Source organism: Tenrec ecaudatus, chromosome 1, assembly GCF_050624435.1.
Source record: "Tenrec ecaudatus isolate mTenEca1 chromosome 1, mTenEca1.hap1, whole genome shotgun sequence".
NCBI lineage: Eukaryota > Metazoa > Chordata > Mammalia > Afrosoricida > Tenrecidae > Tenrec > Tenrec ecaudatus.
In genome coordinates, this window is record NC_134530.1 from 71,813,007 (window position 1) to 71,885,095 (window position 72,089).

Sequence of the window (72,089 nt, forward strand, 5' to 3'; positions counted from 1 at the left end):
TGCATCAAGAGGCTAGAGAAAGAGGTAAGCAACCTGGGCTACATTGGGAGATGGATTTCACTGAGATCAAGCCAGGAAAATATGGTTACAAGTACTTGTTAATCTTCATTGATACTTTTTCAGGTTGGGTAGAGGCTTTCCCAACTAAAAGGGAAACAGCCCTGATAGTATCAAAGAAGGTGCTAGAGGAAATAGTTCCTAGATATGGAATGCCTCAAACAATTGGATCTGATAATGGACCCGCTTTTGTAAGCGAGGTCGTTCAAAATTTGGCCCGAGCTTGGGGACAACTTGGAAACTGCATTGTGCATACAATCCGCAAAGCTCTGGGCAAGTAGAAAGGATGAACAGAACTTTAAAGGAGACTCTGACCAAATTAGCTTTTGAGACTGGTGAAAACTGGGTGACTCTCCTGTCGTTTGCTATATTCTGTGTGCAGAATTCCCCCCACATGCTTGGATTAACACCTTTCGAAATTGTATATGGTAGCACCCCCCCCCCCATTATCCCTAGAGCGTTCAATCCGCCCTACACAGGGCCTGCTGAAATATTAGGGGCTATGCAAGCCTTGCAGAGGGTACAAGCTGCCGTTTGGGCCACCCTCCAAGCTGTTAACCAAAATGTCATGAAACAGGCTGAAGCGGATGGAAGTCAACATCAACACTCGCCTGGGGACTAGGTCTGGGTTTGGAGGTTTCATAGTGAAAACCTGGAAACAAGGTGGAAAGAGCCTGACCAAGTTGTTCTAACCTCTCCTACAGCCTTAAAGGTGGACGGAATAGCTGCCTGGATTCATCACAGCCATACCCGCCTAATGGAGCCTCCAGAAAAGCTGTAGACAGCAACCCAGCACCCCACCAACCCGCTTCGGGTACGTCTCAGCAGACCACCATGATCCTGTGGCCAGTGGCCCTCTGGGCATTCCTCTCTGCGATTATCGGGGCAAACTGCAACTATAACCAACACGAACCTTGGATTCACACCTGGACTCTAAAAAATCTAGTTACCGGAGACACTCTGGCAACCGTGAGTAAAACACACCCAATAACTGCAATGCAGTACCCTGAAATATTTTTCGGCCTCAAACAACTCTGGCAAGAAAAAAAATTGGCCCCGCCCTTCGAGTGGCATGGTATGTCGGGTATAGCACACCTTCAAATAGTAAACTGGTCATGAGTAAACAGGGGTTTTATGTGTGCCCTACAACCTGGCCTGGAAGTACAGACAGAGGAAAATCGTGGGGGTGTTCCAGTAAAGCACGATGGCCCGATTGTTCTGAATGGGCTCGTGTAACTGCCCATGATGGTGATGGGAAATGGCGTTCTAAAGAAGAATATGTGTCAATGAAATTTGTGTCAAGTAATAGTGCTGATGCCAATAATACCATAAAAATCACCATCCACAGCCGGTACCATCACAGGGAAACCTGGATCCAAGGAGTAATGTGGGCCTTGTATCTGTATAACGGAAGACCCAATTATGATTTAGTCCATTTGTCAGTAGTACTCAGCCATCCCAAACCTTCCAAAATAATAGCCACCCCAGTCCCAAAAGCTTTACGTATTTTAACTTCAACGGCTGGTCCAGAAGACACACAGAACAGGACCCATCTCAGTTCTCCCTTGTTTGATTTAATCGTATCAACGTATAATGCTTTAAACAGTACTAACCCCAATGCTACTAAAAAGTTGTTGCCTTTGTTATAGTATAGGACCCTCGTATTATGATGTCCTAGCTATAAACAAAACTTTAATTCAGGAGGCCGATGTGAGGTGTGGCTGGAATAGCCGCAAAAGAAAAGGCTTCACAATAGAAAATGTTCAGGGAATCGGAGCGTGTGTAGGAAAACTTCCAAAAAAAAAAAAAAAGAAGCCTCATGTATAATCATTAATTCTCAAGTCAACCAGAGCAATAAATGAATAATCCCTACTAAAGGTAGTATGTGAATATGTTCAAATTCTAGACTTTCCTCTTGCCCGTATACCAAGTTGTTATACCCTAGCAATGCTACGGAATTCTGTATAAATATAATTCTTTTCCCCCAGGTTATTTACCATTTGTGGGAGGATAGATGGTTACAATGGCCAAACCAACACCACCAGAAAGCTAAAGGCAAACCTGTCACTGTTTTAACGGTTGCTCTGTTACTTGGAGTTAGCCCTGCTGGAGCGGGCAGGAATAGCTACTCTAAGCAACCAAAATAACAGGCTTACCCATCTCCGAAGTTTAAGTGATGAAAATTTAGCTAGACTAGAAGATCCAATAACTCATCTAGAACAATCTGTAAGCTCCTTTCCGAGGTAGTCCTACAAAATCGTAGAGGGCTGGATTTAATTTTTCTACAGCAGGGAGGCTTATGTATGGCCCTTAATGAAGAATGGTGTTTCTATGCAGACCACTCAGGAAAAATAAAAGACTCCATGAAACATATCAGAAAAGGCATTGAAGACAGAAAATTAGCTCAGTCAGAAAACCAAAGCTGGTACTCTCAGTGGTTTAACAGTTCCCCGTGGAATACTATCCTCTATCATAGGACCTGTAATAATACTGCTTCTTTTGTTAACCTTTGGGCCTTGTGTTCTTAATAAACTAGTTCCTTTTGTAAAAAAAAAAAACCCACATTAACACAGTACAACTTATGATACTTAGACAAACTTATGCTCTCCTAAACCAAGTTGAATTAACTATGTAATGTATAATATAATCGCTAAGTTTCTTGCTTCTGTCCACCTGCTTATTCGCATTGTTGGAGTATGATTACACCAAACAGTCTTTACAAGAAAAGGGGGGAATGTTAGATTGTATTTTTGCTTGTATTTGCCTGACCTTGCGCCATGACAGGATGTATAAAACTAAAAGTCTGGCATAGGCAAAAGTTTCCGTTTCAGGTTCCTGGTCACTAAGGCAACTCTATCGGATAAGATATTGCCTGTTCCAAACTGACCAACGGGATGCAGCGCCTGAGCATAACCTAACCAGTGAAATTCAAGCAACAACCCACCACCGATTGACCAATGGAAGAGGCACACGCAAAACTATTCACCAACTACCGCTAGACAATGCTGGTGCCAAAAGTTTTCTGCAACGAATTTGAAAAACAACACTAGACTGCCCCCTGCCCCTTGCCCCATAAAAGCCCAGCTAACAAAGAACTCAGGGCCGATCCCCTTTGGACGCTGGGTCCCTACTGCACTGGGCAGTGGAGGGAGGGAAGCCCTAGCTTGAGGTAGTGAATAAACTCCTTTGGTCGCTTTTGCATCTCAACTGGTGGTGATTATTCCGTGCGCCCAAGGTGATCTCTTTCCTTTTCCGAATCTAGCAAGGTGAATCCCCTCTGACTATAGTTCAAGGATATGAGTAGCCTTGTTATCAGACAGAGAACATTGTAAAGTCGATTATGACAAATAGAGTTGATTAAAGTGCAATACCTTATCAATCTATCTCCCTTTTTAAGTTATTTCAGTTTTTAATATTTTCTGTTTGATTTTTGATTGAAGTTTTTCTCTGTTTTGTCTAGTCATTGTTGGACGTTTCTTTTGTTTGTTTGCTTGCTTTCTGTTTGTGCTTTGTATTATTTCATGTATATCAAATCCAGGTTAGGTAAATCTATAGAGACAGTAACTGGATTAATAATTGACTAGGAGTATGGCAGGGGAGGTTGGGGGAAAACAGGGAACTCACAAAAATAAGTATGAGAAGAAACTGTTCTGAAATTGATTGTGGTGGTGATTACCCAACAATTCTTATAATTATTGAACTATTAAGTTGTATAATATGTGAATTATATACCAACAAAACTATTTTAACAATAAACAAATTAAAAAATAAAATGTATGAAATTTGATAGTTTAGGTATTAGTGTACTGAAATGGACTGATATTGACAATGTTAGTAGGATTGGTGGAACCATTGAAAGCAAGGTCTGTGGAGAATTTTTAAGGATATGAACGAAGCATATGACAACATGACAAAAGGATACAGAACTATGTGTACAGTACGAGAGAAAGGCTATGGAAAAAACGTGCTTGACATCAAGCTTTATTAACAAGTGAACCTCTCTCCCATCTGTTTGTATCCAAAGAAAGACACCATCAAGGGTGGCCACCAGGTCTTCTCTGTCTATATCCTACCTTAGCACCAAACAGAGGCTATGCCTATAGACGACACCAATCAATATTTTCTGCTGATGAATAGATGCTTGAATGCGAGGAGTGAGACTTTGGAAGTTTGATTCTTTCTCAGGAAGACCCAAACCCAACCCAACTCAGCCTATTGCCATCAAGTCAACGCCAACTCATGGAGAGCCTCTAGGCCATGGTAGAACGGCACCTTGCATGTTCCAGAGACTCTAACTCTTGACGGGAGTGGAAAGCCGCCTCTTTCTTCTGGGCACTGGCTGGCGGTTTCCAACTGATGACCTTGTGGTTAGCAGCTTAACACATAACACACTCTGTCATGAGGGCTCCTCTCCCAGGTAGAGGCCTTTTTATTGATTTTATTAGTCATATTTTTTGGGGGGAGAGGACTCTTACAAATCTTTTGACAATATATCATTCAATTGTCATAAGCACACTTGGATATACGTTGCCATCAACATTTCCAAAACATTTTCTTTCTACTTGAGCCCTTGGTATCAGCTCTTCTCCCCCACCACCCCATCCTCCCACCCTCGTGAATCCTTGATAAATTGTATTTTATTGTTGTTATTTCATGTCTTACACTCTCCGTTCTCTCCCTTTTCTGTTATTCGTCAGAGGAGGCCTTTTAGATCCAAATATTAACTTGCTTTTTCCGTCTGAAGGAAGGCACAAGACTGTTGAGTTTCCCTTCAATTGGGGTGGGGGGGGGAGGAGAGGGAGGGAGCAGAGAACTGTGTATCTCGGTTTCCAGTCCAAAAGAATGAGGGACCTAGGTGACTTCTGAGAAAGCGAGGTTGCCTTCGCTCAGGGCCACGCACAGTGCTTTGTGTCGTGCGTAACCTTGCAAAGCACACTCACAGCTGTCTCTTTGCCAGATGTGACTTCCCTTCTTTTACAGCCAAGGAAACGAACGCCCGGTGATGTTTACTAACTTTCGCTATGATCATCAAGGAAGCAAGGGGCAGAGTTACTGACCTCAGGTTTCCTCAGCTTGGCCACTTACCTATCTCAAGCAGGGTCAGAGTTACAAGGATAGGAGCCCCAAATCCAGTATACATTTTGGGGGACACAAGTCACTCCATAACAGGCTCTCCCTGTCATTGTCAGCACCTGTGTCTCCCAGTTACAAGGGGCTCTGAGCTTGCTGGGCGGGCTGGATGAAGATGTTAGGTATGGAGAGGGTTGGCTTGGCAAGAGATGGTTCTTGAATTGAATAGGGTTTAAAAGTGGGAGCAGGAATTGGGGGAGGGCTCCAGGGTATAATCACATGGTGGATTTGAGATGCTCTTCTGAAAATCCTGCAGCACTGCCTGATGGGACATACACAAGATTCAGGCCGGGCTCCAACTCAAGAGACAATGAGGAGCAGAAAAGGGGCAATGGATAGAGGCTGCCAGGTGCAGGTGGGGGAGGCAGGAGAGGGGCCTGTGACCATCTCTCTGCAGCCCTGGCAGTGTGCCCCTGGAAATGTCACTCCCACTCACAGTGCTTCCCCTAGCCGAAGAAAACCACTGCCGGGCAGGTCTGCCACAGGCCACCTACTCATGCAGGCAAAACCCTTCAGCACCCAGGATTTCCTACCTAACCCAAGATAAGGTGCAGAAACCCGGGCCAGATGTGCCTTCCAGCTGCGTGACACACACCTCACTCCCAACTCTGCTTCTTGGATCCTGGTCACACCTCTCTCTTCACAAGAGAAGGTAAATCTCAACAGCCACACCCGGAAAAGGAGCCCAGAGATCACAGGGACCTCCCTTGTATGGGTGGCTTTGAACCTAAAGTGCATCCACTGCATCTCTCTGCGCCAGGGGGTCTGTGAGGCGGGGTGGGTGGACTACTTGCTCCCACTTCAAAATCCACGGAGGAATCTGCCAGGACATTATTCTGGTGGAGACTTGAGCAGGAGACTCTGACCCAGCCCTATTTCCCCTCAAACTCCAACATTAATACTGAAGCCTCCTGTGAGAGCACTTTGAGGTGGACAAAGGAATGAGAAGCCTAGTGCTGGGAGGGAAAGGGAGGAGAGGCTGGGGAACCAGCCAGCCCACTCAATGCACCTCACCTGCCTCGATCCTGCTTCAGACATGCCCGGCTGTCTTCTACCACCCCTGGCACTGATGCATACACGTGCATGAGTGGGCGATGACTGCTCTGATATGTAGGAGGGTGGGTGTGGGGTTATAAAGAGACTTTCCCCGAAGTTTTGTCTCCTCCTAAGGCATACCAAACATTACAGGCTATTTGCCAGCACATGTGGGTGGTCAGATGCTTAGAGATATTCTCCCTGAAGGCAGTCAGACTACTGTCTGGTTCACTGTAGGTGGGGTTCACATCCTACTGATAATGGTTTCCAGAGAGCCAGAGAACAGGTAAAACCAGTTCAGTGACATCCAAAGTTAGGTTGCATCCTGAATCTGGGATCCGCCCATCTTGTCACATGTGTACCCCCAATACCTCCCCTTCCTATTGTGTGGATACCCCTAGATTGTCCCCCTCTCATTGCTGTAGTACCTATAGTGCAACCCCTGTTACTAGGGGGCTTGTATGCCCCCCAAAGAGATATAAGCCTGGGTCAGCAATAAAGAGTTCTCTGCTCCCCTGTTTCCTTTCCTCTTGTCCTCTTGCCCCTCCCCTTCTCTCCTGCCCTCCGGTCTCCCATCTCCACGTGGACCACCAAGTGGGGCTGAGGTGAGCATGCTACCATGAAATGTGTCTGACTCCATTATTTCAAACTCTCTTTTATCTCTCCTCATTCTCTATAAATGTATTATCATATATATATTTAACCATACAATTGCGCCTATCGAACCCATGATTAGTCATGGGGGGATGGCCTTTTCCCGATAGGTTGGCTGTCGGGAGTGTTTATTTTGTGTCTGGGATGGAGGAATGCACGTGGTGAGAACTCAGCCCAGGTTCTTGCTAGTTCCTGGAGTCAGCATGGCCACTTCTCCAGCTCTCTCCCCAGGCCCTTGGCATTCTGTGGCCAGGGGATATGCTTTTGGTTCTCCTTCCCCAATTCAGGCCACTGTGGCCTTATTTCTTAAGCCTAGGCCCATCCTAGCTCACTTGCAACATCTGATGTCAGTGGACCTGATGAACCTCCTGTCCAAGAAGCTTCAGGGTCCACCCTCCTCTTTCCCCAGGCCTTAGGCCAAATAGTGAACGGCCAGCCACGCTCCTCTTCAGTACTGTCCAAGGCAGAGTGGAGCCGCCCCTGCAAACTGCCATGGGCAAGAGAGGAAAGAGGAGTGGAGAGATGCCCTGGCTGCAGGCACAGACTTGGGGAGAAGCCCTTCGCAGGGATTGCCACAGCCTCACACAGCGTCAGCTCTGTTGATGGCAGCCACTGTCTTGGACTAGAAATGGAGGCAACCTGTGCCCAAGGTGGGCAGGAGGACATAGGACAGTGGAGTTAAGAAAGACTGGTAGAAGGAGGGACACTGCCAACCCAGAGGACCTGTTTGCTTTACTGAGGGACCTGGTGCTCTGAACAGAGGGGACCATGTTGTGGCAGGGTTGACGAAGCCCTTCTACCTAGGTGAGGCCAGGGGGTCTGGTGGGGCAACGCACTGAGCAATAGATCTCTTGTGGCAAGGAGGCAGGGCTGCTACCTGGATTTCAATATGCTCTCTAACCAGCTCAGCCCCGTGGTCCCTCCAGAACTGTCTCCACTGAGCTCCCACTCAGCCCTGGGGCCCCCTGAGGAGTCTTCAGACCTTGATATGCAGAGCAATGCTGACAGGTGTCTAGAGACAGGGCAAGCAAGAGATCTTTTCTCAAACAATTCTCAGCTATGGAAGCCTGCATTTCCAAGGCCCTCATGTTGGATCACAACGGCAAGGACCCCTGTTGAGGAAAAAAAAATTCTAGAAGGTTTCTAGATGCTCTCAAATGCTAGTGTGCGATAAGGATGCAACCCACCCCCCCTCTCTGTGCCCCAGTGTGCTGGAGGGAGGAGTCCTGTCTCTAAATCCCAGGAGACATAGCATCTTTCAGGACCCACGTGAGGCCTGGGACTCGAGGGACACAGAGAGGAGGGGCTTCTGGGAAGCATCCAGCTGGGTTCAGGTAACAGGAGGTCGCACGCAGGGTCCCAGGCACTGTCTTTTCCTTCGTCAGAAGGGCCTTTTTTCTTCTGTGTCTCCTCATCCTCCCTCTTCTCTGCCTTCTTTCTCCAGGTAGGACCAACACTCCATGTAACATTGTGTACTTTATTCTGCCAGGGCAGGGTCGTGGAGGGTGGAAAGAATCACAGGATCGTGTGAACGATACCATGTCGGGGGGTGGGGGGGAGATTCAGGTGGGACCAAACAGCAATCCCAAGGGCCAGGCACACTGGGGCATCCACTACGGGCAGACAGTCTGGAAGTCAGCAAGTGATTAGGAGTTAGGTGGGCAGACAGAGGTGAGTGTCACAAGGCAGACAAACATGTAGGGGGGAAGCTGGAGCAAGGCTGGCAGAAAGGTCAGACAGTCTGGTGGACAGGAGGAAGGAGGTCAGACAGGTGGAAGATTGGTAGGTACACAGGAGACAGCAGACAGGAGGGAAGGCGAGAGACTGTTCAAAGGAACTCGACGGGATGAGCCTGCCCCTGGTCCCACCTGGGCTGGCGAAGCTTCTTCAGATGCAGGTGGATTCCGTTCCTGGCCTTCAACACAATTCCTGCAACAGGCTCAGGATCCTGGTGGGGTCTGGTGACAGCTCAAAGTGGAGCAGTGTCAAGGCCACGGCTACCTTTAGCTCATTCATAGCAAACTGCTTCCCAGTGCAGTTCCTGGGCCAGGAGGGACATTCCGGAGGAAAGAGCATCAGGCCTTGTTTTGAGCTGGGTTATGCGTTAGTCACCAAGACCTCCTTGAGGAAGTCCAACCCCGTCCTTCTCTGCATGTAGGACACACACACACACACACACACACACACACACACACCTCGATTATGGAGTTAGAGATCTTGACGTTGCCACACAATCCCCTGACTTGGGAAAAATTCTACTACTTTTCACGGCCTAGCTCCTATTAAGGTGACCCGACGTCCTGCTTTTGGTGGGACAGGCCCGCTTTTTAACAATTTGTCCCGCGTCCCATGGCGTTTAAAAATAGTCCTGATTTTTGGAAAGAATGCACAACAAGCTAGAGAATGGCAAGAGAAGGGAATATACAGTTATCGGTTGCCATGTGGCTATTTCACCAGGATATGAGTTTTATATTATTTTTGTTAATTTTATAATGTTAAACTTTAATAATAACAAATAATTGTTGAGAACTGATGATTGAGAACTGCTTATCAAAGTTCGCATTGTTGATTAGTTGTTAGAATTTGACCACCATTGTTTGGAATTAAGAAATAATGGTATTTTTTGGCATTGGCAATGACAAAAACATTTTGTAACTGTCTCTCAGACAATACACATCTCTACTGCGTGCTAGTGCTAGTTAAACAAGTGGTGTCAACAAATATGCTATTCAGATAATTTAGGTAAGTTATTTATTTATTTCATAAATACATAATTTTTCTTGAATTTAGCAGACAGTACTCATATTCTTTATATTTTATAGTGGCAGCAAAAAGTCTAGTGCTGGCCTTGAAAGTGACACTTATGACTTACATTATGGCAAATTCAGAGAAAAAAATAATACAAGTTAGTATTGTTATTATTTAGAAAGAAATATAGGATTAAAATTAAAATAATTAAAAATATATTAATTTATTAATTTAATTTATAAACCAACAATAAAATACATTCATGTAACTATGTACCTACTTGCTGTGTTTTTAAGCAATATGTATATAATAATTTATAATATAATTAAAAATTATTTTAAAAAGATTTTTAACATAATGGGTAAGAAAAGAGGATGCAAATTCCACGATGAGCTAAGAAGTGAATTTCCTTGTATTAAAAAACCAAAAGTGATTACATGGTAAAATGTGAAAAATGTAATGGTTTCTATTTCGCAAGGCAGGAAGAATGATATTTCAAAGCCCTTGGAGACACAGAAACATAAAAGATATTTAAATACTGCTGCATCTTCTTCCAAAATACAGGATTTTTTTCGGAAAACAACTTATGGAGACGAAGAGAAGAAATTAGCATTAGCAGAAGGACTTATGTCTTTTCATGCTATTAATCACATTCATTACTTCAGATCTATGGACTGCACATCACAAGTTGTCAAAAAGTTAATCAACAAAAAATTTGCCTGTACTAGAACAAAATCTGAGGCAATTGTGTGTAATGTGCTTTCCCCATATGCATTTTCAGAATTAAACAAAAATCTAGAAAAAATTAATTTTATATCCATAAATTCTGATGCATCTAATCATAAAGATATAAAGTTATTTCCAACCATTATTAGATTTTTTGATTCAGAAACTGAAATAAAAATTAGAATTTTAGATTTTGTTTCTGTGCCCGGCGAAACTTCTGAAATAATTTTCAGTTCCATTATTAATATTTTGGGGAAAATTTAAAACATAAAATGATTGCATATTGTGCAGACAACACGAACGCAAATTTTGGAGGAAATGCGAGAAGAGGTACAAATAATATTTTTATAAATTAAACAAAAACTTTAATCAAAACATTATTGGTGTTGGTTGTGCAGCACACATAGTACATAACGCTAGCTGCTGCTTTGTTTCCCGTAGATGTGGAAAATATTGTTATTAAAATATATTCCTATTTCTATATATACACTGTGTGCGTTGAAATGTTTAAAGAATTTCGTGAAACTGCAGAAGTTGAATATCAGAAAATACTTCGATATAGTAAAACACTCTGGTTAGCTCTTTTGCCAGCTGTCGAAAGAATTCTGAAAATATGCGATCTTTTGAAATCCTATTTTCTATCACAGGATAAATGTCCTAGAATTTTAGAAGAGTTTTTTGAAAAAGAATCTTCAAAAATTTGGCTAGAGTTTGTACACAATCAAGCAGTTCTTCTTCAAAATGCTATAAAACTTATTGAAGGTGACAAAATTTCTGTAATTGAAGTGGCAAATGAAGTTAATAATTTAAAATTTCAGTGTCAAGAGCGATTAGAAAATAATTTTCTTCTGTTAACTATCCGTAATAGTACAAGCCAGCTAGAAGAACAAGGTGCAATAAATCGTGCAGATATCATGAATCACGTTAAAAAGTACTATAGTAACTGCATAGATTATTTAGAAGAATGGATGGTACATTACAATGATATTGAATTTTTGGGGGGTTGCATTAAAACAAGAACTTAATTGGAATGATGTGCAAAAATTATTCGATCATATTACTAAAAATTTCCCATATAGTAATATTTCTGAAAATGATCTTTTTAATGAGGTATCATTATTAAAAAATATGTTGATAAGGAAAAGGTTAAATCTTGGGTATCAGCAAAAATCACAACAGAGAACAAATGGTTAGAAATATCTCATCATTTTGAAACAAACTATGTTCCATACAATAATGCACTAAAAATTGTGGAATACGCGCTGTCCTTACCAGGAACTAATGCTGCGACTGAATGTGTATTTTCTACTGTAAATAAAGTGTGGACATCAGAAAAATCACAATTAACTGTTGAGACTTTGAAAGCCATTTTATGTGTGAAATACAATTTAACAAATTCTTGTGAAAAATTTCATGACCTTTTAAACAATGACAGAAATCTAGTGAAAAAATTCACTCAAATGAAAAATATGCCAATGAATAAAATAATACTATATATTTTTAATGTATTATATCTGTAAATTGTATTTATGTTGAAATTAAAAAATATACTACAATACTATTTTTGCATTCTATGAAAATTTTTGTTGCTCCATATACACCAAATTTTTAATCAAGACCCCCCCACCCCCATCAATGGTGTCCCGCTTTACCAATGTTAAAATCTGGTCACCTTATCCTAGAACCTAACTCCTGCAGCGTTTCCCCTATGATCATTCCTGCACACACCAATCTGTTGGTTAAGAAGGGGACTGAAACACTGTTGCTATATAATCAAGGGAAAAGTTATTAAACAAAATCATCAAACAGTGAAGCTATGGGTTCTCAACATTTCCTTCATGTATGGGTGTGTTCATCGGAAGGGGGCATTTCCCTCAAGAAGTCCGTGCCCTCTCCTTCTATCGTGTCAAAACGGAAATTTGGGCTCCTCAAGGGCCTGGAATTGTGTGTCTGATGTGTTTTAGTGTTTGGGGAACAAAAGGAAGTTTGATGGGGGAATTCCTCCTTGCAACTTTTCTGACATTTTTCTTATCAATGAAATTTCCAATTTTCTTTAAAACCTTTTCATAATAAGCCCTTGTTATCATTTGGTGTCTTTGAAGAAAATCTATTAGGACTGTCCCCTTGGGTCTCTTTACCTCCCCCCACCCCCTACCCCTGACAATAGCTTCCACAACATCCTGAGCTGACCTCTCTGTCTTGAATTTAACTGGTCAAGTAGATCTTCTGGGAAGTCCCTGGTTTGGATAGAACATTTAAAAAGGCACCCTCACAAAACTAAGACAAGTGTATGACTGGCAGAACTTGCCTGCAGCCATCCACTGACTGGAGAGACATACCATGCATACTCGAGTATAAGCTGACCCGAATATCTGCGGAGGCACCTAATTTTACCACAAAACCTGCATTAAAAATGTGCTGAAACCGAAGTTGCAGCCCAAGGAGAGGGACATGTGTGATCAGAGCACACAGGAGCAAATGAAAGGGGAGGAAGGGAGAGTGGAGCACATTCTGGCCCACCAACCCCTGAGGACAATATTTCTGCTCAGAACAGCCAATGCACAGAAGGGACCGTAGGGCACCCCACCACGAGACATGATGGTCCTCACTGTCCCATAGGGTCATGGAGGACAACACTGGAGACACATGGCAGGAATTGTGCTCACCCTGACCCCACCACAGCAAGGCGAGACGGTGGGGGCATGCAACAGAGCAGCAAGGGGAGCAGAGCAGTGAAGTCCCCAGAGAACAACAAGAATAGACTGTGGGGCCAGGGTGTAGCACCTCATCAGACTCAACTGGAAAACACTCCTAAAGGACAACAAATAGACCTTGAACTATTTATAGGCTTTTCTTTCTTTCTTTTTGGTCATTGCTGCTATTGTTTTATTTTCTATTGTTGCTTTGTTGTGCTTGGTCTTGTGTTTGTGCATATTGTTGTCATCGTGTGTTTATTTGGATGGGATAAGCAGGATAAACAATCTGGAGGAGAAAACAACAGGACCACAGTTCTGGGGGGCATGGGAGAGGGGGAGGTGGGAGAAAGGAAGTGGGTGTTAACAAACCCAGGGACAAGGGAATAAGTGACTGAAAATCGCTGATGAGGAGGGTGTAGGAGGTCTGATAGGGCTTGATCAAGGGCAATGTAACCGAGAGGAATTACTGAAACCCAAATGAAGGCTGAAGATGATAGAGGAAAGTAAAGAGGAAAGTAAAAGGAAATACAGGAAAGAACTAGGAGGCAAAGGACATTTATAGAGATCTAAATATAAGCATGTACACATGTAAATAGATTTATATATGATGATGGGGAAATAGATCTATGTACATATATTTATAGGTTTAGTATTAAGGAAGCAGATGGACATTGGGCCTCTATTCAAGTACTCCCTCAACACAAGAACACTTTGTTCTATTAAATTGGCATTCCATGATGCTCACCTTCCCGACATGATCTCTGAAGACAAAGTGAGTACATAAGCAAGTGTGGTGAAGAAAGTTGATGGTGCCCAACTATCAAAATATATAGCATCTGGAGTCTTAAAAGTTTGAAGATAAACAAGTGGCCAGCTAGCTGAGAAACAACAAAGCCCACATGGAAGACGCACACCAGTCTGTGTGATCATGAGGTGTTGATGAGATCAAGTATTAGGCATCAAACACCCAGAGCAAAACATAATAATGTGAATGGGGGGACGGGACGTGTGGAGTGGAGGCCCAAAGCCAATTTGTAAGCAATTGGACATCCTCTTATATAAGGGTTATGGGGGAGAAGACGGGCCAATAAGGGTGCAGTGTAGCACCGATGAAACATACAGCTTTCCTCTGGTCCTTTAATGCTTCCTTCCCCCCAACTATCATGACCCTAATTCTATCTTACAAATCCAGCTAGACCAGAGCATGTACACAGGTACAGATAAGAGCTGGAAACACAGGGAATCAAGGACAGATATAGTCCGCGGGATCAATATTGAGAGCAGCCATACCAGGAGGGTAAGGGGACGGTGGGGGGAGAAAGGGGGAGCCGGTCACAATGATCTACCTATACCTCCTCCCAGGGACAACAGACAAGTGGGTGGGCGAACAGTGCAAGACATGAAAAAAAAAATAATTTGTAAATTATCAAGGGTCATGAGGGAGGGAAGGTGGGAGAGGGAGGGGAAAATGAGGAGCTGATATCAAGGGCTCATGTAGAAAGAAAATGCTTTGAAAACAATGATGGCGACATATGTATAAATGTGCTTGACACAATGGATGTATGTATGGATTGTGATAAGAGTTGTACAAGCCCCCCATAAAATGATTTTTAAAAAACCCAAAAAATAAAAACGTGCTAAAAAACTCTGCTTATACTTGAGTATATAGGTGCTTAAAGACATTTTGTTTGGAATAAGCCTGAGCACGTGCCAACTGGAAGTGGCGATACATTAAATGCACAGTTTCCCTCTTCTGTGCTGACGCTTGCAACTGGGAATATAGGGGCTGTGGGCTTGGAGTGGGCTAAGTAGAGACGGGTCACGGAAGAGAAGAACCCGATGTAAGTGCTGTCTGTAAGGAAAGGCAGAGCGAGGAAAAGGGAAGGGGTGGGGATGAGTGTATAACTGCGTTTCTGCACTTGGTTCTGAGACAATTCAGCACACAGAAAATGATTTGAGTGCCTAGTTTCATCATTTTAAATGTGGGACAAGCTAGAGCATTCTAGATGCAGAAGAGAGAAGTTGATTACTCTGAAGGAGTACTTTAGAGGGCTGAGTAGAGCTCCCTGCTGGAATAGGGATGAGGAGGACTGGGCTCCATATTCCGATGGGTCTTCTAAAGTTCTTGATCAAATTTTATGTTTCCCTTCCGTGGGATAGATCCTGCCGGGTACTTGCAGGCACTCAGTGACGTTTGCAGAACGAGTGAGTGAATGCGCAGAGGGAAAAGAATCTGCTGCTATTAGGAAGAAAAGTCTATGTTAAGAAGCAGCTTGCAACCCACTGTTAGGAGAGGTGCGGAGCTCTAAACCACAGAGTTTAATGCAATGAATGACTTTCTGAAAGGAGCGCCGGGCTGTTCACTCTCCTTACAAACGGCGGTGTCTGGCTCCTTAGCAGACAGGCTGCTGGTTTGGGGACTGTATCGGGAAGCGGGCTGCACTCAGGCCTTCACCGTCTCGGGAAGGCACACTGATGCCCAGACTTTCAGCGGGAAGACAAGATGTGGTGGGCCCGAGAGCCATAGCGGCCACAGAGAAGCTTCCTGAGGAAAAGGGAGGATAACGGACTGGAGGGCTCCTCTTCGTTGCCTGTTGTCCCTAATACTTGCACTGATTTGTCTGAATTCTTCCCCACTTTCTCCCTTCAGTCAGACTCTATGTAGCCTGCATAGCTGCTTCAGAAAAGGTCCCTCCCTGTCTTCCGGATTGACCTCCCTCGACGCAGCCTCCCCAGAGCCCGTGTTTCTCCAAAGCAAGCAGCAGAGAGCCCAGATGCCTTTGCTCACGTGACCATGTCCCCCTCCCCTAGCTGTTGTCACTCTCCATTCCACTTGTCCAGCTCGTTTCTAGCAGAGGCTCCTGCCCGGGGCATCACTGCGCACGCCCAGCCTTCACCTTTGCTGGGCAAACACACGCCTCTGGTGGGAAGATCAGCCTACCCTTCTCACTTCCTCCCCCTCCCTGTTGCCTGAGGCACCACCAGTGTTTCTTTGAAGTCCAATGCCAAGGACAGTGCCAGAACCTTGGAAGGATAAAAAATGGCCTGTGGGGAGGAAAGCCAGTCACCCCCCTCCAACTAATCGTGAGTTCGATAGGTGCAATTGTACAGTATATATATATATAAAAGTTCTAGAGAGCATGAGAGATAGAAGAGAGATTGAAATAATGGAGTCAGACACATTTCATAGTAGCATGCTCACCTCAGCCACCCCCCCCCCCTTGGTGGTCCATGTGGAGAGAGGGGGAGGGGAAGGAGGACAAGGGGAAAGGGAACAGGGGAGAGAGGACCAGAGAGGGGAGGGAAGCGACAAGAGGCCAAAAGGGATCTTTATTGCTAACCCAGGCTTATATACATTTGGGGCGGGGGCATACAAGCTCCCTAATTACAGGTAAAGAGATATGTCACAGGAAGGGTTTGCACTATAGGTTATACAGCAATGAGAGGGGGACAATGTAGGAAATGCATGCACTAAGAAGAGGAGGGATTGGGGGTATACAAGTGACAAGGAGGGTGGATCCTAGATTCAGGATGGCAGCCTAACTTTGGATGTCACTGAGCAGGTTTGACCTGTTCTTTGGATCTCCACAGAAACCATTATCAGTAGGGTATAAATCCTACCTACAGGAACCAGACTAATGGCCAAAAGCTTTTAGGGAGAAGTAGCCCGTTGTCCTTAACAGCAGAGAGTGGGGCCTACCTGTGGTGGGCCCAGACAATAGTCTGGCCTTCAGTGAGGATGTTTCTAAGCATCTGACCATATGCTGGCAGATTCTCCCACCATTTGCTGGCAAAAAGCCTCTAATGTTTGGCATGTCTTTGGGGGAGTCAAAGCTGAGGAAAAGTCTCTTTATAATCCTACAATGGCCCAATGTGTGAAAGAGGGTGGACATGCATGGATAATGTCTTCACCTAGAGTATTTCTATGTATTTCTGTTCTTGACTGAGAACTCTTGGAGGCCCAGACTAGATCTGTTGCATTACTATCTTTCAGCACAAGAGCACACAATTAGTATTCTTTTAATGGTTGAATGATATAATTGAGTACATAAAACAGGATAAAATGCAGTGCCATCCATTATGTGAAATCATAGTTGGGAAACCTAGAAATCCAGTTACTCAAGGCTCCCCTGCCCTCTAGTGGCAACAACATGGCTTGCATCCAGTGTCCAGAAACAGAAAGCCCAAATCCCTGCAGAGGACAGGGTAGAAATGCCTCTGTGGGTTTCCGAGATTATAACTCTTTATGGGAGTAGAAGACCTCGTCTTTCTCCTTTGGAGCAGCTAATGGTTTCGAACTGCTCTCTTGTAGGTTAACAGCCCAACTTGTAACCAGGGCTTCTCCGTGTTTAGAAGGAGGAATCAATTCAGGACAACTAAATCACCAGAAGCTGCTTTTTGTAAGAATAATACACTTTAAGGACAATTAATAGGAATATAACCCATTGAAGAACCATAGAATTATGGATTTATCAAAACTCCTTTATGTTAAACATTCACAATGTTTATGGCTATTTTTATTTCTTAGGATGATTTCCCAGCAGCCCTTTTGAATGTACTTGAATGGCCATTTTGAGTGTATATACCGGGAACCTTTCATATTCTAAATTTTCTTTAGCATATTGCATCATTTCTCTTAAAAACAGTTCACTAATGTTAGGTTTCTTCTTCTCTTTTCAGTTCCATCTTTGAGCTATGCAAACTGTGTGAATTCATGGTGGGTGGACTCCACTTCATGAGAAAAATCTGCCCTTCAGGAAAGATTGTCACAAGAAAGTGAATATAAACATTCCATTAAATTTTGTCATTGTTGGGATATTCTGAAGTATAGAGAAAACTCACACAGGGCTAATACTTCCTTAAACAGCAGGTGAGCCAAACATTTGAGCCCTGCGTTCCACATTGGAGACTCAGGCAAACCATTGACTTGCGTGGAAGGGCAGGTTGTTGCGTTAAGTGGGAAAGGCAGTGGCCTCGAGCGAGAGTGATTGGGAAGAGAGACATCTACCTCTGAATGTCCTGACAGCATAGAAAAGCACAACACAAGAAAGGCGAAAAGCCTAAGATATCCGGTGGTGCAGTCATTGTCGGGGGAGAATACCAGAACACAATGAATTTTGAAAAATCTGTCCACGCTGACTGTTGACTGCTGCTGGGACAGAGTGGTGGGACTGATGTCTCCATAGCTCACCCAGAAAACCTTCTTTTATTTTACACACACACACACCCTGATGCTAGCACACACACACACACACACACACACACACACACACACACGATGCTAGCAGGCATCCTGGAGGCTGCCACTTATGCGGATAGAAAATCACTACCAAACTACTAAGAGAAAGAAAGAAATTAAAGTTGACCATTGGTTCCCATGGGTGAAGGAGGAAGAGTTGTCGCTTAGCGGGCATTGAGTTTATGTTAACGGTGGGGAACAATTTGGAAAAGGATATGGTACAATATTGATTGTACAATATGAAGAGTAAATTCGATGGCGCTGAATTATACATGTAGAAATTGTGGAATTGGAGACTACCTTGCTGTGTATATTTTTGGCACAATTAGAAAAAAAATTACATGAATAACAAGAGTACCGGGAAGAAGAAGGTAGTCTAGATTATTGGATGTGGTGTATAATTCTTCCTGATGTGATTGAATTGTATGACATGTGGATGGAGTGCTAATAAAACCATTAAAAGAAAAGAAAAGAAAAGAAAAGAAAGGAAAATCAGGACCAGTAGGGGAACACGCCGCTTCCATTCCCACACACAGGGCGCTTCCTCACCTGGGACCTCCTCAGAAGGGCAGGGAGGCATGGCTCTGCTGAACGGAGGAGTCTGGTGCAAAGCAGAAAGGATCAAAGACCAACAGAGAGGGCAGCAGAGACAGAACAAATAGGGTCAAGGCCTTCCTTCCAACCCACCAGAGGGCAGGAGTTCCAGAGGAGAGAGATGCTCTTGAGAAATGATCCCATCTCTCCCCCCTGGGGTTTCCTACCTCTGGGTTCGGCCACACCTCTGGGTTGTAGTGAAGGCCATAAAAGTTCAGATTAGTGACAGAGAATTAAGACCAACATACCTATAGGGTGTTGGCCTGATGCTTAGCCAGAAGACTGGACGTGGGTGTCACAAACCAGGAGAAACAAGAATGGTTTGGAGCTGATTGTTTTTAGTATTGACTCAACAGAGGGAGACACACATGGACCCATCCGATTCTCCAACCACTGTCCAGGGAAAGCATACACATATCCCAGTCTTGACAGTGGGGACCTGGTGCTCTGAGCAGCTGGACGATCTGCCTAGGACCCCACAGCTAGGGCACAGAAGACTTGGGATTCCAAGGACGGGATGGTGAGCCCACAGATGGACCTGGATCCTGACTGGTCATTGGTTGCTCTTGGCCACCCCCTGAGGCATCCTTAGAGTCTGAACTCTTCCTGATCCACAGCACTGGGTTTCCTGATCTCCCTGATTTCCTGTGAAGCCTCAAGAAAAGATGGCACCAACGGCTATCCCTTTGTGAGGCTCTCTTGACTCTTCCCCAGCTCAGGGAATCAAGGCTTTAGCGCTAAAGCCGCCACATTCTAAAGCGAGAATCTCTGGTGGAGATGACTCAGGGGTGGAGTAACCACTGTAGCCACGTCTTGGAGAGCTGGACGGTGCACATTTAGACTGCCTCAGCTGCTCACGAAGCTCACCTAGAGTTGCCTAAGCAGAAAGGCTTGGTGGCTTATTTCTGGAAAACCAACCATTAATTCTTATGGAGCTCTGTTCTGCTGTGACAAACCATGGATCACCATGAGTGAGAACCAACCCAGTGATAACTGTTGTTTGGGGTTGACATGGTTCTTGGAAGTTAGGTGAGTGAGTGTGGTGGAGTTCATGCCTTTGGGTAAGGAGCGTCCATCAGGAAAGGTAATGGGTTTGCTGCGAACTCGGTTAATATTTGGCACGGGAGGGTAGAGTCGCAGGGCCTCCTTGATTCACATGGTGGTGTAGGGCATCTGGCTTAAATGGTCCCTAAGGAGGAGAGTTCCAGCCTCAGGAGTATTCAGGTTCTGGGCAGGCCAGTGGCTTCTCCTCTAACAGAGAGGAAGAGCTCTCTGATCTCTTGAGCACTCACCATGTGATGGAAGATCCATCCCCTAGGAGGTTCTGAACCTCCTCCCGGCAAGACTGCTGGTGCTTGGGGTGCGTGGCCAGGGCATAGAGCAGGGGTCCTCAAACTACCACCCGCAGGCCACATGTGGCCCACCAAGAACATTTATCCAGCCTGCTTAGCAGCTGACTGGTCCAGTGTGCATAGGAATTTGTTCATAGTTTTTTTTCAAACTATAGCCCTGCCCTCCAATGGTCTGAGGGCCAGTGAACTGGCCCCCTGTTTAAAAAGTTTGAGGAGCCCTGGCTTAAAGGCTTCTCCAGAGATTTTTCTCTGGAAAGGACATCAGTGGTTATAATTCTTTTGAATTCAGCATTTTAAAAATGAGACAACCCCCCCACCAAAAAAAAAAAACAAACCCAACTAAGCCTAAATTCAAGTTCTGAGGTCAGGTGCTGGCATAACAGATTCTGGTCATAAAACTATAGACCTAGTGACATTTCTCTACAGAGTGACTCAGATTCATAAATTCATGCAAAAGTCTAGGCTTTAGGCCAGAGAGCAGATGAAAGATACCTGGGATTGCCACTCTAATGTTGAAGCTAGCATTGCCGAGGCCAGCTGGGTGCAGCTTGCCCTGCTAGCTACGAGGCATTGCCCATTTTTCTGTCTCCAGTGCTAAGCACGTGGTCGTGGGTGTTGATGCGATCCTGCGCCTGCACTTGCCCTCACTTTCTGGGTGACAAGCATAGTGTGGAGCAAAGAGAGTGGCTGTGTCCTCTCCCATCTGACTTCCTTTTGGGAAAGCTACTTTCACAGTTGTTCTCTTGGTGTCTAGTGTGGGGAAAGTGGCAGATGAGTTTTGTCAATCAGGAGAGGGGTTTTATTTAGACCACGATGCAAATGGAGCTTTTGTCCATGTGCACTGGGGTGTATGTGCAAGCAGAACTGCATTTGTGAACTCATATCTGTCAAGTATGTCTTCAAGTGTCTACATATATGTGTATTATGTCACTGTCTGCATCCAAGCCTTCGTGTGTCAGTGAGCATATGTTTTTTGGTGTGTGGAAATAAAATCAGAGTGAGTGATAGTGCATATAAATTTCTGTGTGTCTCCGTGCTTGGTAATATGTGTAACCTGAGGTGATGTGTATATTTGTAGGTCTGAGAGTGTCATTGTTTTAACTGTGTCTGATGGATGTCCCCAGGACAATGTGTTTGAGAGCAGACTGTGAGAAGGTGTGTTGAGAGTGCATGCAGGGGTCTGTGAGTGAGTGAGTGTGTGTGTGTGGAGGTACAAGGGATAAATATATATATAGAGAGACCCACTCACCAGCATCACTTGGACAGAGTCGGCCATGGGTTGCACGTATGGCTGTAGGATGTCATAATGGAAGGCTGGAGTCAGCATCCGTCGGTGCTGGAACCATGTTGGCCCATTCAGCAGGAGCAGACCTTCTCCTGAGCCAGAGATAAACATGTGTGTGCAGTTGGAGTGGGGGAGCCAGTCCCCCACCACTAATTATGGGTTCGATAGGCACAACTGTACAGTTGAGATATATAACTATTATATTGAAGTCATTGAGATCATCAGAGATAAAAGAGAGAGAGAAATAATGGAGTCAGACACATTTCATACTAGTATGCTCACCTCAGCCCAGCTTGGTGGTCTACGTGGAGAGAGGGGGAAGGGCAGGAGGACAAGGGAAAAGGGAACAGCGGAAGAGAGGGAGTCAACGAGAGGTCAAGGGAGGAGCAGAGAGAGGTCTTTAGCTAACCCAGGCATATATATGTTTGGTGGGGAGTGCAAGCCCACTAATTACAGGTGAAGGCATACGTTACAGGAAGGGATTACACTATACGTTATACAGCAATTAGAGGGGGACAATCTAGGGATATGCACACAAAAGGAAGAGGAGGGATTGGGGGTATACAGTGACAAAATGAGCAGATCCTAGGTTCAGGGTGGCAGCTTAACTTTAGATATCATGGAGCCAATTTGACCTGCTCTCTGTATCTCCATAGGAACCATTATCAGTAGGGTGCAACCCCACCTACAGGAACCAAGCTAATAGTTGCAAATTTTAGCCCTTTGTCCCTAGCAGCAGGGAGCAGGGCCTACCTTAGTCTGGGGACTGATTGCCTTCAGGGATGATGTTTGTAAGCATCTGACCTCCCCCCTTGTCTTTGGGAGAGATAAAGCTGGGGCAAAGTCTCTTTATAATCCCACAGTGTGTGTGTGTGTGTGTGTGTGTGTGTGTGTGTGTGTGTGCATGTGCGCGTGCACGCGCACGTTGAGGAAAAGGAATCAGAGGGACTACCAGAGAGAACTTGGGAGGGAGCAAAGGCTTTCTGGGGAGAGAAATCCATATGGATATCTGTCTTGTGAAAAGGCCGGCAGTGATGAGGGCTGTGAGCGTTTGGGGCTAAGTTGCCACCTTGTCCGGCACAGAGTAGGTGATCACAATCACTATGAGATTAAAGTTGAAAGTGTTCATTAGGAGGCAGATTGCAGGTGAGTGTTAAACTTGGGCACTTTGAGACAACTAAACAGTTATGCAAAGAGAGCAGAGCTTTGGATAACTTCAGCCAAATGCTGAGAAAAGATGAGAAATGACACTTGATTCAGGGACAGAGGTGTTGACAGTGTTGAACCTACAGTTCTCTGTGAGCCAGAGATTGCTTATGGCAAACTTATTTGGTGAGCGGAATGCAGCTACTGTTTAGATATACCTACCAATCCGTGGGGTCAGGAATCTGCAGGCTTCGTTACCTTTTTGGTCTGCAAGACAAGGAAGGTCATTAAGATGTGAGTGGAACAAATCCGATAAGGACGATGGCATACTTATGCAAAGTACCCCCATCCTCTGCCCCCACCACCCAATCCTCCCTATCTCTGTTTGAATAGTCAGTGTAGGTCCAAGAATCCAGACTCAGTGAGCCTTTAGCAGAAACACACAGAATTTTAAGGTAGTCAAGAGGCACCAGAAACTGAATCAGCCGAATTTTAAGCAAACAGGCTTTATTAGGGGAAAAAAAAACCCTGCCTGGGCAAAGTTCCACAGTCTGCAACATCGGGGCTGGGGGAGTTGTGCCTCTGGGCTACTGGAACGACCCTTTTATTGCCTGGAGACATGTGGTTGGGCTGGCCCTGGGCCCGTATCTAGTAAGGTGGTCAGGGATTGGCAGGTACCAGCACGTTCGAGGAAGGCTGCTGGTGATTGGGGGATGCAAGCACGTCCACGCCCCTTGCCAGATGAGGAAGACTGCTGGTGATTGGTAGATACAGGCACATCCACGCTCCTAGCCAGATGAGGGAGCACTTCCTAGTTCCCAGTGAGCATGCACGTGGCTGAGTGCAAGGTCTAGAGAGAGTTGCATCAGCCAACTCTGACCAGCTCCACATGGTGTGGGGTTTATTTATTTGGCCAGACATCCCAACTTTTTAGTGAAAGGGGGTGGCGACTCTTTTAGTTACATCTTGCTGGTATGGGGTGAAGTGGGAGGGGCTTAAGGGTGGGAATGTCTGGCTACTGGGAGATGGGACTGTGTGTAGAAGGAGCTGGTTAACAGTTAGGTTGGTTTGGAGGTTATCCGGCTTTTGAGGAATCTGAAAAGACAGGGGGCTATTAGCAACAAGAAACAAATCATTACAGGGGTCCTATGAGAGGCATGAGCCAGGTAACAAGGGGGCCTTGGAACCAGGATGTTGCTGACAAATCCTTTAAGTGTTGGTTTTTATTTCATCGGTCATTTTGTGTAAAACCTTTACGTTTTGTTTGACCAATCCAGATTCGTTAATGTAGTAGCAACATTCTTCCCCTAGGAACATGCAGGTGCCGCCTTTGTCAGTGGTCAGCAAGTCTAACGCCCGGCAGTTTTAGAGGGTTACCTGTGCCAAGGAGGTAAGCTGTCATTGTAAAGAGGTCAAAGACTCTGCAGTAGACTATAAGCAGCTGGAGCCTTTTGTCGAAGTTTTCTCTTCGGATGATCCTGTGCCCTGCTAGACACTCCGCCTGCTGCCAGGGAGGAGGCAAAGCTGAGGCCGACCAGAGCAGGCAAAAATACGGCTCTGCGGGTGTTGGGGACAGAGCTGGTTTTTAGATTCCCCTGTCGTGCGAATTCTGCCGGCCCATACATAGTTAGTTGTGGCACTATGGTGACCGGAAGACAGAGATGTGGTGTAGATTTATTAATACACGTATTGAGGGTTTTGTTACACCAAAAGAACATACCTGAGGAGGCCTTGAGGTTACTTGTTCCATGGTGGGTAGAGCTACATGCTGGGTCTTCTGGTGCCTGGGGTGACTTATAGCATATAGGATAAGTGAAATTTTTGGGGGGAGGGGGACATACAAGAGGATGTTTAAGATGGTGCTGGACAATCTATGTTTTTACTAGACTGGGAGACAGCTTGCGAGGGTACAGCTGCCAAGAAAAGGCGTTGTAGGGAGGCACAGAAGTAACAGGAATAGATGTTAATTTTTGAGGTCTTAAGAAGGGGAGTAGCCTCCTGGGTTATTGTTAACCAAGTAAAGGGGTTGTCAGGGTACTTGGTTTTTACTGGGGTGTCCATTGCCAGGAGCTGGTTAATTAAGGATTATTTACTGTTTAGGATTTTTTGTGCTACTTGGTTTAGGTTATCAAACCTTTTAGGGAGGATTTTTATATACTGCTGGTAGATTTTAAGGGTGGCAGAGGGCTTACCACTATGCCGCCAAGGATATAGTTTTCCCGTAACTCCTGATAGCCATCTGTCATCCCAGGGGTCTGCAATATTGAGGCGATATGTTCTGCGTCCGTTTCCTACGAACATGCATGTCCTGTCTAGTTTGACTTCTGCATTCCAGTCCAGCGCTAGGTGCATTTTTCAGGAGTATGGGCATCCACCATAAGTGTCCGGCCACTGAGGGGAGTATTTTTCTGTTTGATTAAAAAGAAAACACAAGACTGGTACAGATGACCCGATAGTTATTAATTTTAGGGTGCCCGGGGAAAAATTTATAGAGACCTGGGACTGGCACCCCTTGATGGCACAGTATCCTTTCCCCGCCACATGTTTTTTTTTAACGCTGTCATCCTGATAGGTTTCGTGGATCACAAATTTCACACAAAAGAATTTACACGGGACTTTGAAGGGAGCTCTGAACCCATGTTCACGGAAACCAACACCTTAATAGAAAGAAACAGGAACAGATGGCGACGTAGCTGAGTCCCAAACAAAGCTTTTCTCCCATGTTCCAGTTGGCCGGAGCGGTTGCTGCAAGACCTACTCCCAGAATGCATAACAAAGGGGTAAAGGAAACGAAGAAGAGAGAACATGCCAAAAGCATTTAGGGGGAGATATTTTTTAGGTGCAATGAGGTCGGACCGATGTGGGTAGAAGTCCACGCGTCCTCAGTGGACTTCAGTTTTAAAGGGGCTCGCTTGACCTGGGTGAGATGATACCACCCTGTCAGTCCTACCAGTTTCACTGCTGATGGTTTGGTCAGTATTACAGTGTATCGTCCTTTCCACCGTGGCTGGAGTCCAGGACCAAGTACAGGATGACTTTTTACCAGAACTTGATCCCCTGGAGATAAATTAAGCTTTGGACACCCTGAAGAGGCGTTTGGGGAGGTGTTCTCCACGTCCGGAAGGTGTTGGTTAGCGTAGGATCTAAGTAGGTTGCGAAGCAAGGATAAAGTGGGCAATTAGGTGGAAAGCGGAGTTTCACTTTGGGGAAAGGAACAGTATAGGAGAACCAGGCGGCCGTATAATATTTCGAATAGACTGAGGCCTGTGGGCTCCTGGCGGGGGGAGCTCGAAGACGGGTTAGGGCCACAGGAAGAAGGTCTGGCCAGGAGAGGCAGACTTCCAAGGATAGCTTGGTTAGTTGGGACTTTATAAGTCCGTTAGCACGCTTCACCTTTCCCGATGACTGTGGGCAGTAGGGAGTGTGCAGCTTCCAGTCCACTCCCAGGGTGGCTGAGACCTGTTGGGTTACCTGTGAAATGAAGGCTGGATCATTGTCAGACTGGATAGAGTGTGGAAGGCCAAACCTGGGAATTATCGATTCCAGGAGAGTTCGAGCAACAATATTTGCTGTTTCCCAGCTGGTGGAGAACACTTCGATCTACCCTGAGAAGGTCTCTTTCAGAGTTAACAAATATTTAAGGTGTTTATGCATAGGCATGTGTGTAAAATCTATTGCCCAAACCTCCCCAGGTAGATGTTCATGAAATTGGTGGAGGTTTTTTAGAGGCTGAATGTTGCTCTGGGAATTAACGGCAGTGCAAACTGTGCAGGTTGAGTGCACCTGTTCAATAGCCATGTGGAGGCCTACTGGGTCTATAAGAGGCTGCAAGAAACGGAACAAAGCTTTAGGCCCTATATGCAGGGTGTTATGAATTTCCCTGAGGAAGGAATGCTTTGGGGTCTGTGGTAAAATAAGTCTGGTATTTAGATAAACATCCACTGGTCAGGCTTTAATAGATCCTCTTTTATAATGTGACTGCACTTCGGATTCCGAATACACTGGCTGCCAGTTATTAAGTGGAGGAAGCCAGGGGCTGAGTGCCATGGCTATGGTGACAGGCTCCGTGTGAAATGTGTGTTGGTAGGCAGCGGCATCTGCACGGGCATTGCCCAGTGAGATGGGATCTTTACCGGTTTGATGACTTTTGCAGTGGATGATGACCACTTTAGATGGCAAGGGCAGAGCCTTTAGGAGTTGTTTAATGTGAGCATCATTTATTATTAGGGAACCATGAGTAGAAAGGAACCTACGCTCTTCCCGAATGGCTGAGTAGGAGTGAGCTATTAAGTATGCATATTTAGAACCCGTGTATATATTAATGGTGCACCCCTGGGCTAACTTTAGGGCTTGTGTGAGCGCCACCAGCTCGACCATTTGGGACGTAGTTCCAGGGGGTGGAGGGGCGGCTTCAACACCCCAGTGGAGGAGACAACAGCTTACGCTGCTCATTTGACTCCCTGATCATCCACTCTGGAACTGCCATCCTTGAAAAGGGTTAACTGGGGATTGGGAGAGGTTAAGACTGGAGGTCCCGGATTGGGTGGAAGTAGCTGTCAATTATTTCAGAGCACCGATGTAAGGTGGGTACTGGGTTATGAATAGGGAACAACGTGGCCAGGTTAAGGCGTGCACACGTTCGAACATTAATGTGAGGGCTGTCGTGAAATAGAAAATGGAACATTTGTAAGCGAGAGGCTCCCAACAAAGACAAGGCACTGTGACTTAAAAGGTCTGGTAGCTGGTGTGGATACTAAACAACCAGGGGCTGGGAATGGGTGCATTTGAGAGCTTGCTTGGTAAGCTCTGCTGCTGCTGCCAGCACGCAGGCAGGGTTGCTAGCCTCTCTCCGTAACACCCAGCTGTTTGGACAGGTAAGCTAGGACCCTAGATGCTGGGGCATGCTGTTGACAGAGCATCCCCACGGCTATACCCTGCCGCTCGTCAGTAAAGAGTTGGAGAGGCGTGTTAGCTGAGGGAAAGGCAAGAATAGGGGTGGAAAGCAATAAGGTACGGAGTTTGGTAAACCCCTGACGGACGATTACAGGGTTGGTTAGAGGCCCTTGAGGAGTTTCTTTGGCTGCTTTTACAACGGTTTGGCGATAAGAGTGAAATTAGGGATCCAAAGACGGAAAAAACCTGTGAAGCCTAAGAAAGACAAAATCTGGTCAGCATTTTCGGGAGGGAGTAAGTCCTTTATGGACTGAGTACGGCAGGTGGTTAAAGATCGGCCTTTGGGTGAGAGCGAAATACCCAGGTAGGTGACAGTTTGGGAACACAGCTGAGACTTGGAGTGGGACACCTGATACCCCTTAGCTCCCAGGAATTTAACAGTGTTCTGGTGACTGCCTGGCAGTGGGACAGCGATGGGCTGCAAACTAACAGATCATCTACATACTGCAGTATGGTACTCGGCTGAGGGTGAAACTGAGATAACTCAGTTGCTAACGCCTGCTCAAAGAGAGTAGGGGAATTTCTGAACCTCTGAGGGAGGACTCACCAGGTCAGTTGCTGAGCCATCTGTGCCTGTGGGTAAGACCAAGTGAACGGAAAGAGAAAGTAGGAGTCAGGGTGTAGTGGGATAGAGAAAAAATAATCCTTCAGATCCATGGCAGTAAAGTATGTAGTTTTTTGGCGGTATGTTACTTAGCAAGGTATAGGGGTTGGGGACCACTGGATGGAAGGCTACTACTGCAGGGTTAATAAGGCGGAGATCCTAAACAAGCCTGTGTTGGCCATTGGGTTTACGAACCAGGAGAATAGGAGTATTTCATGGGGAATTAATAGGGACCAAAATATTGAGTGTTAACCAGCGGTTGATGATAGGCTGGAGTCCAAACATGGTCTTTTTAGACAAGGGAAGCCATGGCGTGACGGAAAACTGTCAGGTTTTTAAAGGCAGATTTTAATGGGTGTATGATGGAGGGCTATTATGGGTGTGGATAAATCCCATACCTGGGGGTTTACTTCTGATAGGAAAGCTGGCAGAGAAGTAGGAGGAGTGGCTGGCTCCAGGGTGGCTATAGCAGCAAAAAGGAGATGGGCAGAATGTGGCTGCTGAGGTATTAGGGAGATGGAGACTTTAAGGCGTTGTAAAATGTCACGCCTGAGCAGTGGGACGGGACATGAGGGGATTATTAGGAATGAATGGGAGAAAGGGTATTTATATAAGATATAAGGCAAGAGAGGTGTTTTTCTGGGTGTTGAAGAGTTGCCATCAATTCCTATCACAGTGACCATGGAAGGGGGAGACTACGTCCGGCTTATGAAGGAAGGACTGAGTAGGTAGCCCCTGTGTCCAGTAAAAAGGAGGTGGATTTACCCACTACCTGGATGGTGACCCTGGACTTGGCTAGGGTTATTGGGGTATCCGAGTGCAGGCATCTTCAGTCTTCTTCAGCAAGCCCCAGCAGTTCACCAGCCGGGAAGGACTGTGTTGTGAACCCGGCTGGCCCCGGCTTTTGTGGAAGTCGGGGGAAGCCTGCAAGCGGACAGTCAGACTTCCAATGCCCTACTTGATGGCACATTGGGCACGGTTTAGTGGGGGGTCGGGGGCTTGGGCATTGATGGACCCAATGTTCGTCCATATCACACTTCAAAAAAGCCCCCAGCGGGTCTGCATCCCGTTTTGTGTGAGGATTTATAGGCCCCTTCCCTGCCGGCCTCAAGGCAGCCACCAGAGCCTGGGTCTGCAGTGCCACCTTGTGGTGTAACCTGTACTGGCAGGCTGATTCAGCCACTTTCTCCCAGGTGTGAAAGACTTTAAAGGCCATTTTTACCAGATGCTGCAGTGGGGTTTGTGGCCCGTCCTCTGCCTTCTTTAGTTTTTTCATATGTCTGGGCCTGACTGAGAAATAAAATGAGAGGCTAAAACTGCTGCACTGGCTGGGGTTTTGGGATCTAGCTTGGTATATAGGGTGAGGGCTTCCTGGAGGCGGTTTAGAAAAAGGACGGGATTTTCATCTTTAGACTGCGTAACCTCTTTAAGCTTTTCAAGTTGACTGCCTTATTAGACTCTGTTTCCATCCCCTGCACTAGGCACCTTATTAATAAATCCCTGCGGTGGCTACCCCCTGCTCCTGGCTGATAATTCCATCCCGGGTCCTCAGCAGGAATGGCCGTTTGGCCTACCGGTACAGTATTATCTATCAGGTGGGTTTGATCTGTGTACTGCCTGGCCATGAGAGAAACTTGCTCCCTTTCCTCGGGCATTAAGGTGGAAGCCAGGATAACATATATATTGTGCCAGGTAAGATCATATGCCTGAGCCAAATAATGAAACTCCTTGATATAGCTGCCAGAATTGGCAGAGAAGGAGCCAAGCATTTTTTCAATATGGGGCAGAAGGAAAAAAGGCATGTGGACCCGAACCATCCCTTCGGCTCCTGCCACTTCTCTAAGGGGCAAGAGGTGGCAGCGAGTGTGCACAGATACCGGAGAAGAAATAGGAGAGGCAGAGGGTGATGGAAGGAGTGGGGCCGGAGCAGAGGGTTGTGATGACTGTGCAACCACAGAGGGGGGTGATGGCAGCTGTAGAGAAAGGGGGGCTGGGCGTAAGGTGGTGGAGATTGGAAGGTAGGGGGCTTAGGGTGAGAGAGAGAAAGTGGTCGAGGGGGAAGTCTAAGGGTGTCTGGAGCCTAGGAAATGCCGAAGATGGAGGAAGGACAGGGTATAGAGAGTCTGGAGAGGGTTCAGGTGTTTGTTTTTCTATCCCGCTCCTCTCAGTAGATTTAGCTTAAAGAACCTACGAGGGAGAACACCGGGTACACAGGGATAGCCGAGCATGGAGGTCCCAAAAAGCCTGAACATACGGAACTTCAGATCATTTTTTGGAATGATGGCAGAAGTTGTTTAAGCTCGTAAGAACACCGAAATTAAAAGTACCCTCAGAGAGTCACATGGAATGGTTATCCAAAGGTTATTGAGACCATTCGGTGGTACACAGGAAAACGAGCTGCCTTTTGCGGAGGCTCTGTAAGAAACCCAAGATAATTGGATAGCCCCTCTCAGAAGGGCCACACAGAAGGGATGGAAAAACCCAGGGTGCGTTATATCATTGATAAACCACATAACTATCCTCCAGTTCTTTAATATTTCCTTTCCTTACTATTGTGGTTTTTATTTGATTTACCTCATTAATCATGCTAGATTTACTTATATTCATTTGTATTTTTAAGACTGTACATGAAAGCCAAGATGGATAACCCTTCAGAAACAGTAAAGGGAGTAATGGTTCCCTGGGGGTACAGGAAGAAAGGGGGTGGGAAGAATAGGGAGCTGATAGCATTGATGACTGTATAACCCCACTCAATGGGATCGGACAACATAATTGCTTGTGAATGGATATATTGGATTGTGTAAAATATGGCAAAACCCAAACAACTATAGGGCAAAAATAATAATAAGCGTTCCTAGGGGATAGAGTGGGGGAGAGAGGGGATTAAGGGGAGCAGATATCAAGGAGTGCAAGAAGAAATAAAATGTTTTGAAAACTGATTGTGGTAGCAATTGTACAACACTGCTTGATATGATTGAGCTATGGATTGCTATGATAATCTGTAAGAACTCCCAATAAAAGGATTTTTTAAAAAGAGAGCAGAAAGAGGAGTCCGGGAAGATGGCCGACGGGGACACCCGCATACTCTGAGAGCTCCTCCAAACAAAGCGGGTTTGGTGACCAGGTAGCTGAATAGTAGGAGTCTGGTGAGTGAAATATCCCCCTGGGACAGCACCCCAGTCCCACCCCACGCATTTGTCCTGAGCAGGGGTCTAGGTGAAAGAGGACCGGACTCGTGGGACATCTCTGGTCACTAAGCTGCCGTGAGCTCACTGGCGACTGGCCTAGTCTCCATCCCAAACCGGACCCCAGGCCAGAGTCGCTTGCCTGCCCTGCCTAGACAGGCGCAGCAGGTCACGCGCTCCCCTACACCAGCGGCCCACTCACGGATCCCCACTGGGAGAGAAGCTTTCCTCTCCCGCGGTTCCCCTCTTCCCGCAGGGCAGCGATCTGCCCTCGGGGCCCGTGTCCCTCCCTCCATTCATCCAAGCATCAGGGAGCGGACCCGCAGGTTGTCTGGCGACCCCCACGGGGGACCATCCACCCGCACCGCTGCCGCGGACCTCTCCACCTGCCCTCCGTGCACCGGCCGCCCACCCCCAGCAGCCTAGCGCCAGCTCCACTCCCCGCCGGGACCCTGTGCTGAGCACTTCCCGCCAACGGGAGCCATAGCCCAACCCGCGCCTGTCCCGGACCCTGTGCTTCCGCGGAGCGCCGCTGCCCGCGCTGCTGAGTCTGCCCGCTGAGGGCCCCTCCCTGTGCCAGGCACAAGAGTAGGTGCCCTCCCCAGGGTGCTGCGGGGACCCCGGCGGCCGCGACTCTGAGCCTGAGTGGAGGATGGGCGCCATTACCCCCTGCGGTTTCGTGCCAAGCTGCTACTATCCGCGCGGTTCTGAGCTCAGAGTGGGCGGAGGGCGAGCACCATTGTCCCCTGCAGTGTCGCGCCGCTGTCTGCGCAGCTGTCCGAGGGGCCTCCCCGCGCCCGCTCACAGCCCGGGCAGATCAAACATTCCACCTGCAGCGGAGCCTGGGACTCGGCTTTGCAGTCCCTGAGGAGCCATCGGTTAGCTCCAGCCAGCTCTCACCACCTGGGGGCCCTGTGGGGTCCCCAGTGCCAGCCCTAAGCCTGCTGAAGCCCGCCCCAGCCACCCCAGGAGACGGCACGGTGGCCTGAGCCTCCACACAGTACCCTTAGCTGCCCTAGCACTTCCCAGCTAGAGCACGAGGACCTCCAGTGGGGAGCGGCTGGAGCTGAAGAGCATTCCCAACAACACATAGATCAGCACCACATCGTGGGACAATATGAACTCAGCCATCTCTGCGCTCTATTAGGCATCACCAGCGCTTAGAGGGAAAGGGGGAAATTTTCAGACATTCACATCTACACATCCTCCATCTAGCATAGGTTTTTTTCCTGGTTTTTTTTTTTGTGTGTGTTTTTTTGGTTGGTTCTTTCTTTCTTTTTTTGTTTTTTGGTGTTTTTGTTTGTTTTGTTTTTTATTCCTTCTTCCCTTTCTTTTACTTTCTGTGCTGCATTCTCTCTCTCCTTCCTTCCTACTTTTTCATTAAGGCTTGTACTTCTCTTCTGCCCCTTTTCTATAGATTCTCCTTCTCTATCTTTTCTTTCTTCTCCTTCCACCTCTACTAGTATCACAGCTTGTCCCTCTTCTATTATAGATTCTCTTCCCTCTCCCCCCAATTTTTTCTTCCTCTGCCCAATATTATGTTAAAAACTATTTTTATATCATTAACCTTTTAAATCCTTTTTATTACTAACCCCCCTCCTCATAAAGGGGGCTGCAAAGGGTACCTTGTCACACCTGGTCAAAGCAGCCTGAGGGCACTCACTGAGGCCCCAGCCCCCACTCCAGCTGCTGAAACATCTCGGCACTGCGGGTCACCAATCCGACAGGGAACTCGGTCTACACAGCAGTCTGACCCACTCTTACAGTAGGTCATAGGCAATTGCCTGAAAGAATCCTTAACAACAACATAGATAAGGTTACTCCTGTCTCCCAGAAGCATGGGGCCTATGAAAGGATCAAGGAAAAATCAACAGACCACATCACTCCCAACAAAAAAATCAGAGAAACGAGGCACTTTAACAGACCTAACGTCACTCATAGAAGAAACAGATATAGATCAGCCACAAAAGGAAATCTTCAGAACTCTGCTTGCAGTAATACAGGAGCTAAGAGAAGCAAACCAAAATAAGGATGCAATGATAGAGGGGATGAAGTCCACAATAGAGGGGATGAATTCTCCCCACCAAAAGGAACTGCAGAAACTAACAGAGGAGGTAGCAGAGGCCACACAAAAGGTCACAGAAGCTATATCTAGGCTTGAGGAGGCTGAGACCTGTATCAGTGAACTCGAGGACGCTCAAACGAAATGAAGCAAGCAAGAAAAACAAACAGATAGGAAAATTAAAGAAACAGAAGACAGCTTGAGATCAATGACAGATGCTATGAAGAGGAATAATATTCGAATAATCGGTCTACCGGAACACAACATAACACACAAATCGACTGCCAAGATAGCAAAGGAATTTCTGGAAGAAAATGTTCCCAACCTAACAAAGGAGAATCCGACTCTCATACAGGAAGCAGAGAGGACGCCGGCTAAGCTAAACACCAAGAACACACCAAGACATATAATTGTAAAATTATCCAACTTAGAGGAAAAAGAGAAAATTTTACGAGCATCAAGAGAAAGGAAGACAGTCACATACAAAGGTGCGCAGGTAAGAATATGCTCAGACTTATCAGCAGAAACCATGAAGAGGAGGAGAGAATGGAGCAACATCTTCCAAAAACTGAAAGATAAAAATGCCCCCCCCAGAATCCTATACCCTGCCAAGTTATCCATTAAGATAGAAGGTAAGATAAGGGTCTTCCAGGACAAGGAAGAACTCAAAAAATATACTGCAAGCCACCCGACCCTGCAGAACATACTGGCTGACTCACTATGGCCAGAAGATCAAGCTCCAACTAGAACCACCAGGAGACCACCATATAGCCCATCTCCATCTAGAAACCAACATGCCAGCAACACGTACCAGGACAACAGGGTCTCAGATGGAAAAGAGGACAGGATAGAAACCCTCCACTCAAACGCAGTACACTGATATGAAGGGAGATAGGCAATGACCCAAAACACAAAACAGAATATGGCAACCATGAAGCCAGAGATTGTAATAATCACTCTGAATACAAGTGGGCTCAATTCATACATTAAAAGAAAGGGGCTGGAGGACTGGATTAGAAAACATAACCCATCAATCTGCTGCCTGCAAGAGACACACCTTAAGCGAGCAGACAAGCATATGCTGAGAATAAAGGGCTGGCTGAAAGTTTACCAAGCAAATGGTAACTCCAAGAAGGCAGGAGTGGCTATCTTAATCTCTGACAAAATGGATTTCAAGATCCAAAACATAAAAAGAGACAAAGAGGGACACTACATAATGCTCAAAGGCTCAGTAAACCAGGAAGAACTTAACATACTGAATATTTATGCACCTAATAATGGCGCAGCAAATTTCGTCAAACAAACTATTAAAAAAATGACAGAAGAAATCACGGAAACAACAATAATAGTGGGGGACTTCAACACTCCACTATCAGAGAAAGAAAGGTCACAGGGAAAGAAGCTCAGCAAAGAGGCCAGAGAGCTAAACAATGTAATTAGGCAACAGGGCCTGATAGACATCTATAGAGCCTTTCATCCAAAAGCAAAAGGTTTCACATTCTTCTCCAATCCACACGGATCTTTCTCAAGAATACATCACATGCTGGGACACAAGGCCAGCCTGAGTAAATTCAAACACATAGATATTATCCAGACGTCTTTCTCAGACCACCATGCCATAAAGCTGGAGATTAATAGGAGGGCACCCAGAAAAGCAAGGGCCACCAATTGGAGAATAAACAATGACCTCCTGCGACATGAATGGGTTAAGGTCCAGATCAGAGAGGATATCAGGAAGTTTCTAGAAACTAATGAGAACGAGCATACAACATATCAAAACTTATGGGACACTGCAAAGGCAGTTATCAGAAGTAGCTTGATATCACTGAATGCATATATGAAAAAAGAAGAAAGGCGTATGACAGATATGTTAACACAAAACCGCCAACAACTAGAACAGAGTCAACAGAACTACCCCTCCAATAGCAAGAGAAAAGAAATAATAAAAATCAGGGCAGAGTTAAACCAGTGGGAAGACAAAAGAACAATGCAAAGGATTAACGCAACTAGAAGCAGGTTTTATGAACGAATTAATAAAATTGACACTCCTCTCCAAAGCTTACCAAAGATAGAAAGGAGCAAACATCAATAGCCAGGATGAGGGATGAATCGGGGGCAATAACAACAGACCCCAATGAGATAAAAAGGATAATCACAAAGTACTATGAAGGTTTGTATTCTAATGAATTCAGAAACCTGGAAGACATGGATAAATATTTAGAAAAACAATCTATACCTAGATTATCTGAGACAGAGATCAAGAACCTCAACAAACCCATAGCGAAGGAAGAAATAGAGTGTCATCAAAAACCTACCAAGGAAAAAGACCCCAGGGCCAGATGGCTACACAGCAGAATTTTACCAAACATTCAGGGAAGAGCTGACACCGATCCTCCACAAAGTATTCCATAACATAGAAAAGAACGGCAAGCTCCCAAACTCATTTTACGAAGCCAGCATTACTTTGATACCCAAACAGGGAAAAGACCCCACAGGTGTAGAGAATTATAGACTAATATCTCTAATGAACATAGATGCAAAAATCCTTAACAAAACATTGGCCAATAGAATACAAAGGAACATCAAACATATCATTCACCACGACCAAGTAGGATTCATCCCAGCGATGCCGGATGGTTTAACATCCAAAAATCCATCAATATCATACACCAACTCGAGAAGAAAAAGGATAAAAACCATATGATAATATCCATAGATGCAGAAAAAGCATTTGACAACATCCAGCACCGATTCCTAATAAAAACACTCATGAAGATAAGATTGGAAGGTAAGTTCCTCAAGCTCATACAAGCTATCTATGAAAGACCAACAGCCAACATCATAGTCAATGGAGAAAAGACAAGAACAAGCCCACTGAAAAAGGGTACAAGACAAGGATGCCCCCTGTCCCCTCTTCTATTCAATATCATTTTGGAGGTTCTGGCTAACAACATAAGACAGCGGAAGGACATCAAAGGGATCCAGTTGGGAGAGGAGGAGGTGAAACTATCGTTATTTGCAGATGACATGATCCTATACATTGAAGACCCCCAAAACTCCACAGTTGGAATACTTATAGCAATAGAGGAATACGGAAGAGTAGCAGGATACAAGATCAATAAACAGAAGTCGGTAGGGTTTCTATACACATCGGACAGGGCCATGGAAGAGGCGATTAAGAGGGAAGTACCCTTCACAGTAGCCAAGAACAAACTGAAATACCTAGGAATATATTTAACAAAAAATACTAAAGACCTTTATAAGCATAATTATAAAACCCTATTACAGGAAACCAAAAGTGACCTTCACAAATGGATGACCCTCCCCTGCTCATGGTTAGGTAGGCTGAACATAGTAAAGATGACAGTTCTTCCTAAAGCACTCTACAAGTTCAATGCTATACCAATCCAATTACCATCAACCTTCTTCAAAGAATTGGAAAAACTGACCACCAACTTCATATGGAGAGGGAAGAAACCCAGAATTAGCAGAGAACTCCTCAAGAAGAAGGACACAATTGGAGGATTCACCCTACCTGATTTTAATGCCTACTACACAGCTACAGTGGTCAAAACAGCATGGAACTGGCACAATGATAGACACTCAGACCAGTGGAAAAGAATAGAAAGCCCAGAAGTAAAATCATCAGCATATAGACAACTGATCTTCGACAAGGGTCCCAAAAACGTCAAGTGGGAAGCAGATGCCCTCTTTAATAAGTGGTGCTGGAAACAATGGATATCCACATGTAGAAAGTTGAAACAACACATCTACCTCACCCCATGCACAAGAATACACTCAAGGTGGATCACAGATCTAGAAGTCAAACCCCAAACCATCAGGACCATTAAGGAGGGAATCGGGACTAATCTCAGAGCACTGGCCTAGGGAGCACATAGGCTCACTGCAACAGGGAAGGGGACACACAGGTGAACTGGAAATCGACAAATGGGATCTAATAAGAATAAAACACCTGTGCACCTCGAAAGACTTCGCCAAGCGGGTGACAAGGCAACCCACAGACTGGGAGAAGATTTTTAGTAATGACACATCAGACAAAGGGCTCATTGCTAAAATCTACAACACCATCGTGACCTGCAAAAAGAGGAAAACAGTTAACCCCCTAAGGAAGTGGGCAAAAGAAATGAGAAGAACTTTCACTAGAGAGGAGATCAATATGGCCAATAAACACATGAGAAAGTGCTCGAAGTCCCTTGCCATAAGAGAAATGCAAATCAAAACAACCATGAGATACCACCTAACACCCCTGAGGCTAGCCCAGATCAGTAAATCAGAGAGCAACAAGTGTTGGAGGGGCTGTGGTGAAGTAGGAACCCTCCTCCACTGCTGGTGGTCGTGCAGATTTGTACAGCCACTGTGGAAAGCAATCTGGCGATACCTAAAGAAAATGGAAATTAATCTACTTTATGACCCAGCCATCCCTCTACTGGGCATATACCCGGTTGAAGCAGCAAATAAAACATGACCAGTCATATGCGCTCCAATGTTTATTGCGGCACAATTCACAATAGCAAAGACTTGGAAACAGCCTAAGTTTCCATCGATAGACGAGTGGATTAGCAAACCTTGGCACATACACACAATGGAGTATTATGCAGCACTGCAAAGCACCGATGAGCACATGAAACACGTTATTTCATGGGAAGAGCTGGAAGGAATTATGTTAAGCGAGGTAAGGCAGACCCAAAGGGACAGGTACAACATGAGTCCCCTGAAGTAAGTACAATCAGCATGACAGAAATAGAAGAATAAACATCCATCCCACAATAAACGGGAGGAAGCATAGATAGTTGGAGGGAGGGCAGGCCACACCTAGGGAGGTACATGAGAGGCCAGCATAAAGAAGGAGTAGTGGGGTAGGGAGAGGGAGAACCAGGAGGGGGAGAATCTGAATGGATGGTATGGGGGGGGCAGGGTACTAACCCACCCGGGGGAGAGTATTGGTTGTGTCCCCACAGATCTGGAACATGCATACGGACCCCAACATGACACACCAAACAAGGAGGGCAACGCAAAGTACAGAGGTCTACACAAAGAGGCTGGACGACAAGCCGGCCCAAACCAGAATTAGGCCGACCCCCACACTAGAAGGGAATACCACAGAAAACAAAAATAGATCGTCTGGAGTGGGAAAGGAACTGACCCACCACATCACATCCAGAAGGAAGCTGAAACAAAAGAAGGAGAAAGGACGTAGTGGAGTACACCTGGGTCCACCAAACCCAAGGTCGATAGACCAGCTGCTAGAAGGGCCCATCATACAGAGAGAACCATTCAGCTGACCATACTACGAGATGCGACATCCTGCACCAACACATGGCCCCACACGGGACAGCACCTGAGACACAATGGGGGATGGGCTACTGAGCTGACCCCGCCACACTGAGGCAAACACTGGGGGCGTGCAATGGAGCAGTGGAGGAAGCAGAGCAAAGGGATCCCGAGGGAGTATAAAGGATGGTCTTCCGGACCAGGACGTGGCGCCTCACAAGCTACACCTAGAAAACACTCCTAAAGGCCAACGAAAGGACCTTGAACTACTAGCAATTTTTCTTTTTAATATTTGCTATCCTTTTGTTTAGTTTTTTGTTTATTTGTTTTGTTTTTTACCTTGTAAATTTTGTATGTTAGTGGCTTTTCTGCTTATCAGCGTGTCGATGTTGCTTCTGTCAAAGCCATTTCTTATGTGCCACTTGGGCACAGTCAAAGTCATATGCATTTGTATGCACATATTACTATGTCAGCAGGTCCGCCTAGACAAGATAGGCTGGACAAATAATGACAGAAGAAAACAACAGGACCAACGGTCCTGGAGGGACATGAGAGCGTGCGAGGTAGGGGAAGGGAGGAGGTGTCGCCCAACACAGGGACAAGGGAACAGCGAGTGGTTCAAAACCAGAGGAGGGAGAGGAGGGGAGGACTGGTAGGGAGTGACCAAGAGCAAGATAACTGAGAGGAATTACTGAAACCAGAATGAAGGCTAAACATGGTAATGGGTCGGGAGGAAAGCGAAAGGAAATAGAGGAAAGGAGTAGGAGGCAAAGTGCATACAGAGAAGCCTAAATACAGACATGTACATATGTAAATATATTTATGATTATGGGGGCAATAGATTTATATGCATATATTTATAGGTTCAGTAGTAGGGTAGCAGATGGACATTGGGCCTCCTCATGCATAATCCCCCAATACAATAGCACCTCGCTCTGCTAAACAGCCATTGCAGGATACCCATCTTCCCGACATGATCACTGAAGACAGACGTGTGTGTAAGCAAATGTGGTGAAGAAAGTTGATGGTGCCCGGCTATCAAAAAAAGATATAGCGTCTGGGGTCTTAACGGCTTGAAGGCAAATAAGCGGCCATCTAACTCAGAAGCAACAAAGCCCACAGAGAAGAAGCACACGGCCTAAGCGAATACAAGGTGTTGAATGGACCACGTAGCAGAAATAAAGGAACAAAAACAATCATTGTGTGATCACCTTCCTCACATAATGGCTGAAGACGAATGTGTGCATAAGCAAGTGTGGTGAAGAAGGCTGATGGTGTCCGGCTACTGAGAGATATAGCGTCTGGGGACTTAAAGGCTTGAAAGCAAACAAGCGGCCATCTAGCCCAGAAGCAACCGAGCCCACACGGAAGCAGCACACCAACATAGGTGACCATGAAGGACAGAGGAGACCAGGTCTCCAACAACAAAGGTGGGGTGGTGGTGAGAATCACATCACCGTGAAAGAGGGGGAGTGCATGATGGGGACCCAATGCCCACCTGTAGACAGCTGGACACCCCTTCCAGAGGGGTAGTGAGGAGGAGATGGGCCACTCAGGGTTCAGTGTAGCAACAATGAAACTCAAAACCTTTCTCTAGTTCCTGAACGCTTCCTCCCCTCCCAATCATCATGACCCCAATTCTACCTTGCCTTGCGGACCTGGTTATACCAGAGGATGTACAGCGGTGCAGTGGGGATCTGGAGGCACAGGGAATCTAGGACAGACTAACCCCTCAACACCAGCAGTGGGAGTGGTGACACCAGGAGGGAAGTGGGTGTAGAAAGGGAGAACCGATCTCGGAGATCTATGTGTAACCTCCTCTCTGGGAGATGGGCAATGGGGAGGCGGGTGAGGGGAGACGCCTGGGAGTGTAAGATAAGATATAATAATTATTTATAAACTATCAAGGAACCAGGGCTGGGATCGGGGAGGGAGGGGGATGGGGGAAAAAAGGGGAAACCGAGCTGATTCCAGGAACCCAAGTGGAAGGTGAATTATGAGAGTGACAAGTGCAACGAATGTGTAAGGGTGGTTTGCTCAATTGATGTATGTATGGATTGTGATAAGAGCCTTATGAGCCCCAATAAAAAGATTTTAAAAAAAGAGAGCAGAAAATATTACAAAGTAGAAAAATTTTAAATAGGTCAAAAGGAAGATCAAGTGGTAAGGTATTGTATTTTAACCTCACTATATGTGCAATAATCCAGGGCTGCCTGTCTAGATAAGGAGACTCTTTCTCTGCCATTCTGGGAAGAGGCTCTCTCCCCTCCCTCCTTAACCCAGAGACCACTACATGCCTGGGGTGATTATCTCCTCTATGCCAGGGTTTGTGGGTTCAAGGAAGGGTTCAAGGGAGGGACCCCAAAGGGGACCACAGCCCAGAACTGTGGGAAAGGAGCAGCATTGTGCAGGTAAGCAGACCTCATGGAAGCACAGAGAAAAAGTCAATAAACCTCATCTTCAGGCCATCACGGAGGTCTTTCCCCTTGGGTTTGTCATGGTTTCATCCTTGAGAAAATTCCACAGTCTAGAAACGCTCAAAACTGCCTCAAGCAATTCAAGAGAGGTGTTCCTTCATACCTGACATCCCTCTCACCCAACCCACCAGAGGGCGCCTCTTCCTCTACCAAGAACCTTCTTAGCCTTGCTGCCTGCCTCCTCACAGCCTGTGAGCTCTGTGTTGCTGAGATAGCTCAGGGTCAAGCGGGGAGGATGGTGTGTGGCCTTCTCCGAACGATGCTGAAGTGCGAACCCTGTATCAATGAATGGGAGGGAGCCTGATTGGGGACGGGATTTTCTTTTGCTATTTTAATGACGTCCTGCAGGAGTACCAGTAGAGCTGGGCTTCACACGGTTCTCAGGGCTAGAACTTTTCAGAAAGAGATGTCAAGTTTTATCCCCCAGGCCCTTCTGGGTAAGTTTAAGCCAATCTTTCCTCAGCAGTCGAGGCCTTAAACATTCAGGCCACTCAGAGATCCATTACAAGAGTTTATTGAGTCCCAATTTCATCCCTCTGAGTGTCATACACATGGAAAAGAGAGAAAAGTATATAGAAGGTAATGTGTTAGGGGTGCAAGCAGATGCTGTGTGATGGCACATCTACCAATAGTGAAGGAACCAGGGTCGACAGATGAGAGAGACAAGAATCTTCCCCTAGAGTGTGCAATTGCTTCTACTGACTCGCTCACTCACTCGCTCAATTACTCATTCAGAGAGAGAGAGAGAGAGAGAGAGAGAGAGAGAGAGAGAGAGAGAGAGAGAGAGAGAGAACTGTTGACACCCTTAATTCAGACACTAGATTCCAGAACGGTGATACAACACAGTCCTATTCTGTCAATCCACCCTCTAGTAGTGTTTTATGTTGTGGCAGCACTAGGTAGCTGAAACATGGGTAGTTGAAGCAGCAACTTGAAGCTTTGCTCTTTAACTGCAACTGAGGCTGCTGGGGGTGTTCAGCATGGAGATGAAGGGACTCAGGAAGAGAGCCCCCTTGGCATCCAGCTCTGCTGGGTGGTCTGGACCAGGGTCAGGTCTACACAGGAGTATCTGAAAGATAGGAGCAAGGCTAGGATAGCTTTCTTATGAGACAGCAAGCATGTCATTTGGGGGAGGAGGCAGGTGCACGTTCAGATAACAAAGCTTCAGGCTATGACTTGTTCGTGCTCTCAACCGAACCCTCCCTGCTGTCCCATAGTTCAAACCCCCAGTTCCTACCTCATAATTGTGTCCGAAGACCCAGTGAGAGGGACGTGATGGGAACTTCTGGAGAGCTTTGAGCAGTAACTGCCTGTGCAGGTAGAACTGGGCCACCTTGATAAGTAGCAAACCCAGGCTGAGCAGGAAGGCCCATTGGAAGGGCCCAGAGCTGATGCCTGAGTTCTGTGGGCCTCAGCATGGAGATACCCATGACCCAGATGGATCATACTCTCCAACTGTCCCTGGTCACCTTTGCCCAAGTCTAGGGAGCATTGTCCCACCCACCTGTGGAGAGGAAAAGAGTGAGGACAGAGTGCAGAGTTTGACTTTGGAGGACTGATGAAGAGTGGTGAGTTTACCTGGAGAAACAGGGGAAAGCACATCTTATCAGATGACTGTGATAACAGTCACTTACAAACATTTTCGTCTCCTCTAGTTACTTCAATAAAGAGTTAATAAGTACCTACTGCATGTCAGCCAGTATGCTCGGTGCCAGGACACCTAGCTGCTGGCGAGAATCATGATTCCTGACCGTAAGAGGGTCAAGTCTAGTTTGTTGACGTTTCAGTTGACATGCTGGATTGTTATCCCCTGAACGTTAAAGATGAGAAAGTGAGCATTAGAGAGCTTGCGATCCCCCAGGAATAAATGAGGATCCGGATCAGAATGGAATCCTCTCTGTTCTGCCCCAAAGCAGCCCACACGAGCAGACACTGAGTGCCCCTCTCCCCCTCCACCCCATCTCACTCAGTCCACAAACAACATGAACCTGGAATGACTCTGCTGTGTTGACTAAATCCTAGACATGGACTCAGGACGTCCACGTCCCGGGTCCAGAGTCATTGCTTGCAAAGCTCAACCCTCTGAGACTTGTCTTTCTTCTTTTGTAGACTGGAAAATTCTACATGGGATCACTCAGTAATTCATTTAGCCCACAAATATTTCTTCAGTTCTGAGCAGAAAAATCAATTAGTACAATAAAATAGGATGAGATCTGTCCTAGAGGAATTATCATCAGGCTGAGACAACTAAAGGAAGGAGAAAAGTAGTGTACAACACTGCTTGACGTGATTGAATTATGGATTGATATGATATCTGTGTTATCTCCCACGGAAATGGTTTTGGCAAAAATAATGTGGCTTGAAGGATGAATAGGAGTTCACCAAATGGAGAGTGCAAGGCAGCGAGCTAGGCATCAGCCAAGTCATGATGACCATGTGTGGAAAAGCAATGAACAAGGGCACAGCAGTATTTAAATGTTATCCTCTCTCCCTTTACTGATTCTGTTCCCATGGTCAAGTCCAAGATCCAGAATGCAAGATTCAAAAGCCAAAAAACATTTCCCGAGGAGTATCTTGGAAACCAGCTCTCTAAGTGTTCCAATTTTCACCTGACTTGCCTGGCACCATACTCTCCTCCTTAGCCTCCCGGAGAGTCAGGTGATTATTGCACAACACCTGGGGACAGAGCCTTTTGTTTCTCTCATGAACAGTGGCCTCCTGTCCAAATCTAAGGGCACTGAGGCATGTAAGATCTCTCTCTCTGGGTCAGAGTTACACCTCGGTCCTTGGCTCCACACGAGAAAGAATTCATGCCAAAGCCTGGCTCGTGATCCAAGTGAATTTAAAGAGAGTTAAAAGAAGCTTCAGGTTTTACGCGGCACCCTTAGGATTCCTTTCGACCATGCAGCCTGGCAGAGACTGCTCGGGTTCACGCAAAATCTCTCTCCCAAGTTTTCCTCCGAAAAAGAGACCCCTCTCCCTCTCGGTTTCTGCCTTTTCAAGGATTCCCCGGGGAAGGCATGGTGAACGACCCCAGGTTGATCCCATTGGCTGAATTGCAATCACCTGGCTCACGTGGGTCGATCCAGGATTAGTGCCCACTCCTGCCTACCGGCGGGCAAGCCTAGGCCTTTTTTCTCTCGTGCTTGGCTCTTTTGGGCATGCATCACTGGACATCCCATCCCTGCCTATCTGCCTAACATTTCCCCCTGAACAGCTATGGACCCAAATCTTTGGGGTACTGGACGACGACATCTCTAGCTACTTCATGTTGGCAAAGGGGGCATACTAGGGTTTTGGGTCCATACCCTTCCTACTCTGTTAGAAGGGGTTGTCCATTAAGAACCCAGGATGGATAAGGGCGAGGTGGGTTTAGGAGGTGGTGGTCCTGGAGCTGGCACACTTGGTTTAGAGGCCTTTGTAACCCGAGAACTGGAAAGCAAACAAACAACAAGTGAACAACTTAAGTGAGACATAGGTAAGATTGTAAGGTGGCAGTGCCCTGGAAGCTAGGTTAGTGTCACAGAGTTTGGTCATTGTAAACACAGGAACGAAGGAAAGGTATTCACTGGCCTAAAGGCAGTGAAGGGTCTGAGGTAGAATCATCTGTGCAACCCTCCTCTGTCCTGGGGTGGCGATGAAATATCATCCTAAGACCGTCCAGTGGCTCAGAGGAGTATTCGTCTGCAGCCTCTGCCTCGGAGGTCACAAGGTGACGGTTTCCAGGGTTTCACCCGTGTATGGTGGATCCAAGCAGTCTGTCCTGGAACTTTGACAGCAGTGGGCATAGAGAGAATTAGTGGCAAAGGTCCCTTCCAGACTGGCTGGAGCTGGCAATTAGGAGACCTGTCCTTCCAAGTTTTTATAAGAACTAGATCTCCCGGCTGGCACAGGGGTGGTAACTTTTCCTCCCCTTGGGCCTGAGTGAGCCCAAACTGATGGAATGCCTCCTGACACTGGGCTACTTGGGTGGCATATTGCTGTATTAAGGCTCCCTCAGAGTCTCTAGCTGGCTCTGTTATAAGAAATGGCCGCCCATATAGAACTTCACAGGGGCTCAAACACGTAGGTTGCCATGGGGCAATCCTAAGACACAGCAGAGCTATGGGTAGGGCGTCTTTCCAGCTCATCTGAGTTTCTTGCGTCAGCTTTCTGAGGGCTAACTTCGGGTGCTGATTAATTCTCTCTACCTGCCCTGAAGACTGGGGTCTCCTGGCACAGTGGAGACGATAAGTTATCCCCAAGTGTTGGGAGACTGCCTGAGTGATTTGGGAGATAAAAACAGGCCCATTATCACTCTGCAGTGATTTGGGAAGCCCAAATCGAGGAATTATTTCCTGAAGCAGTTTCTTAGCCACTTCATGAGCCTTTTCAGTGCGGGTGGGATATGCTTCAATCCACCCCATAAAAGTGTCTATAAACACCAGAAGATATTTAAATCCTTGGACAGCAGGAACCTCAGTAAAATCTATTTGCCAGTCTTCCCCGGGGTAGAATCCCTTGCGCTGGACAGGTTGAGCAAGGTGACTTCTGAGCGCTCCTTGGGGACTGTTTGTCTGACAGGTGAGACAATGGGAAGTTACTGACCTGATGGTTGACGTTAAGGTGACCCCACAGAACTGCTGAGTGAGCAGGGTCAAGGAGGGTTTGTGGCTAAGGTGAGTGGCTTCGTGGAAGGCTTTCACGCCTTTCCACTGCAACCTCTATGGTAGGAGGAGCTTGTTTTCTTTTTCCCACCATCCATCAGGTCGAAGGCAGAATTCCTGTGTCTTCGCTTGTTCCACCTATTTTGGCGTATAATCTGAAAGAGGGAGCTGGTTTTGGGGGATTAGGGCATTTATGGAAGCTGAGGGGCTGGTGCCCAAGGCTGCCTGTCTGGCGGCAATATCAGTGGCTTGGTTGCCCACAGAGACAGCCGAGTCCCCCTTCTGGTGCCCACAGCAGTGCACTACTGCCACTTCAGCTGGCATTTGGACAGCTTCCCGGAGTGCCTTGATATGGCTCCCATACTTGATGGGGCTTCCCTGAGTGGTGAGATATCCTCTTTCCTGCCAGATAGCAGAGTGGGCGTGGAGAATCTGAAACCCATATTTGGAGTCAGTAAACAAAGTTAGTTTCTCCCCCTCTGCTAACTCAATGCCCCGGGTTAGGGCTGTGAGCTCCGCCAGTCGGGCTGAAGTTCCCGGGGGCAGGGGATTGGCTTCAATGACTTGGTCGAGGGAGACAGTGGCATAACCCGCCTTGTACACTCCCTCAATCACAAAGCTGCTTCCATCTGAGAACCAGACACAATCTGCAAGCGCCAGCGGTTGGTCTTTGAGGTCTGGTCGTAGCAGGTTATTAGTACACAGCAGCTCGAAGCAGGAATGGAGGGGTATAGCCTTTTCCCCTGGATCTGGGAGCAATGTGGCTGGATTAAGTGTGCTACAAGTCTGGATAGTGATATCAGGGTTCTCTATAAGAAGAACCTGGTACTTTAATAGGTGGCTATCAGAAAGCCAGTTATAGCCATTAGCTTGTAGCACTTCAGAGATCCTATGATTAGTTAGGACCTCTAGACTTCCTCCCATAGTGATCTTTACTGCTTCTTGGACCGAGACGGCCACGGCAGCTATTGCTCGCAGGCACAGTGGCCAGCCTGCAGAGGTAGGATCTAATCTCTTTGATAGGTAGGCCACTGGCTGAGGCTGAGGTCCTAGCTTCTGGACCAGCACCCCCAGAGCCACTCCTTTTCTCTCATGAGCGTACAAGAAAAACTTCTTTGCAGGGTCTGGGAGACCCAGCGCTGGAGCTTGGAGCAGCAGAGTCTTAAGCTGGTTTACTGCTTCCCTCTGCTCTGTACCCCACAGTAGGGGCTCTAGATCACTCCTCCCTTTTAGGCTCTCATATAGGGGCTTGGCTAGGAGTCCGTAGTTAGGAATCCAGATTCTACAAAACCCTGTGAGGCCCAGAAATGCTTGCAGTTCCTTCCACGTTTCCTGCTCGGGTAGCTCCACAATTGCCCTTACTCGTTCTGAGGAGAGCCCTTTCTTTCCTTTTGATAAAACTAGTCCCAGGTAGGTTACCTGCTGTTGCACTAGCTGGGCCTTGGCCCTGGAGACTTTGTCACCTCTTTCTGCCAAGAAGTTTAGAGCTTGTACTGTATGGGCAATGGACTGTTCCCGAGTGGCCGAGCAGATGAGGAGGTCATCTACATACTGTAGGACCGTGCCCCCTTCCAGAGTAAGGACAGCTAGGTCCTGGCTTAGGACTTGTCCAAACAAATGGGGACTATCTCTGAACCCCATTGGTAAAACGGCCCAACTGAGTTGCTGTGACTGCCCTCGCTCTAGCTTCCACTCAAAGGCAAAAAGAAACTGGCACTGTTTATCCAACGGGATGCAGAAGAAGGTATCCTTCAAGTCTAGGACACTATACCACTGTGTGGAGCTAGGGATTTCCCCTAAGAGGGTACAGGGGTTTGGCACTACTGGGTGCAGTGGGATCACTGCTTTATTTATTATTCTAAGGTCTTGGACAAGCCGATAAGACCCATCTTTCTTCTTAACTGATAATATTGGGGTGTTACAGGGGGAGTTAACAGGGACCAAAAGTCCATATTGGAGGAACTTACTAATAAGGGGCTGTAATCCTTTGATAGCTTCAGGTTTCAAGAGATACTGTCACCGATGGGGAAACTGAGTAGGATCTTTAAGGAAAATCTTTACAGGAGTAGCATACTTAGCTCTGCCGGGGACTTTTGTGTCCCAAACCTCAGGAGCTGTGGCTTGTTCCCATGGTTCCTGTGGGATAATCTGAGGCTCCTCCACTGTGAGGATCAACTGGAAAGCTGTAGAGGGACGAGGATGAGGTCCAATGATTATGCAGGTGTGCAGTTTGGACATCAGGTCTCTGCCTATGAGAGAAGCTGGACATTCAGGTATCACTAGCAAGCTATGAGAAAAATAGAAGTTATCCCAAAGACATCTGAGAGGTTCAGTAAAATGTTTAACTGCAGGTTTTCCTGATACTCCCCGGATAGAGCAGGTGCGGGCCTGTCAGGGGTCCAGGGAAGGAAATAAGGACAGAGAAGGTGGCCCCAGTATCCAAGAGAAAGTCCACTAACCTTTGCGCTACATCAATGCTTACCCTAGCTTCCAGCCCAGTAACAGTTATCTTATGCTGCTGGGCCGTCTGGACCGGGCGCCTTCAATCCTCCTCCTCCATCACCAGCTGCACGTTGGCCTGTGGGCACCTCACTTCCAGGTTTGGGGCCTTAGGACAGAGGCCAGCCCAGTTGCCAGTCTGCTTGCAATGGATGCATGGTGTCTGAGGAGGCTTGTTCCAGTTAGGGCAGTCCCTAGCCCAATGACCCGGTTTCCAGCAAATGTAGCACTTGGTACCTGGTTCAAAAGTCTGGGTAATTTGCGAGGCATTCGACGGGCGTCTGCTATTGAGTGCAGCTAATACCTGGGCATGCCTATTGTCCTTTCTTTTCTCCTTCTCCCGGGCTCAAGCCTCGCTTTCCTGCTCCCTACTGTAAAAAGCTGTATTTGCACAAGCCACCATCTCCTCCAGGGTAGCTCCTTCAGGCGTTTGCACTAGTTTTTGGACTTTCTTTCGAATGTCCTGTGTGGCCTGTATGAGAAATTTGTCCTTGAGCAAGACTTGCCCCTCATCTAGGCATCAATATCTACAGTAGTATGATTTTTAAAGCTTCATTTATCCGTTCCAGGAAGCTTACAGGAGACTCAGAAGTCCCTGGTGAATCGTTCTCACCTTGGCATAATTAATGGCCTTTTGCCTACCTGACTTTAGTCCGCCCGTGATGCACATCAGGAAATGTTCCTGTGCCCACTTGTCATGAGGCTCACTATTACTCCAAGCAGGGCCTGTTAAAGGTACAGCAGTTTCCCTTACAGGGTATCTTTCATTCATCACATGTAACTCCTCTGCAAACTTCCTAGCACCTTTGAGCACACGCTCTTTCTCAAAATCTGTCATGGTCTGTCCCAGTATGATCATTCCATCTTTCCAGGTTAAATCATAGGCTAGGGTGAGGTGCTGGAAGTGTTCTATGTGCTGTTCGGGTGTATTAGACTAACTGCCCAAGTCACTTCTAATTTGCTTGAGTTCAGTTGGGGTGAAAGGTTTGTAAATTGCTTGGGGACCAAGCTCCCCCGCTGTGTCTACTACAGGTAGAATACTCTGGGCTGCTTCAGTGTTGATGCAACAGTTTCCCTTTTGTCCAGGGTCCCTCAGGGGGTCCTGGGTGCACTGGGCATAGAGATCCCTCATTTTCCTTAAACGGAAGAATGCTTTAAAATGTTCTAGCTGCTGCAAAGTTGGAAGGGAAAGTGTACCATTGACTGGCCATGATTCCCCCTCCTCTAAAACATACTGTGGCCAAATGGAATTGCAGAGCGTAATCAGCTTCTGTTTGTCCAGCTTTTCCTGATAAAATCTTTCCCAATTGAACAGGATGAATCCGAGGGGCAATCCCTGGGTATCGAGCTGGTCTGTCCCATCTGGAAAGCAAGCAACATGTATCAAAAGCTTGATGCCTCAAGGTTGAATAATCGCAGATTCAGCACCCACGTTTGGAGTGTCGTGAATGTGAGGCCTTAGGCAGGTGCCCCTGCCCAAGGGAGGAGTCGGAGACCAGTCGCGACATTCTGGTCCAACCGCTTCCCAGATTACAAGCTATGAGGGCCACTGCACAGCGTGGCACCCCGGTCCTCAGAGAGGCCTGCTGGCAGGAGCAGACTTCCAAATCTCTGAAGGGAAAGGGACATCCATCCAGCAGCTCGGGAACCTCTAAAGCATCGGAATTTCTGGCTGGAGCATCCTGGCAGTGGAGCTGTATTAAGAGCTGTCCCATAAAGTTCCAGAGGCAACATCACTGGAAGGGGAAAGTTAACAGTTCCTCTGGCTCGGCTTCTGAACACCTTCGGCCGAGGCCTGGGCAATGGAAGACCAGCCGGTATTAAGGAACAAACCCACACAGGTAGAACACCAAAGCAGCTTGTTTGGACGACCAAGGGAAGCTAAAAGGGAAAAGAGGGTAAAGTGGAACATTTGGCTCTGGGTCTAGAGCAGGGACTAGCTCCCAGAAACGGCAGAGGGGCTAGCTAATCAGGCGGTGGGTGCCATCTTGGCAGGGTCACGTGCTCCGCTAAACTGTAGCAAAAATGGCAGACACCAGGTGGCTCCATGTTGCCATGGCACGGTGATTCACATGGTCCAGAAAATGGCGGCTGCCACTTGCGGCCTAGAGGGAGATCAGCATGGGGCACTTGAGATGCAAAGAGGTTTAAGGAATGGCCTTCAGCCCACAGCATCCCAGCTTCCTTCCAGCAATCCAGCCTGATGTCTTCATGGGTTGCCACGGGGAGCCGTCCATCTCCCAGACGTTGCCAGAGCAGTTCAGCCTGACTCCTTCCTGGTTATGTGCTGTGTCCCGGCGGGGGGTGGGGGTAGGGTGGGGCGGGCGGGGGGATGTGGTGAAAAGAGTCCAGAAAATGCCAGAAACCAGTGAGACCAGGATGGGAGGGGAGTCCTTGATTCGCTCTTCACCTGTATAGATCCGAGGCACACAGCACCAATTATGTAAGATCTCTCTCTCCAGGCTAGAGTTATACCACGGTCCTTGGCTCCGCACAAGAAAGAATTCACGCCAAAGCCTGGCTCGTGATCCAAGTGAATTTAATGAGAGTTAAAAGAAGCTTCAGGTTTTACACGGGACCCTTAGGATTCCTTTCGACCATGCAGCCTGGCAGAGACTGTTCGGGGTGATGCAAAGATCTCTCTCCCAAGTTTTCCTCTGGAAAAGAGATCCCTCTCCCTCTTGGTTTCTGCCTTTTCAAGGATTCCTGGGGGAGGCGTGGTGAACGATCCCAGGCCGATCCCATTGGCTGAATTGCAATCACCAGGCTCAGGTGGGTTGATCCAGGATTAGTGCCCACCCCTGCCCATTGGCGGGAAAACCTAGGCCTTTGTTCTCTTGTGCTTGGTTCTTTTGGGCATGCATCACTGGACATCCAATCCCTGCCTATCTGCCTAATATAACTATGTACACACCACCTTCCCCAACCTCCGGTTTTCTCTGATCCTCTTTTCTGTGGTTACTCTCACCTCTCAGCTCCTCCTTATCCCTAGTAATAATAATAAAAAAAAAAGATAAATTGCTCTTGTTGAGAATATACCCAGGAAAGGCCGCACTGAATGCATTGTTTCTGCATGGATATTCAGCGATCACAATTCCATTCTTGGAGACGCACACTCTACTCAGCCTCCTGGTGTCTAAGGCTCTTAATCTTTCTTGATGCTGTTGTCCTTGGATTCCATAGATGGTTCCTTTAAAAGCACCGTGCTCACGAGAGCCAGTATTTAAAAAACAAAACAAAGGGAAAAAAATTTTTTAAGCTAAAGCTCCTATTGGCTTTAAGAAGACTTTGCTAGATGCTTTTTGGCTTACATTTTAGAGTATCTCAGGGTAATGATTTCAGAATTTTACCCAGCCTTCATTCCTCCAGAAAGTCTGAAGCCACAATAGTTTAAAACCCTATTCTGCATTCCCTGCCTTTTAATCAGGAGTCTTCTATAGAGTCTTGGATGTAAACAGAACATTGACTCTCTGATTTGTGCTTTTTTTATTCACAACACTGTAGGTCATAGTGTCAGGAGTTTCAGATGTAGGGTCATGGGTTGGGGACTGGTTGTGACTCCTTCCTTTTGCTGAGCCGCTGTTCCCTCTTTACAAGTGGACCCACACTACTCGATAATATCTAAAACACTGGAGCCCTTAGTATGTCGGTGAACCGAGCAGAGAACTTTACATGTTGCTCACAGCAGGCAAAAAAACATCAGTTTAGAAATTACATGTTATTGGTGAGAAAAAAAAGTCCAAAGAGTTTATCTCCTGGTAGGTGACGAAACCAAGACTTAAACCAAGATGTAAACCCAAGACATAAACGGTGGAGACAAGGGAGGGCTCCAGTCCATGCACTGACTGCTGCCCCCACACTGTCCAGCAAGCAGCTCCTGTTTGTTATGTTTCCACAAGGTTGCCAAATGCTTTGTAGCAGCAGATCTGTGTTTCCTGTGCTCGATCTCAAGCGTTGATATAAATGCACGATTCAGTGTCCAGGACAAAGTCAATTAAAACATGTAGGCCAACCATAAGGCTAGGGATAGTGAAGTAATGAAAATGTTCCTTTTAATGGGCAATTTTAGGTAAGTGCGCAAGAGAAGCAGGTGAGGGATAAAAGCAGAATAGAGAATTCTATATACTTTATGTAGTGGTATTATTTAGCGCAGTGGTTTTGAGTTGGCAGTGATCCTCAAGATCCACCTTTGAACACCACCAGCCACTCTTTGGGAGAGACAGGGCTTTTTACTCTGTAAACAGTTCAAGTCTCCAAAACTCAGTTCTACCCTTCTGCGATTATAAAGAGACCTTTCCCCAGCTTTGTCTCCCCCAAAGATATGCCAAAGATTAGAGGCTATTTGCCAGCATATGGTGGGAGGTCAGATCCTTAGAGACATCCTCCCTGAAGACAGTCAGTTGCCAGACTACAGTCTGGTCCCCCCACAAGATGGGCCCCAGACCCTGCTGTTAAGGACAATGGACTACTTGTCCCTAAAAGCTTGTGGCCATCAGTTTGGTTCCAGTAGGTGGGGTTTACACCCTGCTGATAATGGTTTCCATGGGGAGCCAGAGAACAGGTTCAACCTGCTCAGTGACAACCAAAATTAAGCTGCCATCTTGAATCTAGGATCTGCCCACCTTGTCACATATGTACCCCCAATACCTCCCCTTCCTATTGTGTGGTTACCCCTAGATTGTCCCCTTCTCATTGCTGTATCACCTATAGTACAACCCCTTCCTGTGACGTTTGTCTTTACCTGTAATAAAGGGGTTTCATGCCCCCCAAAGATATATAAACCTGGGTCAGCAATAAAGAAGCTCTCTCTCTCCACTCCCCCTTCCTCTCCCCAGGTCCTTACTCCCCTGTTCCCTCTCACCTTATTCTCCATCCCCTACCCTTCTCTCCTGCCTTCCAGTCTCCCATCTCCATATGGACCATCGAAAAGGGCTGCAGTGAGCATGCTACCGTGAAATGTCTGACTCCACTATTTAATCTCTTTTATCTCTCAGGTGCTCTATGACTTTTTAAAATAAGCTTTACTTATTATCACTGTACAATTGTGCCTATGGAACCCGAGATTAGCAGTGGGGGGCTGGTCTTTCAGCCACAAACCAAGCCCTGTAGGATGGCTATGAGTTGGCGTTGACTTGATGGCAGTGAATTTGATTTTGTGTTATGGACTTTATTTACTCAGATCTTAGGGGGAAATATGGTTGACATAGATTTATTAACAATTAAATATCTTTCCCATTCATGTGGTACCCAGACAGCTTAAACAGACTTTAACCAAGTCGATTTTCTGCATCATTCTGTTGCCAGCACATTGAACAGATTCTTTGCTTACAGATGATTATGCCCAATACACTTTCTTTTTAAAAATTGACATTTTTATTGACACCTAACACACATATCATCATTTCAGCGGTTTAAACACATTAGGAGGAGTTGTGCAATCTAAATGTACTTTCTGCTGATGAGTGAGCGTGGGAGAAAAGAAGTGAAACTTTGAATTGTTTCCATCAATAACTAAATAGACTAGGGTTCGTTTGGGGCAGGACTTTAAACTGGTCTTTCCTGGTTTTCATGCCCAGTGAAGTTATGCCCAAAGGGAACCATCATTTTAATGTTTGTGCACTGGAACAATAACCCTACAGTTTACAAATTCAGGTCTCTTCTGATTTCATTGCATTGCCCCTGACTAAACCTGTTCACCAAGAGGCAGAAAAGGGGGACTCTCACCAGCACTGAGAAAGAAGATCCAGGAGTAGAACACATCCTTTGTACCCTGGATCCCTGTGCCATGAATCGTTTTGAGCCACGAGATAGAGAATTGTGGCACTGGCTGTGGGTTGTTGAGTTCCAGACCCAAAGAATAAGGAATCTGAACACTTCCAGGCACGTGGTAGTTAAGATTTTAAATCAACTTGTCTGGGCCAGAATTCTCATTGGTTTGACAGATAGGTAGTAATAATTCCCCATGATGAAATCTAATATAATGTAATCATCTCCTTAATGAGATCAGCTATAAACAGCTAATCAATTGAAAGGAAGACTTCTTGGGAGTATGACCTGAATCCAATATATATGGAGGGTGTGGAAAAGCTTGTTTACTTTTTTTCTGGGTCTCAATCCTGCATCTGGCTTGTCATTTGACCTGAGAGTCATCCGCAGTCTGTTATCTTAATTGTTGAACTTGGATTAATTTGTCTTCACAGTCAGAAGCTTGTCACCTGAACTTCCAATCTTCAGAGTCATCAGCAGGCTGCCATTTTACCAGCCCAGCTTTGATTCATTCATTGCTGCAACTGGAAGGCTGCTGTCTGACCTGCCAATTTGGGTTCATCAGCCCCTGGAGTGACATGAATCAGGAAAAGTCTCCAACTAATATTTGACTTATGGATTTGGAACTTGCCTACCTCGACAACTGTGTGAGTCATTTTCTCCCTGTATTAGTGAACTTCACTGGTTTTGCTTCTCTAGCAAACCCAGCCTAAGGCAGGGAAGGAGGCTTGCTGGGAGAGTGGGGTGTGCCTCTAGTCACTTGGTGGAGATAGGTTTATCCATGGAGCAAGAACCGTGTGCCTTTGGCCCACTTGTGGAGTGGGGTGGCTTGTGAAACTTTCAGCAGAGCAAGAAGCTTTGTAAACCATTGCCCAAGTAGGACAAAGTCCTGGGAATTGTGGGGTGACAAATCCAGCACCAGAGAACAGAATCCCTGCAGGCAATAATGAGAAGAGGCTGGGCTATAGGCCAAGTCATCTCTGTTTCTCAATGGTAGCTTGTTAAGTCCTTAATCAACTCCACAACCATGATGATTGTCTGTGAGTTCTATGTGGCCTGTGAGTTCTATGTGGCCATTGCAACAAATGATTAAATCCAACAAAGAAGACACATCTGTAGACAAGACTATTTGTGTCAGAATTGGAAAACAGGTATGGATCAAAATCCTCCTATACTCTTGTGAACCTAGAGAAGGCCAGGTTCCTATGAAAATCCATTTTGTATCCTGGCATCTGAGTCCAGAGTCCATTAATACCTTGGTAAGTGGGCATAAGGCATGGGCACTTCTCATATAATATCAGGAGACCTAACAGGCAGGACAGAAGGAGGACATGTTTCCAATGCACTATCAATCAAGACTCCTGCCAAAATGCTTCCTGAGGGCCTCTGAGTTCACAATTTGTACCAAAACTTTTCCTAAGAGCAGGCTTATGTGGGAAAACTGGAGAGCACTGTAGTCAAAAGGGAAGGGAGGCATCATGAATGATCTGAGAATTGAGGGGCCCATAGACACTACTGATGAATTCCACTTCAATTCCCTCAGCCCAGCTCTCAAGCGCTGCTGCCTCCTGTGATCTCAGATGTTTGTCTTATTGTGTGTTTGGGTAGAGTGTGGGGGGTGTGCCTGGACATGTGCAGGTGCTAGCTGTAGTGAATGTCTTTATGCATGTGTGTTTTTGGGGTGGAAGACGAATGCTCCTGGTAGGAACTCAATATGAGCGTCGTCTGTTTCCTGCAACCAGTAGGGCCACTTCTCAGTCACTCTCATAATCCTCTTGGAAACTTATGGTTGAGCTTGCTCCTCTCCAAGAGTTCTTGCCACCTCTGTCCTGCACTTTCTAAACTAGAGCCAGCCTGAGTCCAACTGTACCATCCGATGCCAGGGGACCCACTGAACTCCTTGTCCAGGAAAGTCGAGGTCCATTCTCTTTTACCAATCTGTAGGTGAAACACTGAGTGACCAGCCACTTTATGCTTTTGGCCCCCGTCAATGCAGGGCTGAACTGATATTAAGGACTTCAGGGGCAGGGAAGTCAGGGACTAGGGATGATGCCCTGGCTACAGATACAGTCTGGGAAGACTCCTCTTACAGGTGGTATACACTGCTGCATATAACAGGCAGAGGGCAGAGGGGATCTCTCCATGGCAGTGAGTGCCTTGGAAATAAATGGGAACAACGTGTTTCCAGGTTCAGCAGGAGAAAGCCATGGATTAGGAAAAGCTGGTGGAGATAGGGAAATTTTCTTGTCTATAATGGGGATCACTCCCAAGAGGAGGGCTCAGTCTCAGAAGAACTAGTACTGGGGTAGTCACCATCACCTGTGGTAGGGTTGGTGGATGAGTCAGGTGAGAACTGTCATACCCTTAAACAGGGTGGAACACACCTAAGACAGCCTTTCCCTAGTGCTGCTGAGGGACTGGGGTATATCAGGTAAGGATGGGGTCCCTTGCTGGAGCACAGAGAGCCTAGGCATCACAGTCCAAAGATTAACTACTCTCTTTCCTTCAAAGGGAATTCTCTACTCTTTTCTTCTTCTTCTTCCCTACCATTCATGTCGTTCTTAAGAACAGACACTGTGGAATTTATTCTATTTGATGGAGGGGATGGAGAGAGGAAGCAAAGAAGCAGTGGGTTTGTGAACTACAAACTGGTAGAGAGGAGGGATTCAGATGGGACAGACCAGATATCAGAAATATGAGCCTATAGTAGGCAGAGTAAATGGCTCCCAATGTTCTTACACTAAAATCCCTTGAAACTCTGAAAATGTTCTCTTAGATGACAGACGGACACAGTGATTGTGATTGCAGTAAATATTTTGGGATGGGATTTATCAGATAGGGACCAAGTAGCCTCAAGGTTCTTCAGAGAAAACAAGGACGCATGAAGACAGGAGCAGAGAGAGACCGGGTGGTGCTGCTGACTCTGAATATGAGGAAAGGCGTTTGAAGGTCGAGATGGAAGGACAGACAGAACTTCTAGAAGCAGGGAAGGGATCCTCCCGAGTCGATGGAGCTAGATTGTCTGGTGATAGCCTTTTCGGACTCTGCTCTTCAAAAGTGTGCCAGAATAAACGTTATTTGGACCACTAGAGGAGTGGTACTTTCTCCAAGCAGCAAATGGGAATTCCTACAGGGATAGAAAAGAGCAATATAGCCAGAAAATGAGCAGACTGAACACATGATTGGTGCAAGGGCAGTGAATTATATGGCTCTTCTGTAACTCCCACTAAATGGCTTTTCCCTGCATGAGTTTGATAAAAAGGTGGGGGAAGATTCTGATAGGATTCATCTGTGAGCAATTATGAACAGGATTCTCTGACTGCCATTGTGCTGTTTATAAAATGAGCCCTCTGAGAAGCAGGAGGAGAAAATCTTGCTACCAGCAAGAGCCAGGTGTGGAGCAAGTCCTCTGGACCTGAGATCCCTTTGCAGTGAATTTCTTGGATCAAGAAGACAGCTATAGTCAGAGCAGCAGCAGCAGAATCAGAAGCCAGAGCTTGAAACAGGGTTGTAACTTTCCAACCCACAGAGCAAGTGAAGCTGAATTCTTTTGTGCAGGAGGCTGGCGTTGGAGTGGGGTCCCTCTGGGCAGTTAGTTGATGAAGTTGGGCTTGTTGACCTAGGGAAGAAGAGCTGAGTGCCTTTGGACTGAGGCTTACGGAGGACTGGTATGCCCCTTTGGGCAATTTTTAGCAGATTTACATGTCCTGATAAACTACTTAACCCAAATATAGTATTCTAGGAATCAAATAAATGATATCTTTGGAAAGAGGTGATGGAGAAGCTCAAGCAATATCATTGTCAGAACAAGACCTGAAGTTCGCTGTGAAACAGACCGTTAATTGCTCATATCCAAATTCAAGTTCAAGTTGCAGAAGATGAAATCAAATTCAGGAGAGCAAAAACAACCTTGAGTACAGTATAAGCCACTTGAATTCGGAGAATAACTCAAGAATGGATTTGACTCATTGAACATTAATGGCCAAAAATTAGATGAGCTGTGGGATGACATAAAGATCATCATATATGAAGACAGCATTTAAAAGACAGGGAAAAAGAGTAGACAAAACTGTATGTTCAAGTAGAGACTCTGAAACTTGCTCTAGAATGTAGATATGCGAAAGTTGTTGTTAGGTGCTGTTGAGTCAGTTCTCACTCATCGCGACCCTATGTACAACAGAAGGAATCACTACTGTGCCACCCTCGTAATTGTTCTTGAGCTCATAATTGAGCTCAATGTAGCAGCCGCACTAAAGGGACCAAAAGAAATGGTGAGCTAACAGAACTGGACAGACAATTTCAAAGGGCAGCACGAGAAGGCAAAGTAAAATACTACAATGAAATGTGAAAATATATGGAATTAGAAAATCAGACCTGAAATAACTTGTGTTATTCTGGGTGGACTAGAGAAAAAAATCCAGAAAGACTCACATGTGAATGAGAATGAGTTTTATATAAAAGAGCATTGTATATTAAGTAAACATCCTAGCCTAGTCCAGATCAAGTACATAAATCCAATATTAGTGTATATGTCTGATACCAGTCTATAAGTTCCTCTTCAGACTCATGGAACATATGCAACAATGCCAATTGCAGGAAAATCACAGGCCCGTAGGTGGAATGTCTTGTAGACCCTGTGGTGATGGTAGCATCTTAGGGCTGGCATTGTTCTCCACATGGCTACCCAAGTCCAAGGCTCTAGCTGACATCAGTGTAGCTCCATGTAGCTTGCCAAAAGGAATGTCTCACAGGGAGATGAAACAGAGAGAGCATCTCCCATCGCCAGGGAGGAAGCTCAGAGTTCCCAGAATCCTCAGGAGAAGGCCTCATTGACTATGACCTGATTGACAGGCTAGATTCCACCCCTTTGCAAGTTGACTGGAGATTATGTAACTGCCACAGAACTGAAGAAAACATTCATTTCCCAAGTTATAATGTTGAAGGACACTACGGGCAAAATATTGAATGATACAGGAATCTTCACAAGAAGTTGGAAGGGGCCAATAAACAGTCCTTGAACTAACTACAAACTTTTCTTTCTTTTGTGTTTTCTTTGCTTTATTTTGTCATTGGTTTGTTGTTGTTTTGTTGTATATTGTTTCTTAGTTTTGCTCTATCTTGTGTTTGTGAATGTTATTATATCTGTAGGTCTGTCTAAATAAGATAGGCTGGATCAACAATCTGAAGGAGAAAACAACGGGACTGACAGTTCCAGGGGGACATGGGAGAAGGGGAGGTGTGGAGAAAGGTAGTGGTGTTAACAAACCCATGGACAAGGGAACAACAAGTGATCTAAATCGGTGGTGAGGAGGGTGTAGGAGGCCTGGTAAGGCATGATCAAGGGTAATGTAGCCAAGAGAAATTACTGAAACCCAAATGAAGACTGAGCATTATAATGGGACAAGAGGAAAGTCAAAGGAAATAGAGGAAAGAGGTGGGAGGCAAAGGGCATTTATACAGGTCTAAATAAAGGCATGTACATATGTGACCATGTTGGCATTTGAAATACCAGTGACATAGCTTCCAGTATCAGAACAATACACAAGCCACCACAGTATGACAAACTGGTGGACAAGTAGTGAAAGAGTAAGATTTGATGGAAATTTGATAGATAATGAGCTTATGTTCATGGGAAGTGACAGTCCCCCAAATGGAGAGAATGGCTGCACAACTCAAAGCCTGTGGTCAGTGTCACTGAACTGCACACGTAGAAACTGTTGAATTAGCCACTTTACTCATTCATTTATTTATGTAGTATATATTACCAGTAATAACAATAAGAAATCTTTCATCTGGGGACTAGGGAAAAGGGGAGCTGAGTGCAACCCCAGAAGTGGATCAGGATGGAGATCAGAGAATGGACAGACCACTGGAGGGATGGTGCAAGTGTTTATTTGCCTCACTGCCCATGGATTAGTGCAGAGGCCTAGGAATTACAGAAGAAAAGAAGAACCATGTGTTGTGCAATGATTTCCCTGACACCAGGGAGGACAAGGATGAGGGCGTTGGTGTACATGTTTATGTAGGATAACTAGGTTAGGTAACAGCAGTTCCCTGGGAGAGCTGACTTCCAAGTTCTTCTCCTTGCAATGTTTATCATTCTTTTAATTCTGGACTCTGGGTCTTGGACTTAACCTTTGGAGATAATCCTTAATAAGGGAGGAGAAAAGATTTAAAAATTACTGTGTCCTCCTTACTTGGTATTTCACACATCACCATTATGACCTTGTAAAGATAGTCACTCTCTTCTGCTGTTTCGCCCCATTGAATTTCTACTTCTCCTTCATGCCCCATTCTTTTTTATTGTTGTTATTCTGCACTTTTGTGATATACTGTTTACATATCATACAATTTCATAGTCAAAATCACTTTCAAATAGAATTGTATATATAACATCAAAATCAGTTTTAATGCTCATTCCCAGCTCCTGCATTCATTGATTAATCCCCAATTCCCCTCCCCCCACAGCTCCTCACCCGCATTGGAGATAAATCACTGAATCAATTATTGCCTCTACTTATCCACTATGTCTGTTCTTCATAAACTGGGAAACCTAACAGAAACAATAATAAAACAAAAGGAACAGAAAGAAGAAACAATAACAATTAAAAGGGTAAAATAAAAATTAAAAGTAAGAGGGAGAAGAGCAGCAATATTTAAAAAGCCAGAGAAGAATTTTCTATGATGGAACAGGTGAGCATAGATCAAATCCAGGTGGGATCAAGAGTGAGGTCAACTGACCGAGTGTATATTATATACCATAGTTCACTCCACCATAATCAAGTTTCCCGAAATCTCTGTCTGATAATAAAACTATTCAACTTCCTCCGTAGCCTTCTACATAATGGGTGTTCACAATTTAAGCTCTGTTTTACCCCTTCCTCTTAAGGCCCATTCTTTTTTTTTTCGAAGTGTGGCTCGCAGTCTTTATTGATCGGTAATGGCGAGTCAAGGGGGTATGACCGCTCCCGCTTCCGAGGCGGCGTCCAGAACCCAAGCGGCAGCCCCGGAAAAAAGAAGGCCCATTCCTAAGGTACTTTTCTGCTCCCTTTAGTTGATCCAGCCTAATCATCATTCCTTCGGTACAACACTTACCAGTGTCATTTTAATCATTTCTTTTTCTCCCTTGTCTCTCAGAAGTAGGAAGTGAAGAATTATTTTCAGAATAAGTAAATTAATGGGCAAGCACATGTAGAAATTTCCATCGACAAAGGACGAAGCAAGGCTAAGAGATTCTAAGCAGTGTAACATTTTAAGCTTTGTAAGCAGAGAGGTAGAAGCTGGACTTTGGGACATCTAGGTCCAGGATTCTGTGCATGTGTGGTTAAGTTTGCTTAAAGGACCCAACTACACAGAGGAGCATTTCAAAGTCAACTGGCATGAGCTGCTTTGGGGCAGAACAGAGGTTATTCGATCCCAATCAGATGATCATTAGCTGTTTCACTCTAGTGATTTCACTGGGTATCTCAGGCTCTCAAACTGTCACCTTTAAAATAGAAGTAATAATAACCTAGCCCATCTACTGACAGCGACAAACTACACTGAATCCCTTGAAGTCAGGGATCATGACTCTTTTGCTTGCAGCCTGGTCCTGGCACAGAGAATGCCGGTTGACACATAGTGAGTGCTCATTATATATTTCTTGAAATTGGGAAAGTATGTGGGACTATGGCCCTTATCACAGCATCAAATTATCTGATTATCACAGTTCTCCAACTGTTTCCCAAGATGGACCTTCCACTCTTAGTTCATCTTCCAAAGGCAAACTGAACTCTGTCCTCATTCATTTCCCCTCCCCAAAGGTGGGCGGGACAATCCTTCCTAGACTTGGACTGGGGTGATCAGAGTATGATCCAGCTGCACCATGAGTATCTCCACGTCGAGCCACATGGGACTCTTAGGAGTTATCCCTGGACTCTTCCAAGTGGCCTTCCTGCTCAGCCTGGGTTTGCTGCTGATCAGCGTGGTCCAGTTCTACCTGCGCAGGCAGTGGCTGCTCAAAGCTCTGCAGCAGTTCCCGTCACCCCCCTCACACTGGCTCTTCGGACACAAGTATGAGGTAGGAACTAGGGGTTCTGGCAGAGGGTCAGCAGGGAGGGTTTGCGTTGAGAGTATGAGCAAGTCAAGGCATGAAGCCTTGTTAGGTGAATCTGTACCAGCCTTCAGTCACCCCTCAGGCATCTGGTCTCTACTCCCAGCAATGGGGGGCTCACCTTTTCACAAGAAAGCTCTTTTAACCTACTCACAGACCTGAATCTGCCCAGACTACTTTGCAGAGCTGAAGGCAAATGGTCTTTCCTTCTGCGTCCTCTCATCTCCAGCTTGAGCAGCTTCAGTTGTAAAGAACAAGGCTTCTAGTTGCTTCCTGGGGCCAGTTACTCAATCCAGTGTCTCAGTTACTGGTGCTGCTTGAACAAAATAATAACCACCAATGGGTGGCTTTACAGAGTAGGAATTGTTGTCTCACAGTTTTGGAGCCTATTGTTTTCATTGTTAGGTGCCCCAATTAGCTCTGACTCATAATTTATCCTATGCACAGCAGAATGAAACATTGCCCAGTCCTGAGAGCATCCTCACAATTTTTTATGTTGAGCTCATCATTCTGTGACTGGATTAATCCATGTCATCCCCAGGCTTCCTCTCTTTCATGGTCTTTCTACTCTGCCAAGCATGATGTCCTTTTCCTGGGACTCGACTTTCCTGGTAACACATGCCAAGTACATGGGACAAAGTCTTGACATCCTCGATCTGTGAGTCATAAGATTCTCAGTACCTAATCTTCAGAGGTGGACAATGTATTCTTTCTTTGTAGTCTGTTCTTAGGCTGGAAATTCTGCTGAAACCTGTTCACTTTGCGCGATGCTTCTGGTATTTGAAATACCAGTGTATAGCTTCCAGTGTCAGAACAACATCCATGCCTCCACAGTACAAAAGACAGACTGACAGACAAGTGTTGGTTTGGAGCCTAGGAGTATAAATTAAGCTTGTGAATAGATATAATATCTATCTATCTATCTATCTATCTATCTATCTATCTATCTATCTATCTATCTATCTATCTATCTATCTCTATCCCCCTTTCAACTTCCCTCCCGCTATCATATGCGCATGCACATGAACTCTAGAGGAAGATTTTCGTTTCTCTCCACTTTTTTGTATCCTTCCATGTACTAGTGATCGTACACAACATAGATGTCCCATCAACTCACTTCTTTTTGATTGTTTGTTCCCTTTGCTTTTGTTTATATGGGTTTTTAATCATTTGATTGGGGGCTTGTACAACACTTATCACAATCCATCTATCCATCCATCCATTGTGTCAAGCTCATTTGTACATTTCTTGTCATCATCATTCTCAAAACATTTTCTTTCTACTTGACCCCTTGATATAAGCTCCTCATTTTCCCCCTTCCTCCCCGCTCCCCCTTCCCTCATGAACACTTGATAATTTATAAATTATTATTATTCTGTCAAATCTTACACTGATATCTCCCTTCACCCACTTTTCTGTTGCCCATCCTCCAGGGAGGAGGTTTCATATATAGATTCTTGTGATCGGTTCCCGCTTTCTACCCCACCCTCCCAGTATCACCACTCTCACAACTGGTCCTGAAGGGATCATCTGTCCTGGATTCCCTGTGTTTCCAGTTTCTATCTGTACCAGTCTAGCCAGATTTGTAAGGTAGAATTGGGATCATAATAGTGTGGGGGCGGGGAGGAAGCATTTCATCGTTGCTACCCTGTACCCCGAGTCAACTTCTTTTGTACCACTAACAGAGCATTTCATGTTTGCCTCTCCTTTTCATTTGTAGAAGGTACTCAGAAGGGGTTTTGCCTTCACTCACACTTCTGGGCTGTGAGTACTTTGGGGTTCTTCCCTTTAAAAAATGATCGGCCCATGTGTGTTGAGTGACAGAAGGAGAAAGGTAGGAAAAGCTGCCCCTGATGGGAGAGAACATTTGCAGCCTGAGCTCTGAAGAAAAAGGGTGGGAGGAGGTAGTATGGAGTGGAGTGCTCACGAAGAGATTACGGCTAGAAGAAGCACCTGGAAGAGATGCACATGGTAGAGGACTAAGTCCTCTCCATTCTCCAGGCAGCCCACAGGAGGGTCAGCAGAGTGGAGCCAAGGACCAAGAGCCAGAGCTCAGTGTATTCACACAGATTGGGGAAGTAATGCCTTCCAGAACATTGGGTGATTTTTGGAACTTGGTTGTTTAAAATGCGGTTGCACCAGCTACCACCGACTTCTCTGGAGGCCATACGTGTGCCCCCTGCCCTGCTAGCCTTCATCTTCTTGTGTGGTTAGTTCAGAACAGGCTTCTCCTTTTTGAGGTAGGACGTGACACAAAGACCACTAAAAATGCTTCCCATGATTTGCCATTACACTGATGGCCTTTAGAAAGCTTATGTACTCAATAATGAAGTGTTTTCTATTAACAGAAGTAAGATCAGCACTCAGTTTCTGCTGGTTAATAGCAATTACAATAAAATATACCTGTTTATAATATCTTCTCATTTTTATTTATTCAACATTTCTATAATTGGTTAAGTTATGGATTCAAAAGACACAGCAGACTATACTCCATTCAGCCAGATGTCAGGCGACAAGGTGTAGCAGTTAACTGGGTGGGTTCTGCTGCCAAGCTACCCGGCGCAGCTGTGATACTTAACTTCAAACACCCTCGTCTATAGGACCAAGTATATCCATTTGAAAATTTGAGGTGATAGCAATGATCACATACTGACACAAATTTTTAAAAAATCATTTTATTGGGGGCTCATACAATTCTTACCACAATCCATACATACATCCATTGTGTCAAGAACATATGCACATTTGTTGCCATCATCTTTCTCAGAACATTTGCATTCTGCTTGATCCCTTAATATCTGCTGCTCATTTCCCCCCGCCCTCCCCACTCCCCCAACCTCCCCCAACCTCATGAACCCTTCATCATTCATAGATTATTTTGTCATATATTACCTGTCCGACATCTCCCCCCACCTTCTTCTCTGCTGTCCCGCCCCCAGGGAGGAGGCTATACATAGAGTCTTGTAATCAGTTCCCCCTTTCTACCCCACATTCTCTCCACCCTCCAGGCATCGCTACTCTCACCACTGGTTCTGGAAGAGTCATCTGTCCTGGATTCCCTGTGTTTCCAGTTGCTCTCTGTACCTATGTACATCCTCTGGTCTAGCCAATTTTGTAAGGTAGAATTGGGATCATGATAGTGGGGGTGTGGAGGGAGGAAGTATTTAAGAACTAGAGGAAAGTTATATGTTTCATCGTTGCTAACCTGCGCCCTGCCTGGTTCATCTCCTCCCCACAACCCTCCAGTAAGGGGTGTCCGGGTGACTACCATTGGGCTTTGAGTTGCCACTCTGCACTCACCCACTTTTTCAATGATATGATTTTTTTGTTCCTTGATGCTTGATACCTGCTCCCTTTGACAACTCGTGGTCACACAGGCTGGTGTGTTTCTTCCATGTGGGCTTTGTTGATTCTGAGCTAGATGGCCACTTGTTTATTTTCGAGCCTTAAAGATCCCAGACGCTGTATCTTTTGATAGCTGGGCACCATCAGCTTTCTTCACCACATTTGCTTATGCACACATTTGTCATCATTGATCATATCAGGAAGGTGGGCACCCATTGATATGAGTTTTAGTTCTTTGATGTCTGATAACTGGTCCCTTCTGCACCTGTGGTCAGACAGGCTGCTTTGCTTCTTTCATGTGGGCTTTGAAGTTTCTCAGCTAGATGGCCGCTTGTTTACCTTCAAGCCTTTAAGACCCTAGATGCTAAAGCTTTTGATAGCCAGGCACCATTAGCTTTCTTCACCACAGTTGCTTATGCACATGTTTGTCTTCAGTGGTCGTGATTGACACAAATTATTATGAGTTTTCTTTGGTACACACCAATGGTCAAATTAGCACTCACTGTATTTTAACTGAAGAAGAATAGTGTTTGTGCTTATGAATGTTGAGAATTTAGTAGGTTTAAGAAACTGGCCTATGAAGAGTAGATTCCACCTGGGACTGTGAAAAGGGAAATTCAAAGCAATGAGCAGTTGCATCCTTCTTACCCTGACACACATTCAAATGGCCTCAGAGTGTTCCCACCACCACATTTTTCCCCATGGCCTTCATCTCATCACATTTGTGTCTGCCATTCCAGTAGAACCGACACCTTACTAGTACTTGTGCTGGGCTCGCTTTGTTCTATGTGTTTGGTAAAGCAGAGGGTCAGTGAGAAAGAGGGAGACCTACAAGGAGATGGATTGACACAGTGGTGATGACAATGGACTCAAATATACTAATGGTTATAAGTATAAGGCAGGTCTAAGCAATGTTACATTTCATTGTACTTAAGGTCATTGGGTCTGAGTTTACTAAACCGCATATCACAAGAAATACCCAACAATTATCTAACAAATAATGAATGTCTATCATTTTACTCATTCAAGTAGTTTTACTTATTCATTAACTTAATAAATGTTTGTTGAATGAACTAATGCCTAAATTTACACTAAAAACAAAACAAAATCACCCAGAAATTGAGTGCCAGCAAGTCTCTAGTTTCTCTTTCTGGTCTTTTCCAGAATTCTTTCTGCCTCAGACCTTGGACTCCTTGAGACTCTTGTTCACTTCCAGCCTTCCCGCACCCCCTTGCTTGTTTCTTAAATTAGTTCAAGATTTTATCTGTCATTTACAGTGAAAATCATTATAGTCATTTTCCTACACATATTCCCCTCTCTCTGTCTCTTTCCTCTGTAAAAACCAGATTTCCTGTGACCTCGACTCTGTGTTGTTGGTGTTGCTGTTAGCTGTGCTTGAGCCAGTTCTGATGCAACGCTGTGTCCAACAGAATGAAACTCTGGCCATTCCTGCGCCATCCTCATATTGTTCTGATATTGAAGCCCATTGTTGGCAGCCATTGTGTCCATCGATCTTTTGAAGAGCCTTCCACTTTTTCCTCTGCCCTACTACTTTACTGAGCATGATGTCTTATTCAGACCTCTCTTGAGAGCATGCTCATAATCTCACTAACCTGAGGTCTGTAAGGAGCACTCAGGCTGTATTTATTCCAAGACAGAATCATTTGTTCTTTTGATAGTCCATGGTACTTTCAATGCTTTTCAGAGCATCATTATTCCAATGCTGGCCTCTAGTAAAAGAGTGATAACCAATATTCAAGTGAGTTGCAGCAAGTGCTCAACAACCAGGCTACAGTGAAGTGAATCTGATGGGTGCTGCATGGATGCCAAAGGACAGAGGAAGTCCAAGGCAAGGGCAGCTTGGAGTCAATGAGATTTAAGTTTCAACTTACATCACCTGCGCCTATCAGTAACCTTTGATTCCTCTTCTTTCTGTAAAAGAGGATAAAATAATCATCATTTACTGACCGCAAATTGAGCATTATATTATGAAAATTTGTGAAAAGGATTTCTAAACTGTGGAGTGTGTTCCTAAACAACATTTATTGCATGTCTTCTATATGTCAGATTCTTGAACAAGTTCTGAGTGAGGGTTGAAAGCTCAGCCCCCAAAAGTACACAGACCCAAGCATTTGGATCTTAGTTTTAGATCAACAATAAAAGTCTATCTCAAAGACCAAATGATAAGAAACCATGCAATCCCTCAAATCTCTTCTGGTAGATATTGAACTACGATCCCCTTGAATGACCTGCTCTTCTTCCATACTTCAAGTACTGATCTAAAATACATTTTCATTGGTTTATCTTCACTTGATTACAGTTTCAAAAGGATCAAGAGCTGCAACAGGCTCTGAAATGGGTACATGAGTTCCCATGTGCCTGTCCTCGCTGGATGTGGGGGAGTAAGGCCTTCTTAATGGTCCATGATCCTGATTATGTAAAGGTGATTCTGGGCAGATCAGGTAAGGAATACTGACAGCCAGCTTGGGAAGCTTCTTGCTTTTTGGTAAAATTCTAAAAAATCTCAGATCAACTATAAATATATAAATACCTTCCGCATATCAACGCCCAACATTTTTATCCTAGTCTTGCACATTACAACTGTATGGAGTAGATATTGCTTCCCTCTTTCTTTTCTTTATTAGATTTCTTCCTTGAATTATATTCCTGAATTTCCCCTCCCACTTTTCTTTCTCATATCCTTCTTTCCACATAATTCCATTTCATTCTGTTCTGTTCTTTTCTGTTCCCTTTCTTCATTTTTCTTTTGCCAACTCCCTCCCTTTTGGCTTGCTTTTCTTCCTTCTTTACACCAAACTGACAGGCTCTGTGATGTACACTGTCCCATGAATAAAAGAAAATTAGTTATCCATACTGGAGTGGGTCTCATAGCTATTAGTTTTGCCTGTTGTGGGATATAAGGTGGCAAAGCTACTAGCTGCTAGCATTTCCCACTGGGTGGCATTCAAGACATTACCTACATTTCTGGCCAATTCTCTGCCCTAATCCTATGAGTTTCAGCTCAGGGTACAGTGAGTCTGCCTCCCTTTCACTCACATTCTAATAACCTTCCTTTCCATTCAGATCCAAAGGCAATGGGGTCCTACAGGTTCCTGAGCCCCTGGATTGGTATGTATAAACAATGACTACATTCCACTCCTCAGATAACTTTCTCACAAGTCTTCTCTTTGGCTCATAAAGAACAGCAGATGTCCAATCACCACTATCACCACCCTGCATGTGAATGCAGCCTCGAATCTCCACTTTTCAAAGATCCTAACCATATCATCTTGGTGACTGGAATTCTCTAATAATTCTGCTCCTTTCACATCTGTTCCCAGTTTACACAAAATGTTAATAACTGTCTCTTGGACCAACATTTTCAAGATGCATGTCATAGCTATCATAATCACATCCCATGTACCAGTTAAATAGAAAATCAGCATTCCTAAAATGTGATTTTGTGAAATTGTGCAAATGATGTCTTCAGCTGTTTCTCTCCCAGAACAGTTTTACTCCTCCTACTTTGTCTCCAATAGCCCCTTTGATCCCATCTCCCCCAAACACACACACACACACACACACGTTTCTCTCTGGCTCAGGGGAAGGTCTGCTCCTGCTGAATGGGCCGACATGGTTCCAGCACCGACGGATGCTGACTCCAGCCTTCCATTATGACATCCTACAGCCCTACGTGCAGCTCATGGCCGACTCTGTCCAAGTGATGCTGGTGAGTGGGTCTTTCTCTCTCTAGTTCTCTTTCTTTCTCTCTCTCTCTCTCTCTCACCTACACACACACACTCTCTTCACTCACACCCCTGCATGCACTCAGTACACACTTTCTCACAGTCTTCTCTTAAAGTCATTGTCCCAGGACATCCATAAAATACAGAATGACCCTCAGACCTACAAACATGAATATTTCACCTGTTAATATTTGAGGAGATACCCCCCCACCACCAAAAAAGAATAATTAATGGATTTTTTTCAAAACTATGCATTTTAAATTTTTTACAAAACAACTTTATCACTTTCAACGTTTTCTCCATTATACTTAATAAATTTGTTAAATCTTCAATTCCATTCTTGGAAACATTTTTCAAACTCATCTGTTTGGATGGCTGGCACCGGCCCTGTTTTTTCTTCACCTTTTCTATATTGTCAAATCACTGTCCTGTCTTGTCCCTTTTCATTCGTGGAAACAAAAAGAAGTTGCACAGTGGTTGTTAGGTGAATAAGATGCTTGGGGAAAGAGAGCTATGCTGTTTTTTTTTGCCAAAAACCGGCCCACTAAGATGGTCGTGTGAGCGTGTGCTTTGTCCTGGTGGCAAAACCAGGCAGGCCCCCATCTGTCACAGATCAGGCCTTTTTGTCCCACAGTTATGCAATATTTTCAGAACCTCTGAAGAGAAAATTTGATTAACAGTCTTACCTGGTGGAAAGAACTCCAAATGCACTACAAGTCGAAATTATTATCCTTTTGGGGAAGTTGATGGACATACAGAAGGAGGTTTGTCACCAATCAACATTTCGCCTTTTTTGGAAGTAGAAAACCGCTCATGTACTTGAGTTTCCCCACAGTGCTGTCTTTGCAAAGCTTAGCTCCACATTACATCTGTTTCTGTAGCATTTTTCTCCAGCAGGAAACAAAATTTCACAGCCGCATGCTCTTCTTTTAAATCAGCCATAATAAAAAAAGAGATCTTTGAGTGAAACTGTTCTTACTAAACACCTTCCCAGCTGATGGCACTGGATGCACTAACTGAGAATGCGGAATGCTCGCCTAGTGGCTATGCTGTGCTCAGCACAATTCCAGATTTTTTGGGGGTGTAACCCCTCATATATCCATATTGTCAACTTCCTAGGTATACTTGTAAGTCCAGAACCTGTTCACTCACACAGACACTTAAGTGCACTATCACTCTGTTGTGATTCCACACTTGAGCACACGTGCTCACACTCATGGTGAGACATGGATTCAGAAAAACCTGACACATAAATGCACATATTTAGACACACCAAGATACACTTATCCATAAAACATAGGCATGTACTCTACACATGTTTGCACATGTGATCAAATACTCCGACTTCCGTGTGGCCAAACAAGTTCAGTTCTCATATTAGTATAGATAGAATCCCTGAACCCTCCACTGGCACTTACAGAAATTATAGTCTCAGAGAACTATTAGGAAAGTAGTTGTCACTAGGCCTCCAGATTGTCCTGACAGCATGGGTTTGTAGGTGCTTTGACAGAGGATCCACCACTCTCTTGAATCCATGCTTTCTTCATAGCCCATCTCCTCGCCACCCACTTCCATGGGTTCCAGCCATTCATCTGGTCTGGGGTGCAGACTTGTGCATGAATTCGAGCCATTTCTTAGGGACATGGACCCTGGATGTATATTATCCTGGTTCAGGCACATCACGCCACCACTACAGCATGAGGACTTTGATTTTTTTGCCTAAATTTGACTCTGTGAAAAATGTAAAATTACTGAGTGAAAAGGAAGTTTCTGGTGTCTTCTCCATGATAGCCTGGTGCTTTAGACTTTATCTTGGATGCACATGTTTGAAACCTGAAAATTTGGTACATCAGTTCACAGAACAATAAAAAGTTATCCTGCTTTGTAGACCCAGAAGAGAATAGTTTTTGGCTTATGGTCGTAAACAATAAGTAATGAAAATTACTCCAAAATATAAATATTAATTTGTTTTATTATAAATATAATATAGAAAATAGTGAAAAAGTAGACATTGTTTAAAAATTTGTTTGTAGTCTTACTTTATCACAATATCATCTGCTTAAGAAGGTGAGAAATTCCCAACAGGACATCCAGAGACAGAGAGTATAATCTAATCTGATTAGAAGACCACGTGGGGACACTGAGTCAAGCCAACGTCCCTTTCTGCACAGGAAAAATGGGAAAAGCTTGTAACCCAGGACTCACATGTGGAGCTCTTTGAACATCTGTCCTTGATGACCCTGGACACCATCATGAAATGCGCCTTCAGCTACCATGGCAATACCCAGTTGAACAGGTCAGCAAAACCTTTAGCTCAAATCTGTGTTCGTACCACTGGTTGGGAACTTACCCGATGGATAGGTGGGGCAGCTAGGATGGTCACCTCTAAACAAAGCAAGATTATATCCCAAAATCCAGCTACATAATCAAAAGCCTGATTGCTCGTGCCAGTTTACAAGGACTGGGGACAACAAGGGTTATAAGATCAAAAGACACAGTTTGCTCTGTGGTGTTATGCATGCATCTTGCAACTGTCTTTACCTAGATTTGCACTCAGACTCGGGGTGAGAGATATCTCTCCCCTTTAGTCTCATCAGCATCGTCTTTTTTTAGGAGCACCCATGCCTACATCAAGGCCGTTGAAGACCTGTCCAACCTATTTTGTTCACGTGTGAGCAATGCCTTCTATCAGACTGACATGATCTACAGATTGACACTTGAGGGCCGCTTAAACCACCGAACCTGTGAAGTTGCCCACAA

The 72,089-nt window shown here is 45.6% G+C and overlaps 1 protein-coding gene and 1 pseudogene across 2 annotated transcripts in view; one reads left to right on the plus strand and one right to left on the minus strand.

Annotated features, from left to right (window-relative positions):
- Positions 1-8,704: 8,704 nt before the first annotated feature.
- Positions 8,705-42,926, minus strand: LOC142426492 (cytochrome P450 4A11-like; annotated as a pseudogene).
- A 19,084-nt stretch (positions 42,927-62,010) lies between these two features.
- Positions 62,011-72,089, plus strand: part of LOC142435225 (cytochrome P450 4A6-like) — an 18,388-nt gene continuing 8,309 nt past the window's right edge. Inside the window, exons 1-6 of one of the 2 annotated variants that reach the window (XM_075539723.1) lie at positions 62,011-62,205; positions 67,904-68,045; positions 68,668-68,712; positions 69,186-69,313; positions 71,501-71,625; positions 71,943-72,089. The exon at positions 71,943-72,089 is cut by the window's right edge and continues 8 nt beyond it. In XM_075539723.1, the coding sequence (XP_075395838.1) occupies positions 62,011-62,205; positions 67,904-68,045; positions 68,668-68,712; positions 69,186-69,313; positions 71,501-71,625; positions 71,943-72,089 (782 nt within the window). The remainder of the gene's footprint in view (positions 62,206-67,903; positions 68,046-68,667; positions 68,713-69,185; positions 69,314-71,500; positions 71,626-71,942) is intronic. The other variant, XM_075539724.1, reaches the window with a different exon arrangement.